Source organism: Diabrotica virgifera, chromosome 4 (genome assembly GCF_917563875.1).
Source record: "Diabrotica virgifera virgifera chromosome 4, PGI_DIABVI_V3a".
NCBI lineage: Eukaryota > Metazoa > Arthropoda > Insecta > Coleoptera > Chrysomelidae > Diabrotica > Diabrotica virgifera.
In genome coordinates, this window is record NC_065446.1 from 243,502,054 (window position 1) to 243,574,142 (window position 72,089).

Consider the following 72,089-nt stretch of genomic DNA (forward strand, 5'->3'; position numbering starts at 1 on the left):
GTGCACGGCTGATGCCTGCCAGGTCATGTTTTTTAGCCTTGGTGTGCTATGAATTATCAGTAGAAAAATTTCTAGCCTTACAGGACGACCGTTAGTCGGAGGGTTCACTAGCTCTTAGACTATTATGACCATTTAACGTTACAAACAAAATTGTTTGGAGTCAATATAAGCTCCTCCCAATTTTGTGACATTTGTGACGTCAGACTTAGTCTGTCCATTAGTAACGTTGAGTCTTGTTAAATTCTCATGGTTGAAACATTTAAGGGATTGGTTTAAAAGCAGTTTAATAGAACTATTCAGAACAGCGGTAGATATAGTAAAGATCGTGATGATGATATCCAACCTCCCATCGGGAGACGGCACCAGAAGGAGAAGGAGAAAAAGACTAAATAGATAAATTTAATAAAAGGAAAGGATATAGCACCGAATAAATGTTATTATTTTTATATTTATCAAAAATTAGTCGAAAAAACTCACCACAATTGCAGATACACCCCTCATCTTGAAATAATCTTCAAAATAAACAAAATATATGTACACTAACGCAAATAGGCAAATGTATTCTTTTTATATACCATTATATTATCTACATGAGATTTTTTTGATGTGGAGGATGTTTGCATTTTTTTTAGAAAAGCGCAGATTTTACGCCCCCAAAATGATGAAATAATGATTTTTATGTGCTGTAAATATCTTTTTCGTATTTAAACTGATATGATTGTTTACTATTTTATTTGGGAAATCCGCCACAATGTTAGTTTGAAATATAATTATTTTGACGTTTCAACTTCCTCTTCTGCAAGAGTTATCAAAATACAAAATATTAATAAATTAAACAAAATTTGTTTTTGTTGCTTGGCGAAAAAAAACTCTGTTAATCAGTTAATTTTACTTGACTCATTCATAATTCAGACATACAGTATGGTGCAAATGTTTGGAATAAATTCGATATTTCGTATATCAGCTACTTTAAGGAAAAATCCTGAAACAGGTCGATTTTTATTTTTAAATCATGATTTTTTAGCATATAAGGTATCTGCAGGTAATAACGCCAGGTTGGTAATATCGCCAACTCGTGATTTCTCAGAAAGTATGTTTGCTAAATAATAAATGGCAACATGGATATGTTCCTCATAGTATTCTAAATCATAAGTGATCATGTTTGCGATGACCTTAGATTCGCCAGCGGTGTTTATGACAGTTGAGTATCAGTGTTCGGTGTAGAAGGAGTACCGTTTATAATTTTACATCTTTTGTGTTTATTAGATTGGAGCGGCGTTATTGATGAGTAATATTATTTGATTTCAGTGATTTGTACTTTGTTTCCTAAGGGATAAAATGATGCATTCAGGTTTTTAAGATAGTTTTGCTTATCTTCGAAAACCAAATTACAAACAATTTATGTGCATGTCGGTAATATCGCCAAGTCCAATGGATGGTAATAACGCCTTGGCGTTACCATCTCTTCTTGGAGATTTGGTTGCCTTTGCAACTTTAGCCAGATACGTCTAAGGTTGGAAAAATTAAGTCATCGACAAGCAACAGTGATTCTGATGATAATAGAGTTAAGTGAGATGGAAACATCAGATGAAGAAAAACATGACACTTCATTTCAGATACGCTAACCACTCCAGATTATGGTACAAAAAGGTTATTTGTCTTAAATACTTACTTACTGTTATTTTTCAGCAAATATATCATTTTGAAGTATAATGTCCAATTGTTAGACCGTATTGCATTCGAAAAAATAGGTTAGCGATATTGCCAACAAGGGTTGGAAATATCGCCAAAGATGACTTTTTTTTTTAAATTGTTCAGTAAATGTGTAAAAATACCCAAATTATTTTTTTAGTGGATTCTACGTAATTTCAAGTACAGTATTTCTCATGATCATCTTTCAGTGCGTCACAGTTTTTCGATTTCTTTCTAACGCATTAAATTGTATGTGACAGAAAAAAAGGTACGTCGGAGATTACATTTCGTCGGTGACATTTTATAACATTTATTCTAGTTATTCTAGTTGTCGATAGATGGCGCCATAATAAAAAAATATTTTTTTTTAATTAGATAATAATATTACAAATATAATCTGTATAATTTATGACTATACAAATCAAAGAAAATACAATTTTATAAATGCAAGAAACACATTTGATTTGTTTTTATTCCAAATTGAAAATAAAATGTGACAACTGTCAGATTTAACTAAAACGTCATGTTAGAATAAATGTCATAAATGTGTATTATCACGGACTTACCCTTTTTCCTATCATTTGTTACGCACTGAAAAATGATCATGAAAAGGACAATAGTTCATTGAACAGCTTAAGTTGTGACATTTTTTTAATATGACCCACTATCCAACAAAAAAATTCTAAACCTTCCTTACATCATACTAGTGATGCCATCCATCTGGGCGTGATGAAGTAATCGATGATTTTTTTTAAATGAGAATAGGAGTCGTGTGCTAGCTCTTTTGAAAGTTTATTAAATTCTCTATTCAGTAATAACAACATTAGCATAATTATTTGGTGGGTGTATCAATATAGTTACAGTCGGAAAAATGAAAGAATATACCCATGAACGAACATATAAAACACGCTGTATTTTTCTTTCACCGTGTCACACAAAAAATTGGCCAGCGCAAGTACATGTAATAATTATTATTATTTACATGCAGTGGCGTAGCTAGGGTGGGGCGGAGGGGGCGGTCCGCCCCGGGTGTCACCCTTTTGGGGGTGACACCCGAGAGACCCGCTCACAAAAGAATGAATCGTTAATTTGTAACTCTACCCACTTTATAATCAAAATACAATTCGGTATTATTTTGTATACACACGAAACCGAGAAAAGTCGAGGTCAAAGAGGCATTTCTTTGATTTTTCCGTTAAAAGGAAAAAAACAGTTATTGATCTAAATAACGATATTCTCAAGAAGCTTGAAATTGATGATTGAAGCTTGATATATGAAGTGCCGTTCACAGGGATACAATAATGCAGCTGTGAAGAGCGGCGTACATGGAGGAATACAAGCTATTATTAAGGGCGTAGGCGCAAAATTTCGCGCAAATTTGTTTTAAATGTTTTAAAAAACATTTTGTTTCGAGTCCTGAGAAAACGAATAAGTATTTTTGGAAAATTTACACGCAGAATGAAAGATTGCATTATTTCCCGGGGCCGAAAGTCCCTGAAAACTTCTATAATGTTTTTAATAAGTTACAGGGGTGAAAAAAAAAGAGAAAATTTAGTGTGATTTTTAATTTTAAATATCTCATTCCAAAGAAACTTTTTGGTTATTTCGAAAGATTTTCGGCCCTAGGTACCTAATAATGTAATCTTTGATTACGCGTTTAAATTTTTCAAAAATACTTGTTAGTTTTCTAAGGATTCGAAAAAAATGAATTCATTTAAAACACATTGGCGCGAAAATTTGCGCCTACACCCTTAAAGCAAAAAACAAAAAGAACATTTTCGTTGGATGTATTGATCATACCAATGATTTTTGTGGCCAGCACTCTTTTGCGAACAATACATCCTGAGTAACTTTTATCAGAACTGTAGAGGAAAATTTTTAATTTTTTTTCTGCTTCCACTAGCTGCTGGGATGGGAAGTGCTTATTTAACACAGCAAAGCATCTGTTAAACGACTTTCCACAACGCGTTTGAGTACTCACTATGCTGCAGTTAAAGTGTTTGGAGAATATTTTGATAGTTTTATTGCTGCAATTGAGGAACTATGTCATCAAAAAGAAAATTTAGACACCAGAAGTGCATATAGACATACCCTATTGATGCCAGACGTGTGTAATTTCACATTTCTTTGTCATCTTTTCCTTTGGAATGATGTTCTAAGAGGAACCAATTTTTGTCAAATTTAATTTCAAAGTTAAGGCATAACCATTGATCAATCTGCGACCAAAATAGTTGCATTTTACATTGAAGAAAAACGTGAGCATATTATAGATGAAGCAATAGATGTTGCCACGAAAAAATATGAGGACGACGATATTCCCACCGAAAAACGAATTCGACGTCAAAGACGAATGGATGGTGACCTTTTTTTTTTAAATTCGAGTAACAGGACTGACACTTCGAGTCGAACTTCAACAGGATATGTAGGATTGTTTTGACCTATTCAATTTTGAACTCGAAACCTGATCAAAGTCTATTCATAATGTGGCTTCATTGTTCGATGTTGTGCAGACACACACACACTTTGATTTTCACGAACAGTTAACAATTGAAGTTAGCTGTTTCAACATTTTTTGACTTTACCATGAAGAGGTATCAGAAGCAGACCTTGTGCTAGAAATATCAAGGCTCAGAACACATTTACAAGCGACCATTATCACAGCATCTAAATGGTTAGTTGTAGACTTTTTAACGTTCCTTGTGGAGTGGGTTTTCATGGAATATCTCCCAAACTTAATGGTCGCATTAAAATTAATATAACCATTTGTGTATCGGTTACTTCATGTGAGAGATGTTTTAGTAAGCTAAAATTAATCAAGAAATACTTGCGAGCAAAACTGGCGCAAACAAGGCTAAATAACCTCGGTTTATTAACTATAATTCTTAATTTTTTCATTATTCAAAACATACGTTTATAGTATTTCCGTTGATTTTAACAATCCTTAGATATTTTTTTGATTTGGGGTGACACCATGGATTACCGCCCCGGGTGTCACCCATGCTAGCTACGCCACTTACATGTACTTCCGCCGGGCAATTTTCTTTGTGACACGGTGACAGGAAAATACAGCGTGTTTTATAAAATATGTTCGTTCATGGGTATTCTTTCATTTTTTCGACTGTATTTTCCTAACAAGTGCAGAAAGTCATACTTTTCCGCACGCGACTGAAGTTTGCCGAACGACGCGAAGCGGGAGTTCGGCAAGCAGTCGAGTGCGGAAAAGAGACTTTCTGCAAGAGTTAGGAACAATATTTTTTCTACGAGTCTTTAAAAAATGACCAAATCTTAATCAATTAATTTAATTAATATGAAAGTACATATTCTTTTTCTCATGATCATCTTTCAGTGCGTCACAGTTTTTCTATTTCTTTCTAACGCATTAAATTGTATGTGACAGAAAAAAGGCACGTCCGTGATTACAGACAGTTACAACATTTATTCTAGTTATTCTAGTTGTCGATAGATGGCGCCATAATAAAAAAAATATTTTTTTTTAATTAGATAATAATATTACAAATATAATCTATATAATTTATAATACTATACAAATCAAAGAAAATACCATTTTATAAATGCAAGAAACACATTTGATTTGTTTTTATTCCAAATTGAAAATAAAATGTGACAACTGTCAGATTTAACTAAAATGTCATATTAGAATAAATGTCATAAATGTGTATTATCACAGACTTACCATTTTTCCTATCATTTGTTACGCACTGAAAAATGCTCATGAAAAGGACAATACAGAAATTAATTCTTTGACAAGGTTGTCAAAACCAAACTTTCAATATAATTAGTTAGCATGACGACGATCTTGGTTTCGAATATTATGTCGAAATAATTTTATTTCATCGAATTGTCGCGTTAATTTCATTAAAACAGGAACACAATAAGATACATTTGAAATAAAATAGTAAATAATATGTACAGTCGGAAAAATAAAAGAATACCCATGAACGAACATATAAAACACGCTGTATTTCCCTGTCACCGTGTCACACAAAAAATTGGCCAGCGAAAGTACATGTAATAATTATTGTTACATGTACTTGCACTGGACAATTTCCTTTGTGATACGGTGACAGGAAAATACAGCGTGTTTTATATGTTCGTTCATGGGTATTCTTTCATTTTTCCGACGTAAATATTAGTTTACTGCATGTATTATAATTATTTTTCCACCTACCTCTACCGAAAGTATACTTTTCCGGACCTGATTGTAGGGAGCAAAGTTGTACTTTTCCTCCCTAGGGAGGAAAATATTTTTCCTCTCTAGGGAGGAAAAGTAAAAGTGACGTCATGGTGTTTCATTTATGAAATATAACTTATTGACGCCCTGTACAATATCTAATTTCTATTACGTAAGTATCTATTAATTTTAACGTTTATTTATAAAACACCCTGTATTTTGCAGAATGGTAAAAAACAGTAAATAGTTTGAGACAGAAACAGTTTTGCAATGTTAATCGCCAACGTCAAGGGACTTGATAGGGTACGAAGAAGAAACGAGTTTTATTTTCTAACGTTCAGCTCATGATTTTTATGCTTCGGCCAAAGAACGAAATTGCCAAATACAGAATTACACTTACTTATGTAATAAATAATGATACTCAAAACTTCAACAAAGTCAACTACTAGATACTCGCATATTCTTATGATTTAGAAGACATATTTTCATAAAAAAGAAGATATTCCAAAACTACCTCCAAAGAAGAAAAATTAAATTTGAAGGAATATCTAATTGGATTTATTTGTTATAGTCTGATAAAGTAAAATGATTTTTATGTAAGGACGGTTTTTACGTTAGGGAATGATGGGATAATTTTTGGATGTTGGCCAATTTAGCCATCAACAGCAATTAAGTAGAAATAAAATATGCCGTTAAAATGGGCTCTGTACTCTGTAGTCCTTTTCATTGCCGAGCTAATATAGGTTGGGTGTTGCTAGCTTTACCGTAAAGCTAGCAGCACCCACTGTTTCTCGGAAACGGCTACAGCAATAAATTTTCTGTTTCCTTAATAAATTAGCAATAAATTAGCAATTAATTCCTGGGGGTTGAATTTTCGAGTTTTATCATTTTTTCGGGGGTGAGTTTTGCGCTAGGGGATGAGGGGGTAGTTTTTTGGGATTGGTTAATATACCAATCACGAGCAATTAATTAGCAATAAAATATGCCGTTGAAATGGGCTCTTTACTCCTTTTCATTGCCGAGATATAGGTTGGGTGCTACTAGCTTTACCGTAAAGCTAGCAGCACACACTGTTTCCCGGAAACGGCTACAGCAATAAATTTTTTCTTTCCGTAATAAATTAGCAATAAATTAGCAATAAAATATAGTCTTAGTCTGAATTCGGTCTTATAAAATGGTGCTGCTGACTTTACCGACATAAAGTTGTCTGCCGAAGTTTACAATAGAAAAGCCGTAAGCAATCCAATAAAAAGAGCAGCCGTGGAAGATCTCAGCGAAAAACCAATGAAGCTCATCTGTAAAGAACTTAAGAAGACAAATATAGAGACATTTACTATCAATAATATCAATAAGGTGAGACAAAATTTATATTATGCTAGAACCACTAATTCTTTAATTAAACTTCCCAAAAATATATATGAATTTTATCAAGCTCTTGATTTGTCTTCTATTATTACAAATAGAAATGAAAATTGTATAATTAAAAATGACAAACATAATCATATTGTTATATTAACATGCTTTTCAAATCTTCGTTTTCTTTCGACTGTTTCCAATTGGTATGTTGACGGAACTTTTGAATACTGTCCTCGTTCTTTCACTCAATTGTTAGTATACATGGCTTGAAAAATGGAAATTGTATTCCTTTTGTCTTTTGTTTACTTCAAGATAAAAAGTCGTCTTCATATTATCTCCCTTTTAAATATATCATAGAAGAATGTTTTACAATTAATTGTCTATCCTCTTGGGCAAGCCGCACACCAAAGAAACATGAACCGCCTACCAATGAAACGAGTGTCATTCATGCTCATGACACATTTTATTTTCGGAGAGTTTCATAAATGGCCGGACGTATATTTGTTTAGCAGTGTTTTATTTCCATGAAGCGTAATTTACGTTTCATGTTTCTTTGATGTGCGGCCTGCCTAAAGTAACAACTTCAGACTTTAAAATTTTCATTCATAATGGTATTCATATGGCATTTCCTGAAGCAGATCTCCATGTATGTCGTTTTCATTTGGGACGGGCATGGTATAGAAAGGTTCAAGCACTGGGATTAGCTCCAGAATACCAAAAAAAGGTGTAACTCAACCAAAATTACGCATTTTCTTATTTATATTTTTGGTCTTTCATTCTTATATCCTGAAGTTCTTAGCGATTTTTGAAGTTATACTTCTTTACGTGCGATATGAGGGTGAATTTTAATAGGATTAAAACCTTTGATCCCGGCGCAGTCGCATTACAACTTTGTTCTGATTGGATGTTCAAATGACATGACAAAAATTATCCAATATGACAAAACAAAAAAGTTTATAATTGTAGTGATTTTTAAATAGTTTTTAAAGCAACAGGTACGTAATAATTGTAAATGTATCATAGGTACCTACCAAAATACATAGTATGTAATATCATTTGAACTATCATTTGAACGTACCAAAATACATAGTATGTAATACTTTTATTTACATAATTTGATTACCATCAAAATTTCTATCAATATTCACCTAATATATTGTTTTCTTACTCTATGTTTTGTTGTATTTTTTCAATTCTAAATCATTTCAATTCAAAATAAAAATAATTTGATTTACATAATTCAAAAACGTCAAAAATTTGTCCCCGTGGCCAAGCGTTTAATGCGAGTGAACCCCAATACAACGCCAATACCAGCCGCGCTGGTAAGTTGGTTCAAATCCCAATAGAAACTTTTATTTTTTTATTTTTTTTATACATTTTATGATTGTAAGTATATTTATTATAGCATTTTATTTTCAGAAAATACGTATTTAGTTAAAATTTTCCGACAATTAATGTTCAGAAATCATTTGTGGCATTTTTAATGTGTTTGTGTGTGTTTTATTCTTTTATTATTTTAATTTTTGGCACTGTTTTAATAAAAATGTTTGAGAAGTAGTAAGTATAAATTAGTTTAATATTTAAATAAAATATAAATAAAAAGTATATTAATTTCGTTTATACTCATATATGTAATCATATAATAGAAGTATAACTTCTTACGTGCGTACAAAGTACACACACATTCTTTTTTTAATAACTGTAGCAATAACTCCGATATTATGGTATTTAAGTACATATAGGCAATATAAAATAAAAATTAATCAGTATTTCTTAAGGACGTCAAAACGTAGAAAATATACAGGGCGTTCTATTTGAAATAAGAAAGTTGATTAGATCTTAGATCTCCAAAAAAACGGAATATTTGACAATGTAATTACCAGTATAATATCGGCCGTATTAAAAAACCCTTACCAACCAAAATCTATAAAAATCGTTCCAGCGGTTTCCGAGAAATTGCCGTTTTTCAGTACTTTCTTGCTACCCTGTATGGTTATCCGAAGTATACCAAATATAATAGGTTTGTTCGTAGAACGATCAGCAACCGTTGCCAACCGTCAGACGCAAGCGTGTTCGTAGTCTACGAACTCGAACTGTTAACTGCGCAGCGCTAACTGTTAACTGCGCATGGTTGGCAACGGTTGCTGATCGATTGGATCGTACTACGAACAAACCTATTGTGCAACATCTTCACGTCTGCCCCCCCCCCCCCCACGGAAATTTTTACATGGGCGCCCGTGGCTCTTGCCTAGCACGAAAATAACATAATGTAAAACCGTCTTTTGTTTTATAGTCATTAATATTCAGCTTAGCGGGGTGCTATTCTTTGAGTTGTGAAATTCTATTAACAAAGGATCTATGGGCCATTCCACGAACATACGCCTGTTTTGGATTACTTCGACAACGAATATTTTGCTGTGCAACGTAAGAAGTACGAAAGTAAATGGCGCTAATAATTATTCTAATAAACAACAATATAATTTGCAATTTACTTTCGTTCTTCTTATTTTGCACAGTAAAATATTCGTTGTCGAAATCATCCAAAACAGGCGTATGTTCGTGGAATAGGGTATACCTGTTTTGTGGAATGATCCCTTGTTTATTTAAGTACACATTTTTAGCACACCCTGCTGAGCTGAATATTAATGACTTTCTTAGTTTGCAGAACTATAAGAGTGTTTTTAGTTATGATATAGCGTATAGTGTTGATTGATAAATACTGATTGATATAGCTTTATTATAGTTTCTTTTATTTATCGCAGTACTGCATTTTTTCCATTTCTTGTATAGTTCCATTTTCTCTACGATTTTTTCTCTAACCAAAATTTTGATTTCATTATGATAATATCAAAAATACAAATTGGGTTGCCTTTAGAGAAAAACTAGACTATTTATTTTTATTCATGTACTTTTCGTACATGAGGAATTAAGATACAGTCGAACCCGTTTATTAGAATACCGGTTATAGGAATATCCCGGTTTAAGCAATAGAAATTTGAGCTCCCGATCGGTTTTACTAGTCACTAATGATCGGTAATTAGAATATCTATCCCGGTTATAGGAATACTTTTGCTTGGCACAAAAGCTATTCCAATAAGCGGGTTCGACTGGACATTCTTCCCTAAATCCACAAATTGTTGACTCGTATTATTGACTTGTATTCACACTGTAAGAAACTACTTCGATTGAAATGGACTGTATATTATTTGCTAGGTAAAAACTTTTCTTGAACTGAAATGTAAAATAACGAGAGTGTTTGTCAAAATTTTTTCTACAACTCTGCCTGAAAAAGATTCAGACAGACTTTTATTAAAGGTTGCTAATTAGAATTATTGCTCCTGGCAATACAGGTTCCACGCCTGAGAAAAAAATCTGTTACTTATGTAGGTATAAGCCTTTCCAGGTACATTGTTGTGCATTGGTTTTTAATCGTGTGTAAGATTGTTTTTAGTTCTGATATGGCTTTTTCTTTTTATAGTTTCCTTTATTTATTACATTTCTGCATTTTTGCCATTTTTTGCGAAGTGCCATTTTTTCTGCGATTTTTTCTTTAATCAAAATTGGGATTCATTATTTTAATACGTATTTTTATTCATCAATGGAGTTACATCGTCAAGTTTTTCTCTAAAAGCAACCTAATTTGTATTTTTCTTGAATAGATGTGAATCTTTTGGTTTTTCAATTATCTCAGCGAAGTAGGTTAACAGTATTTGAAAATAATCGGATGAAAGATCAAAGCTCAATTCTATTTTTGGATGTCCCTTTTAGAAATCAATGTTATCTGGACTTTTTGTAGTATCTGAAAGCTAGTATGTAGGTTCACTTGTTGCTATCGAATTTAGACTGTCTTTAGTGATAGTGAACATCAGCTTCCTGGCTTTTATGTTTCTCAATCGGGAACCTCATATAATCCAGGCTGTATCGTCGCCCCCGTTAGATACATTATTCCGATTCGATTTTTTGCACAAACTTACTCAAAAGGAGGTCCTTATAACAAATCCACAGGGTGCCAGGCGGTACCGTGGTCGAAAACTTGTTTAAACAATTTTTTTTAACAAATTAACAAAAATAATTTTTTCACTTTAAACAAATTTTTTTGAATCATTGGGGTCGTTCTGATCAAAAAAATTCTCTTATGATTTTGTCCTAAAATTATTTTTCTCGAGTTATCGATTTAATTACAATAATTTCTTCAGGATCTTGTAGGAGGGAGGGGGTTCCTAATAATAATTTTTAATCGAGTTATTAAGCCTTGGAAATTATCAATTATTCAAATTTTAAATCGCGTATAACTTGATAAAAATCAATTTTAGAGAAACACCACAAGATACCTTTTTTGTTCAGAATGAGCCAAATAATCTAAATTTGTACTAAGTGAAAAAATTGTGTTAATGAATTTGTTTAAAAAAAATTGTTTAAACAATTTTTCGACCACGGTACCGCCTGGCACCCTGTGCATTTGTTATAGGAACCTCTTTTCCTATTAATTATTATATATATTACATTCCTTTTCCTAAAAAATCAAATCGGAATAATTTACCTAACGAGGGCGACGATAGGGCCTGGCCTAATAGTGAATTCTTCTAGTTTGGATCTAGCTTTGATATTCACTTTTTTTGTTAAATTAGCGTGAGCAGTATACTACGAATATTATCGGTGTCTGCATTACTTTCAAATGCTACTAAGGTAGCTTGCATAATTGTTTCTTCTTATGACCTTCCAGTTAATAATCTTTCATAGAATTACATATGTAATTATAATAATTGAATCGTTTATTTCAGAAAGGGGTCAAGTCACAAAAGCCTGCTTTTGAGAAAAACAAAAAAAACGTGTTTACATCCAACAAAATTTTTATTTATATAAAATAAAAATTCTCACTAATAACCTGTAGTGTTTGTCAAAAAGTATCGTATTTTTCAAAAATTTATCTTGTTAATTTGTTTAAGAAAAGAATAAATAATTTGTTGCACTTGGCCCCTTTCTGAAACAAAGTTGGTGTTTACATTCAACAAAAATTTTATTTATTATATAAAATAAAAATTCTCACTAATAACCTCTAATGTTTGTCAAAAAGTATTATATTTTTCAAACATTTATCTTGTTAATTTGTTTAACAAAAAAATAAATAATTTTTTGCACTTGGCCCCTTTCTGAAATAAAGTTGGTGGTTACACAATTTTTAAGCAAGGAGTCATGCGTTGCGTTGTTGCATGGCTCCTTTCTGCACTAAACGCTAATTTCTCTGCGCTTCCAAGGCAACACCAATGGCAGCACTTGATTCCTTTCTGCAACAAAAGCTGTATTTACGTTTATATTAAAAAATTCCACCAAAAACTCATTTTGTCAAAATTAGTCACTTGACCCCTTTCTGAAATAAACGATTCAATTATAGTTCCGTCATGGGCTGTATTATCGTAAAGTAATCGTAAAGTGTGTTTATGCAACTAGTAAAATATCAATATTGTTTTTAATGATAAATAATGTACAACTCAAAAATCTTTAATACTTAGACTACTTATGTACAGTATTACCGACAATATCATACAAATAGAAATAAATACAAAAACGTTTTATAATATACAATAAAGATAGATAAAATATACAATTTTATCGAGTCCACATATAAAAATAAATTAAATCAATAATAAAAATAACGCAAGCCTCCGCCACCGCCGCCACCGCCACCGCCACCACCACCGCCACCGCCACCGCCACCGCCACCGCCACCGCCACCGCCACCGCCACCGCCTCCGCCACCGCCACCGCCACCGCCTCCGCCTCCGCCGCCGCCGCCTCCACCGCCGCCACCTCCACCGCCTAAATTCAATACGTTGTATGGACTGACGTATACATATCCCCATTGAGGATCCGGCACAGGTGCTGCTGTTATAGTTTGGATTATCAAAAGGACGACCCAGAGGGATGCCTAGAACAAAAAATAAATGTTAACTCCCACTTTATGGAGACATTGCTATATAAGCTATATTGTATTGTTCTATATACGGTGATAAGAAAGAAATAAAACTAGTAGAGGTAGGAAATTTGTGGATAAAAACCTATAAATTTGCTATAAATCGACTATAGTTAGTAGATTCCTTGCGGCGGGGCCAAAAAAATCCCTCCATTTGCAGCGTTATAGCTCATTTCAAAAAAAATATATGTTAATTCCATAATTCTAAATTCCGTTTGCTTATTTTATCCATCATGTAAACAATCCGTTGTCGTTGCTAGATCTGCAGGACTCAAGCGAGTGGGATCCGAACTACCACCCTAGGCATTCCTCTTAGCATCATCCCACACGACTTAGTTTTCAACCCTTAAGGTCAATCCCTATGTAGTTTGCATACATTCCCGAAAAATCTTGCATCAGGCACCGAATTCTTATGTTGCTCACGGTGGTTGTAAGTCACCCGAGTCCATTGTTTATTTCTTCTTCCTTGTTGAGTTTGCTGTGCTCCTCTGTTTCTCTTTTTTCTATTTTTATTATGATAAGTCCTTCTTTCATATGTTTCAAGTTTATTCGTATTTGTATAGTTTATATAATGATTTTTCCTCCCTCGTATAATTTTTTCTTTCGTATTTTCTATTTTTATTCTCGTAAGTTTTCTTCTTGTTTTCGTTTGTTTTACTATAAGTTTAACCCGGTACGTCCTTGTATCACGACGTCTATCATCTTTTGTTTTTCTGTAACTTTTATCACGGTGTATCTTCAGCTCCTGTGATTCGTATTGTTTTTTGTTTCTGTAATCACGATAAGTCCTCGTGTCACGTCTTCCGTTTGCCTTAGCACTATTGTATTTGCTTCTGCATTTCCCTCTTCTACCAGAGTTATTTTTGTAATTTTCCTGTATTACATTTTCACGTTCGTTCCGTCGATCGACGTTTTGTATTGAACTGTATTGTTTTGTCTGTGTATTTTTGTATCCGTGTCCGTTTGGTACACTTTTTCTTCTCCGTTTACACCTACTGTTTCTTCGGTTTTTGGAGTTTTCTACGTTTTCTGTTTGGACAAGTATAACTTGATCCTTAACCTATGTAGTTGCCCCTGACAATGAGCTGAAATTTCCTGCCTTTACAATTGTCAGAGTGTTCTCATTTGTTTCCTGAGGACTGGGTTCTTTTCTTTATGTCGTTTCTGACACTATCCATCCTAGTCTCGTGTTTTGGCTGAGTAGGCTGTTACTTAATTGGTCCATACCCTCCATCAATATGTGGCTATATTCTTTGAACCCTAGCAGTAAATCCCCGAATAGTTTTCCCTATCTTGTAGTATCTTGAGTCTGCAAGTAGTGCATTTTTCTCGTTATAGTCCTGTAGGATTATGTCCTGTTCCGGTAGATCTCTTGTTATTTTTGGTAATACCAGTGCATCTATTTCCATCTCGAAGTCACTTTGGAAATGAGTTCCGATCAAAAGTTTCATGCTCCAGTTGGCTGTCTTTTCTCCAGACGAGCCTATTCCCGATATGGTTGCCTGTATTGGCTGTCTGGATCTGTGCTCTGGTTCTCCCGGGCCTAGTGTCGTCTATCTGCTACTGGGTTGCTAGGTGTGGACTGTAGTTGTAGGTTTATCGAGTCTTGTAACTGCCTCGATGTCTTCTTTTGCTCGAGAAGGACCATGTATATTCACTACCACACTCTAACCCCGGGAGCCCTTAAATGACTCGAAGGAGTGAAGTTAAAGGCACATCTGGCCTGGTTGAGTTGATTCTTGAGAATGAAGTTAAAATGTATTCTCTCTTGTTGGCAACATGAATTGTGTCACAGCCCACACGACAAAAGAACAAAGGTTTTTACTTTGTCAGCTAAATTAATGTCCATTGCCAAAATATTGTTTATAAATTCGTACAATTAAACAAATTAAATAACCCGTACATGTTTGAGTATAATAACAAATTGGTTGATGTGATAAACGTGATAAAAATGTACTGTTAAATATCGGATATGAATAATGAATTTTTGAGATTTAACAATATGTTTTCCATCTTTTGCGTTATTTTGCCGGTTATTAGCGCGCTCATCACTGTATCTGTGTACTCTCATAATATGTACTCTGATTTTACAGTCTGAAATCTTGCCAGACAGGTTTATCTAAATGCATGCTTGCATGCTACTACAATAATTATTGTGTTATTTAATTGCAACTGCAAATTTTAATTACAAAGTCTGATGCAACAAGAGGTTGTCTAAAGGCTACAACGCTAATCAGAAAGCTGAAGCTGTCAGTAAATCATTGCAGAGAGAAGAGTTTGAACTTAAAACTACAGTTCAGCTTCTAAATTCGCTTTTGGAGTTCTTAAAACCCCAAAGAGATATATTTGCTTACTACGCACAGAAAGTCTGCGATCTACTATCTACATTACTCTAAATATTCCGACCAGAGTAAATGAAAACGAGCAACAAAACTACCTTTTGATGATGCTAATTCCAATGAAGTTTTTCTTCAAGATGGAGAAAAGTTAAAGGTTGAAACGTATCAACCAATTTTAAATAAGTTAATTACTTGCTGAGGTGAGTCGTCATCAAACAACAGAAATAGAGGTCAGGAGAGAAACAGCAAGAAATGAGTTTGAAAAATTCTCTTCATAAAGACCTTAGATTAGAGCTGAGAGTCAGAACTCTGAGATAATACGTATTTTCGATACTACAATATGGACTTAAAAGCTGGAAACTGCAGAAAGAACACATGCGGATGAGTTACAGTCATTTGAATTGAGCTGTTACAGAAGGATGCTTAGAATAGGATGGACACAAAGAAAATGAACAAAGTAGGTATTGCAAAAAATAATAAACACAATTAAAATAAGAAAGGTACATTATGTGGGACCTGTATTGAGGGTACAGCGATAGGAAATGGTAAAATTGATAATACAGGGGAAAATAAGATCAGGAAGGTGTATCGGAAGAAAGAGGGTGTCATGGTTGAAAAATTTGAAGGACTGGTTTAAATGCAGTTCAATAGAACTATGCAGAGCAACGGTACATAGAATAAAAATATTGGTGATGATATCCAACCTCCGATTTAGAGACGGCACTTAAAGAAGAAGACTAAATAGATAAATTTAATAAAAGGAAAGGATATAGCATCGAATAAATGTTATTATTTTTATATTTACCAAAAATTAGTCGAAAAAACTCACCACAATTGCAGATACACCCCTCATCTTGAAATAATCTTCAAAATAAACAAAATATATGTACACTAACGCAAATAGGCAAATGTATCCTTTTTATATACCATTATATTATCTGCATGAGATTTTTTTGTCGTGGAGGATGTTTGCAATTTTTTTTATAAAAGTACAGATTTTACGCCACCAAAATGATGAAATAATGATTTTTATATAAATATCTTTTTCGTATTTAAACTGATATGATTGTTTACTATTGTGTTTGGGAAAACAGCCACACTTTAAGTTTGCAACATGATTATTTTGACGTTTCGATTTCCTCTTCGGAAAGCGTTATCAAAATATAAAATATTAGTAAAGTAAATAAATTTTGTTTTTGTTACTTGGTGAAAAAAACTCTTCTAATCATTTAATTTTATCTGACTCATTCAAATTCACGATCCAAACATTATACATTTTGTAGTAGACGTGTCATATTCCTAATTCTTTGAATTTCTTTTTCTCTGACTGATTTAGAGACTGTCTTATGGAGCTGTTGGTTTAGCATAACGTACTAACCTGGTAATATCTACCTCATATCGTATTCTTGAAGAGCTTCTCTCTTTTATCTTTGATTTTAAACTGCGACTGATATATTATGATCCACATGTTCATGACCATATCGCATGTTTTTAATCAATCTCATCTTAAGCTGTTCAAAATCATCTGCCTTCTCCTCGAAGGGTAATAGTCAGGCTTACAGCCTTTTCTTTTTCGGTTTCTGTTTCATGTAGTTAATAGGAAACTGAATCGTGCTCCGTAAATATGTCTCTCATAGCTCCGTAGGCTTTCCAAGCAAGAGATAATCTTCTTTTTATTTTGCATTTTGGGTTATCCCTGCCAAAGTAATCTGTGTTATTAGCAGAGATAACCTAATCACTTATTAGTTACGTATAATATGTTCGATTTTTTGTTATAGTTAATAAATTTTAGTAGTCCCAATGTGACACAAAATCTAGGCAAGGAATAAAAAAGTTTATCTGAAGAAAATGTATTTTTTTTGTTTTCTTAATGGCGGTACAGGGCCTCGATTTTTGACCCTTCGCTTCGTTATCGAACGTATTCGCTTCGTATACTAAACAGATACGAAGCGAATACGTTCAATAACGAAGCGAAGGGTCAAAAATCGAGGCCCAGGCTCGTTTTTGTAATATTTTATTTAACCGTAGAGTAATTTCCACATACTAACATATTTCTCAAATGGAGCTCTGTACTACCATTATTTACTATGTTACGAATAGGTCTACCCCAAAATCCCAACAGCCAAAATCCCGACAGCCAAAATCCCGACGGCCAAAATCCCGACACGCCAGAATCCCTACAGGTTTGATAAGTTCCTTTTTAACATATAATTACATTTATTTCTGGTTTTTTGTTTATGGCCATCTGTTTTTTATTTTTTGTTACTAAACAAAAGTATTTACCAATTAATATGAACTAATTTGCTAAATAAAATTTCTAACATGGGTACGTATAAAATGAATTAAATTATTTTTTTTGCCAATATAATATAGTCCAATAGAATATGTATAATCAAATCCTGAATTCAAGTTTACTTTCATATAATAGATCTTATTATGTCACTTACCACAATTAATTCTACAATTTACAATTCCCTCATCTTCCTTAGTCTCAGCATCCGTATGGCTTGCAAATTGTAGAAGCCTCGGAGGTGTAACCAGAGAAGGTTCCCATTGTTTTCATTCTGGTGGGATGTAGAATAGCATTATGTTGTTTTATATGCCATTAGAGTGAAAACTTAGTCTTTTCGGTAGCAGTTGCCGCTAGGGCATCTATGCCATTTCGTTCGTTGCAATCCGGGACTGCACGCTGGGGTTTGTTTTGGTTGGATCAGGGAGAGCAGCATATGTGCCTCCTGATGAGAGACTAATAAGTTTCGAAACCGGTAGAGGTGCTTGCAGCACTCTCTAATTGGACTAGAATATGGTTCGGCTGCATTTCCGTTTTGCAACGAAATTGAAAATGGTTATTCATTTTTGATTTACATTTACTCTGTGTGGAGTATGAAGGGAACCATTCTCGTTGGAACTTTACCGCGCTGAGCAGATGGGACGTGAATTGTAAATTGTACAATTCCCTCATCTTCCTTAGTCTCAGCATCCGTATGGCTTGCAAATTGTAGAAGCCTCGGAGGTGTAACCAGAGAAGGTTCCCATTGTTTTCATTCTGGTGGGATGTAGAATAGCATTATGTTGTTTTATATGCCATTAGAGTGAAAACTTAGTCTTTTCGGTAGCAGTTGCCGCTAGGGCATCTATGCCATTTCGTTCGTTGCAATCCGGGACTGCACGCTGGGGTTTGTTTTGGTTGGATCAGGGAGAGCAGCATATGTGCCTCCTGATGAGAGACTAATAAGTTTCGAAACCGGTAGAGGTGCTTGCAGCACTCTCTAATTGCACTAGAATATGGTTCGGCTGCATTTTCGTTTTGCAACGAAATTGAAAATGGTTATTCATTTTTGATTTACATTTACTCTGTGTGGAGTATGAAGGGAACCATTCTCGTTGGAACTTTACCGCGCTGAGCAGATGGGACGTGAATTGTAAATTGTACAATTCCCTCATCTTCCTTAGTCTCAGCATCCGTATGGCTTGCAAATTGTAGAAGCCTCGGAGGTGTAACCAGAGAAGGTTCCCATTGTTTTCATTCTGGTGGGATGTAGAATAGCATTATGTTGTTTTATATGCCATTAGAGTGGAAACTTAGTCTTTTTGGTAGCAGTTGCCGCTAGGGCATCTATGCCATTTCGTTCGTTGCAATCCGGGACTGCACGCTGGGGTTTGTTTTGGTTGGATCAGGGAGAGCAGCATATGTGCCTCCTGATGAGAGACTAATAAGTTTCGAAACCGGTAGAGGTGCTTGCAGCATTCTCTGATTGGACTAGAATATGGTTCGGCTGTATTTTCGTTTTGCAACGAAATTGAAAATGGTTATTCATTTTTGAAAAAATAAATATTCAAAATGTAGTGGTAGGGATTAATGTAGCGTATGCGAGGATTGTTGCATGTCGGGATTTTGGCCTGTCGAGATTCTGGCGTGTCGGGATATTGGCTGTCGGGATTTTGGGCGCCACCGGTTACGAATATATGTGTGCTAAATATCTCGACAAAATATTCAAAATTAAAGCTGCAAATTTGGAACGCGTTGTTTTCAGCTTTGATGACGCGCTGATGTAGCCTCTTAAGTGTTAAAAACAATTGTGTATGTATTATATGCTAGAAAAAATACCACAATATGAGTCAAAATACGAAAAAGATATTTACAGCACAAAAATTTCCTAATCGGAAGTCTTAATTTTCCGAACAATTAGAACCTCTTTTTTCGACACATTCATCATTTTCGAGCGTAAAATCCCGGCTTTACTAAAAAAAAGTGCGAACATCCTTGACGCCATAAAAATCTCAGGTAGATATAAAAAGAGTAATTTGCGTATTTACGAGATATTCTTCATTTTAAGTTTATCGCTAAATTACTACTCAACGAATAATTACTAAAAATCGTGTTAGTATACATATATAATTTGTTTATTTTGAAAATTATTTCAAAATGAGGGGCGTGTCTGCATTAGTGGTGAGTTTTTTTGTCTAATTTTTCATAAATTTAAAAATAATAATATTAGTCGAGAAAATGAAGCATTTTGGCTCGCAATTTTTTTATTTGAAATTTTCACAGAAGGTAGGAAATAGTCCAAGGATCATTTTCTATATCATGCTGCTGTACGCTAAAACCTTGGGGGTAGTTGCTACCCCTTCTCGAGGGTGGGAATTTTTTATTATATTTTAACCATGTAAATCGATGTAAAAAGTCATTTTAAGAAAAAATGTTTTTTACATTTTCTTCGCAAAACTAATATTTTTCGAGTTATTCGTGGTTGAAAGTAACAGTTTTTCAACGGAAAAATCGACTTTTTTAGAGGGTTTTTTGGGAATAACTCGAAAAATATGCATTTAATAAGAAAAAACTGTAGATATCAAAATTGTATCTTTTACTAGCACAAACGAAACTGTTTTTCTATAATATTTTTACGACCAATACAAACCGAGATACGGCATGTTAAAGGTTAGTTTTTTTTTTCGTCAAATGCATAATTTGAAATAATCAAAGCCAAATAACAAGAAAACTTTTGCATTTTTCCAGGAAAACTTACATGATGTTTTTTCAAGAATACAATAAGATCTTAAAAAAAAATAATAAAAACTTTCTAGCATAAAAATTGAGCGCAACTTATGATCAAAAAAAAAAGTCGGTACCTGTTTTTCTCTACGAAAAAAACAGTGAAAACAACCCCCTAACTACCCTTGTAACTAAAAATTGGTCTTCGCCTTTCTGTAATTCCCTTTATATTTATATTGTCAATACACCCAAGAGGTTTGACCTATTAAAAAGGCCTAATTTTAGAAAAATTGGAGTTTAAAGAAAAATTGATTTTTTGCAATTTTGCATTTTTTATCATTTTCTTCAAAATATCTCCGAAAATACTGGAGATACGAAAAAAATAATTGACTACTAATAGACGCTTTTTTAATAACTAAAATTTTCTTATACATAGATTTTCAATACAATGAACAGTTAGCGAGATATAGCTGTTTAAAACATCTATTTACGAGCAAACATCCCCTTATTGGAGCCCTTTAAACCCACCTCAATTAAAAATTAAGGGATCTTATGGAATTTAATTTACACAGTCTTATTACTCTTCAAAAATCCTACAAAACTATTATTTAAAAAACTTTTCATATACAAAAATGAAGGAGCTATGTTTATAAAACTATTTTTTTTTCGAAAGATTCGAATAGTCCTTATAGAGCATTTTCAATGTACCTATATAATACCACAGAGCCGATTCGTGTACTGGATGACTAAAAAACTATTTGTATGTGTATTTTTATATAATTGTAAATGTTGTTCTGAAGCTATTTCCTTGTGGCATTTTTATAATTACGTATTTTTTATGGGAAATAAGCCACAATTTTACTAAAAAATGAATTTATTAACGTTTCGAAGCCCAAATCGGGTTTCGTTGTCAAAATACAAAATACTATTAAAATAAAACAAACATGTTGTTGCTAAGTAAAAAAATTCTTCTAATAATTTATTTAATCTGACTCATTTATATTGGCAATTCAGACTTATATTATATGGAATTTATGGAATTTACTATGGAATCTCTAACGCGAGAATTTTACTGTCATCGTTGCATTTGGTTGTCTTTTTAAAGACAGATCACATGCTATGATTTTTTTGCGACGGATATTCTTGAGTTGGGATTGATTTCATGTAATCGAATGAACTATCTTTTAGTAAAGTCGTCCCAGGAACGCAACTCATAAATATTGGCGATATCATTTTAAAGTCTTCTACTTTAAAATGTATAATATAAGTCTGAATTGCCAATATAAATGAGTCAGATTAAATAAATTATTAGAAGAATTTTTTTACTTAGCAACAACATGTTTGTTTTATTTTAATAGTATTTTGTATTTTGACAACGAAACCCGATTTGGGCTTCGAAACGTTAATAAATTCATTTTTTAGTAAAATTGTGGCTTATTTCCCATAAAAAATACGTAAATATATAATTGTAAATTCGTATTTTTGTGTAAATAAATGTTTTTGTAATTCTTTAATTCTACTTTTTTTTTCTGTATATAGATCTATTAAATTGTCTACTTATAAAAATTTCAATGTTATTAAGAGTGGTTTTTAAGGGTTGAAATATTATGATATTATATCCTAAAGCATAAAACAATCATTATTTAACTAGTCAAAACCAAATTTTACCTATATTAAAGTTTAAAATGTTTTTATATAATTTTTGACAATAAGGGTAGTTTACACCCCTAAAAATAATCAACGCCCTTGAGCATGATATAGAATATGAAATACAGGATAAGATGATCCTAACCCCAAATTTTTATGCAAATTGATGCAAGCCGAAATTATTCTTTTAGGATAAGTAAACTTTTCATATATAGCTCCAACAAGGGTGGTTTTAAGGGTTGAAATATTGTGATATTATATCTTAAAGCACAAAACAATCATTATGTAACTAATAAGAAGCAAATGTTGACAATATTAAAGTTTAAAATGTTATTTTATAATTTTTTACAATTAGGGGTGGTTTTTACCCTTAAAAAACCAAAAGCGTACAACGGCTCAATATAGAAAATGAACTAGAGGGTGAAATGAGCCTAATCCTAAATTTTTGTACAAATCGATGCTGGACGAAAAAATTGCGAGGTTTTGCCATTTTTCCAGCTTCATTTCCTCGACTACATAAATATATAACATTTATTCGGGGCTGGATTCTGTTTTTTTTTGTTAAATTTAAAATTTTAGTAAGCAAATAACGAACCGTGTGAAACTCCTTTCAGTTAGTGATACCCTTTGATCCTATGAGGCTTCGCTGGTAGGTTTTCTCAACTCTGCCGTTTTTCACTCCTTACTATATAGATATAATTTAGTTTTCCAGCATAAGAAAGGCCCATAGCTTGGTTTTATAATTTTTCCATTCTTTCCTGTTTACAGCTTTATTGTTCCCATTTGTGCTTTTAACTTCTAAGTCTTTTTCAACATCCTTCTTCCACCTGGTTTTCAACTACCCTTCTTCTCCTTTTCCTCTATTCTTCCAGTTGGTGTTCTTTTGGACATTTCTTTTCTCGTCTTTGGCATCCTTTTTTTTTTTTTCCTTTGGCATCCACAAAGTCTTTTTCAACATCCTTCTTCCACCTGGTTTTCAACTACCCTTCTTCTCCTTTTCCTCTATTCTTCCAGTTGGTGTTCTTTTGGACATTTCTTTTCTCGTCTTTGGCATCCTTTGGATATGTCCCAATCATCTCAGTTTTTGAGATTTTATGATTCCTATGATAGTCGGTTTTCCATACATCTTCTCTAGTTCTGAATTTGGACTTTTTATCCACATTCCATTACATAGCTTTCATCCAAATATTTCCCTGAGTACTTTATTTTCCCACACTTGGAGAATGGCTTGTTCGAATTTGTTCGTCTTCCATGTTTCAATTGTATTATAATGCTATAGCTTCTATCACTGTCTTATACATTTTTATCTTCGCCCTGATATATATGATTTTAGTTCTAAATAACTCCATTGGTGCAACTATCAACGATTACCAGTCATAATTCTCAATTAGATTTCTTCCTTCATATTTAGTCTCGTGGTGAAAGTCACACTTAGGTATCTACTGGAATCTTTCTACTTCTTCAAAGTTATCCATTTTTTCTTCTATCATTATTGTCAGGTATTGTTCTTGTATGTATTCTCGTTCTGTCCATTCCATATATTTGGTCTTTACTTCGTTTATGTACCTATATCAATTTTTCTTTTTTTCGCTTTTAGTCTTTATAATATTTCGTCATCCTTGAAGGATCTCCGGTCCATAAAGGCCCTTCATCCATAAAATCTCAGGTAGATATAATGATATATAAAAAGAATAATTTGCCTTTTTACGATATATAGGTATTCTTCGACGAATAAATACTAAAAAATTATATTGGAATGTATAATTTGTTTATTTTGAAGATGAGGGGTGTATCTGCAATAATAGTGAGTTTTTTCGTCTAATTTTTGATAAATATAAAAATAATAACATTTTTATTCTATGGTAGATTCTGTTTGTTTATTAAATTTATCTTTTTAGAACGAAAAGAAAAAACGTGTTTTTCTTTCAGTTAGTGACACCATATGGCTCCTATGAGGCTTTGGTGGTAGGTTTTCTCAACTCTTTAACCATATTCCACTCCTTACTATATGTATATAATTTAGCTTTCCAAGAGATATGACTTGCTTTACTATACATTATTTTCCATCCTTTCCTGTTTGCTGCTTTATTTTTCCAATTTTGGAAGTTCTTCTGTCTTTTCCATCCGGTTTCTCATCCGATATTCGGTTCTTCATACATTTTTTCTAGTTCTATATTTGGTCTTTTTATTCACATTCCATTTCATTGTCTTCCTCAAAATATTTTCCTGGAGACTTTTCTTTCCCACACTTGGACCATGACTTGTTCGGATTTGTTCATCGTTTATGGTTTACTGATATATTATGGTCTGTATGTCAGTTTCACTAGCTGCAGGTCTTATCAAAGTCATATATTTTTATTTTCGTACTTCTAGATATGATTTTACTTCTTGATAACTTGTTTGGATCAAAAATATAACGATTACCAGCCATAATTCTCAATAGGATTTCTTCCTTGATATTTGGTCTCCTGGTGAATGGTACTGGAATCTTTCTACTTCTTTGAAGTTTTATATTTTTCCTTCTATGATTATTATCAGTAATATGTATTCTTGTTCTGTCGATTCCATATATTTGGTCGTTTCTTCGTTTATGTATATTCATTCTTTCGCTTCTAGTCTTTATAGTATTTCTTCATATTTGAAGCATCTCAGGTTTGACCATAAAGGTCCTTCATCCATAAACCATATCAGGTAGATATCTTCTTCTTGCAGTACCGTCTCCTATCGGAGGTTGGCTACCATCACAGCAATCTTAACTTTGTTGGCTGCAGCTCTGAACAACTGTATTGAACTGCACCCATACCACTCCCTTAAATTTCGCAACCAGGAAATCCTCCTACGTCCCTCATTTCTCTTTCCCGAGATTTTTCCTTGGATTATGAGTCTACGCAGAGAGTACTTTTCTCCTCTCATTATGTTGCCTAGATACTCCAGTTTTTTCGTTTGTATGGTTTTTATGACTTCGCATTCCTTCCCCATCTTCAGCAAAACATCTTGATTTGTTACTCTTTCTGTCCATGGTATTTTCCACATTCTTCTGTAACACCACATCTCGAATGCCTCAATGTTTTTGATGTTTATCTTTTTCAGAGTCCAAGCTTCCATGCCGTACAGCAGAGCGGAGAAAACATAGCACCTTAACATTCTCGTTCTTAAGTTTATATTTATGTCTCAGCTGCATAGGAACTTTTTCATTTTGACAAACGATTGTCTCGCTATCTCAATTCGCCTCTTGATTTCTCTTGTCTGGTCATTAGTATCAGTGAATCAAACCCCTAAATATTTGTAGGACGTAACTCTTTCAACTGTCTGATTATTTATGGTTAAATTCATATTGGTGTATAGCTTCTTTGTAACAATCATGAATTTAGTCTTTTTGATGTTCAGTTTTAGACCATACTTATTGGTATGAGTGTTTATGTTTCCATCAAATACTGTAAATTTGCTAGGTTATCTGTTATTATTAGCGTGTCATCAGCGTATCGTATATTGTTAATTAACTCTCCGTTAATGTTCATACCAATGTCTTGCTCTAGGAGCGCTTCCTGACATATTGTTTCGCTATATATATTGAATAGTAGTGGAGAAAGCACACAACCCTGACGCACACCTCGACGAATCTCAATTTCTTCGGTTAACTCATTATCAACCTTGATTTTTGCTGTTTGTCCCCAGTACAACCTGGATATAATGTTAATTTCGCGACTGTCGATGTTTTTGCTTCTTAGGATTTCATACAGCTTTTGGTGTCTGACTTTATCGAAGGCCTTCTAAAAATCTATGAAACCTACGTAGAGGTCTTGGTTTACATCTAAACATCTTTGCATTAACACACTCAGACCAAACAAAGCTTCCCGTGTTCCCAGGCCACTTCTGAATCCAAACTGTGTGGCGCTTATGTCCTCTTCTAATTTATTAAATATTCTTTTGTGAATTATTTTTAAAAATACTTTTAATGTGTGGCTCATCAATGCTATAGTTCTGTGGTCTGAACACTCTCTGGCGTTATTCGTCTTCGGGATTGTGACAAAAGTAGAGGAGAGCCATTTCTTTGGTATGATGCCTGTTCTATAAATTGTGTTAAAGAAGTTCACCATTATTTCAAGTGTGTGGTCGTCTATAAGTTTCAACAATTCTACAGGAATTTCATCTGGTCCTGCAGCTTTACCCCCTTTTGTATTCCTTATAGCATATTCTATCTCGCTTTTTAGGATTTCAGGCCCTGTTGTGTCGTCTGTAGGTTCTGCCACTGCTATTTCTTGTCTTTCGTCTGCAAAAAGTTTTTCAATGTATTCTATCTATCTTGCCAGTTTTTCATTTAAATCTGTAATTATTTTACCTTTTTTGTCCTTTACGATGGATGCTTGTTTCACTTTTTTACCTGTTATTTCCTTGATCTTTTTATGCATGTTAAAGCTATCGTACTTTCTTTCATATTCTTCTATTTCCTTGCAGTTTTCCAGAACCCACTTCTCTTTGGCTTCTCTAATTCTTCTCTTAATCTCACGGTTCACTTCTTTGTATTTTGTCTTGTTGGTTTTATTTCTTCACCTTTCCTCGATGAGATACAAAATTTCGTTTGTCATCCATTCCTTTTTCTTAATTTTGCTTGGAGCTAAGGAGCCTTCACCAGCTGTCATAAGGACCTTTTCTATCTCCATCCATTCGTCCTCTACATTGCCTGTGTTCCTATTTTTTGCAGCGAGGTTTCGAAGATTGTTGTTTACCTGTTCTCTTGTCCTTTCCAGTATAGTTGCGTCTTTCAGTTGCTTAACGTCTATCTTTTGTTTAGCTGCATTTTTCTGTAGTTTCTTGAATCTTATATTTACTACAGCCACCACCGGATTGTGATCCGATTCTATGTCACTGCCTGGATAGGTTTTTGTAGACGTGATGGAGTTTTTAAACCGGCTTCTGATTAGTATATAATCGATTTGATTCCTGACGATGTTGTCTGCATTATCCCTTGGTGATGTCCACGTGTACAATCTACGGTTGGGTAATCTGAACATTGTGTTCATTCCTACAAATTCTTTTTCTTGGCAAAATTGTACGAGACGTTCACCTCGGTCGTTTCGTTGTCCAAGTCCAAATTCACCAGTGCATCCATCAGTTTTCACCTTACCAACTTTAGTGTTGAAATCGCCCATGATTACGGTGACTTCTTCTTTTTTGGTCGATTCCAGAATGTATTCTAGTTGTTTGTAGAATTATTCTATTTCCTCATTCTCTTTCTCTGCTGTCGGTGCATAGACTTGAATAATTTTAATTTTTCCTTTGTTCGACTTTAGTTGGATTGCTCTGATTCGTTCTGAATATGGGGTAAAACTTAGTACCGATTTGTTGACTTCCCTTTCGACTATTATTCCGACGCCATAACGGTGGTTTGTATCATCAGTTCCCGAATAGTAGAACATGCCGTTTCTAGTTGGACATTTGCCGGATCCTTTCCACTGTACGTCGCTGATACCAAGTATTTTCACATGTAGTCTTTCCATTTCTGTTGTTACGTTTATTAATTTCCCGGCTGCATACAAGCTTCTTGCATTCCAAGTAGCTATTCTCATAACTTTATTTTTAAGTTTCACGACTTCGTTCGCCACTGTTCCCCCCGGAGATCCGATTGGGGAACATTTTACTCCGGAATTTTTCGTTTTGAACATTGCCATTAATGGTTTTTTACAGGTCAGGTAGATATAATGATATATAAAAACTGTAATTTGCCTATATACGAGATATTCTTCATTTTAAGTTTATCGCTAAATTACTACTCAACGAATAATTACTAAAAATCGTGTTTAGCTCAGTCGGGATAGCATTTGACCTTGCATTACGAGCGAGCCCAAATTTTATTTTTCTAATCATTAGGGAGGGTCAATGTTAATATAAATTTAAAATCTCGACTGAATTCCACCGTTGCGTTAGCCGCCATCTTGATTTTAAACGGGAACCGTTTTGCTCAATATCTCCGCCATTTTCAACTTTTCGACAAAAAGTGTACAAACTGAAATTGTTGATAATGCGATTTTATATAATTTCGTTTATTAGAATTTTTTTCGTGCGGTTCATATTTTCGGAGTTATGGGGGAAAATTGTTACAGTTACAGCATAATTATTGAATTATTGAATTATCTCGTTTATTATTAGTTTTTTAGGTTTACAACAAATATGTACCCATACAAAAATAAAGAGAATTAAATTTTGTACAATTTTGATGTCGTTCATTTTTTTGATAAAATCGATATTTAAGGTAGTACGTAGGTATGCGGAAAAAGTTCGAGCCTAAGACCTGATTGATTTTATAGCAATTGTTTTTGTTCAATATCCCCGCCATTTTCAACTTTTTTGACAAAAAGTGTAAGAATTGAAATTGTTGCAATTACTATTTACTACAATTTTTCGAGAGAACCAGTGGCGAGTCTATAAGGGGGGGAATGGGAAAATTCCCCCAACAGGCCCCAAAATTAAAAAAAAATTGTTGAAATACCGGGTGTCCACTTATATTTTCCCCCATTTTAACTGCCTATAACTTCTAAACGGCTCAAGATAGAAATATGCGGTTTTCACTGAAATGTTTTATTTTAGTAAAAGTTTTGTCTGAGTGGATGGAATTTTTTATATCGCTTTCAAATACGAAATAAAAATGGCGGATTTTTGAAAAAAACTTTGTTAACTTTTTTTTAATGGAACACCCAGTAAATTATTTTGTATATTGAAACAAAGGTCATTCACCTATCTACCGATATAAAGTTTTTCAAAATCGGTTGTCAAATCACTGAGTAATTAATTTTTAAAATGAGAGGTGCAACGTGGATATCACATACTATATGGATATCACAACTGTGGATATCACAACTAAGCAAGTTATTGTGATTTCCACATTGCATCTCTCATTTTAAAAATTAATTGCTCAGTCATTTGACAAACCGATTTTAAAAAATTTTATATCGCTGTATAGATAAATGACTATTTTTTCAAGCTTTTAGGTAAATGACCATTTTTTATATCGCTTTTAAATAAAAAATGGCGGATTTTTGAGGAAAAAAAAAACGTTGTTGACTTTTTTTATTAAAACACCCAGTATATTTTTTGTGTCTTGAAGAAACGGTCATTTACCTATCCAGCGACATAAATTTTTTTAAAATCGGTTGCCAAATGACTGAGCAATTAATTTTTAAAATGAGAGATGCAATGTGGAAACACATAACATAATATCATGTGTATTAAGCTAGAAAGACCATTTCATAAGGGAGCCATGAAACACACCCCATATTTTTTTGCTATTTTATTGCTAATTTATTACGCAAATTAAAAATTTATTGCTTCATCCCCTTCAGAGAAACAGGTGGCCATTCCAGCTTAATATTAAGCTAGAAAGGCCAACATTCATATATCCGGAACGAAAGTAGATAGAGAGTTGCTTCCGGTGGCCTATTTTATTGCTAATTAATTGCTAATTTATTACGCAAAACAAAAATTTATTGCTTCATCCCCTTCAGAGAAACAGGTGGCCATTCCAGCTTAATATTAAGCTAGAAAGGCCAACATACATATATCCGGAACGAAAGTAGATAGAGAGTTGCTTCCAGTGACCTATTTTATTGCTAATTAATTGCTGAAAGATTGAGTTTACAAGAATTTACAAACTCACCCCCTTCAACCCCTACCGATATCATCATTCCCCGGAATCCACAAAAAGTGAAAATAACCAGTTTAAAGAGCTAAAACCAAGTACGTATTTTTTGCTTATTCATTGCTACAGGTCTAAGCCAAAAATGAATTTTTTGCTTCCTCCCCTAACGAGCCACAATGGCTACTGCGGTTTAATACTTAAGGCTACAATACTCAACACTCCTATTTCAGGAAAGAAAGCAGATAGAGGGTCGTTTCTGGCGGCATATTTAATTTTTAATTAATTGCTGAAAGATGGGGTATACCAGAATTTACAAACTCACCCCCTCCAACCCCTACCGTTATCATCGTTCCACGGATTTCACAAAGAGTGAAAATAATCAGTTTAAAAACTTAAAACCAAGTGGGTATTTTTTTCTAATTAACAGCTGCAGGTCTACGCCAAAAACCAATTTTTTGCTTCATCCCCTAACGAGAAACAATGGCTACTGCGGTTTGATCCTTATGCTACAATACCCAACACTCCTATTTCAGGAACGAAAACAGATAGAGGGTCGTTTCCAGCGGCATATTTTATTGCTAATTAATTTCTGAAAGATATGGTATACAACAATTTGCAAACACACCCCCTCCAACCCCCACCGTTGTTCTCATTCCCCGGATTTCACAGAAAGTCAAAATTACTGGTTTAAAAACCTATGACCAAGTGGGTATTTTTTTCCTAAGCAACTGCTGCAGGTCTACACCAAAAACGATTTTATTGCTTCATCCCCTAACGAGCAACAATGGCTAATGCGGTTGAATTAATTGCTTATTTATTACGCAAATTACAAATTTATAGCTTTAACCCCTTCAGAGAAACAGGTGGCAATTCTAGCTTAATATTAAGTTAGAAGAGCCAACATTCATATTTCTGGAAAGAAAGTAGATAGAGAGTAGCTTTCGGCGGTATATTTTATTGCTAATTAATTGCTGAAAGATTGGGTATACCAGAATTTACAAACTCATCCCGTCCAACCCCTACCATTATCATCGCTCAACGGATTTCACAGAAAGTGAAAATTACCAGTTTAAAAATCTAAGAACAAGTGGGTATTTTTTTCCTAAGCAACTGCTGCAGGTCTACGCCAAATTTGATTTTATCGCTTCATCCCCTAACCAGTAAAAATGGCTACTGCGGTTGAATACTTAAGCTACAACACTCAATTCTCCTATTTCAGTAACGAAAGCAGATAGAGGGTTGCTCTATCTGCTTTCGTTCTTGAAATAGGAGTGTTGGGTATTGTAGCTTAAGAATTAAACCGCAGTAGCCATTGTTTCTCGTTAGGGGATGAAGCAAAAAATTGGTTTTTGGCGTAGACCTGCAGCCGTTAATTAGAAAAAAATACCCACTTGGTTTGAAGTTTTTAAACTGATTATTTTCCCGCTTTGTGAAATCCGTGGAACGATGATAATGGTAGGGGTTAGAGGGGGTGAGTTTGTAAATACTGGTATAACCCATCTTTCAGCAATTAATTAAAAATTAAATATGCCGCCAGAAGCGACCCTCTATCTGCTTTCTTTCCTGAAATAGGAGTGTTGAGTATTGCAGCCTTAAGTATTAAACCGCTGCAGCCATTGTGGCTCGTTAGGGGAGGAAGCAAAACATTCATTTTTGGCTTAGACATGTAGTAATTAATGAGCAAAAAATACGTACTTGGTTTTAGCTCTTTAAACTGGTTATTTTCACTTTTTGTGGATTCCGGGGAATGATGATAACGGTAGGGGTTGAAGGGGGTGAGTTTGTAAATTCTTGTAAACCCAATCTTTCAGCAATTAATCAGCAATAAAATATGCCGCCGGAAGCTACCCTATATCTACTTTCGTTCCGGAAATATGAATGTTGGCTATTCTAGCTTAATATTAAGCTGAAATGGCCACCTGTTTCTCTGAAGGGGATGAAGCAATAAATTTTTGTTTTGCGTAATAAATTAGCAATTAATTAGCCATAAAATAGGCCACCGGAAGCAACTCTCTATCTACTTTCGTTCCGGATATATGAATGTTGGCCTTTCTAGCTTAATATTAAGCTGGAATGGCCACCTCTGAAGGGGATGAAGCAATAAATTTTTGTTTTGCGCAATAAATTAGCAATTAATTAGCAATAAAATAGGCCGCCGGAAGCAACTCTCTATCTACTTTCGTTCCGGATATATGAATGTTGGCCTTTCTAGCTTAATATTAAGCTGGAATGGCCACCAGTTTCTCTGAAGGGGATGAAGCAATAAATTTTTGTTTTGCGTAATAAATTAGCAATTAATTAGCAATAAAATAGGCCGCCGGAAGCAACTCTCTATCTACTTTCGTTCCGGATATATGAATGTTGGCCTTTCTAGCTTAATATTAAGCTGGAATGGCCACCAGTTTCTCTGAAGGGGATGAAGCAATAAATTTTTGTTTTGCGTAATAAATTAGCAATTAATTAGCAATAAAATAGGCCACCGGAAGCAACTCTCTATCTACTTTCGTTCCGGATATATGAATGTTGGCCTTTCTAGCTTAATATTAAGCTGGAATGGCCACCTGTTTCTCTGAAGGGGATGAAGCAATAAATTTTTAATTTGCGTAATAAATTAGCAATAAAATAGCAAAAAAATATGGGGTGTGTCTCATGGCTCCCTTATGAAATGGTCTTTCTAGCTTAATAGACATCATAAATGTCATTTTGATCAGTTATGTTATTTAGGTATGTGATATCCACGTTGCACCCCTCATTTTAAAAATTAATTACTCAGTGATTTGACAACCGATTTTGAAAAACTTTATATCGCTGGATAGGTGAATGATCTTTCTTTCAATTTACAAAAAAATATACTGGGTGTTCAATTAAAAAAAGTCAACAAAGTTTTTTTCAAAAATCCGCCATTTTTTATTTCGTATTTCAAAGCGATATTAAAAATTCAATCCATTCAGACAAAACTTTTGCTAAAATAAAACATTTCAGCGAAAACCGCATATTTCTATCTTGAACCGTTTAGAAGTTATAGGCAGTTAAAATGGGGGAAAATATAAGTGGACACCCGGTATTAAAATATATTAGCTGCCATGAAACTTAAAATATCGAAAGACAAATTCAACCAATAAAACTCGCTAGTTAATAAAATTAAGTGAACTTAATGCATATAAGTTATTATTTGTCTTTTATAGGTATATTTAGTTTGGTTGATGTTTCATTGGTTTCAAAAATTGTATAAAATATAATTCTCTTTATTTTTGTCTATGTACAATTATGTCGTAAAGTTAATAATAAATGAGACAATTCAATAATTACGCTTTCCCTCCGCTTCCATTATTTTCCCCCTTAACTCGGAGAATATTGATCGCATAAAAAAATTGTGTAAAAGAAGTTGTAGGAAATTGCATTTCCAACAATTTTAGTTATCACAATTTTTGTCGAACAGTTGAAAATGGCGGAGATATTAAGCAACAACAGAGTTCTTATTTAAAATCAATATGGCGGCTAGTGCAACCGCGGAATTCAGTCGAGATTTTAAATTTACACTACTATTGATCTCCCCCAAAGGATAGAATTATAAAATTTGCGGCAGCTCGGAAACAAGATTCAATTAAATAATTTGCTCCCCCACCACTTTTTACTATTTTCCCATGAAACTCGGAAAATATCAACCGCATGAAAAAAATTGTTAAAAATAAATTGTAGGAAATCATATTTTGAACAATTTTAGTTGAAAATATCGTAAATGTTGAACAAAAACAATTGCTATAAAATCAATCAGGTCTTACGCTCGCGCCATTACCGCATACGTACTACTTTATAGATTAATTTTAACAAAAAAATACAGACCAAAATTGTGTAGAATTTAATTCTCTTTATTTTTGTATAGAAACATTTTTGTCGTAAAACTAATAATAAACGAAATAATTCAATAATTATGCTCTAACTGTCAATATTTTCCGCCATAACTCGGAAAATATCGACCGGACGAAAAAATTGTGTTAACCTTCCGATGACCAACCTTTTTTTGTTACACGGATGACCAAGGGGGGAAAATGACCCTAGGTCAAAAATGTCAAAAATGACAATTAACAAAAAAATGAAGTTTTTTTTTTATTTTTTTTTAATTTATTTTTATTTTTTTTTATTTTTTTTTTATTTTTTTTATGGCATGGACTTTATGTCATTCAGCCAGTCACAACATGAGTATTAGTGTCATGTGTAGTATGTATGTTGAGTAAGTGTCTTGTTACTTTGCAAAGTCGACGTCATTAGCGTAAAACTACTTGGAATTACACATAATAGACGGTATTTTACTAAACATCAACTTCAGAATATATTTTTTATTCGTAAAATAGAGAGAATTTTTTTTATTTTAAAATATGAGGATATCTAGAATGATATTAAAGTAGAATAAAAAAATAATGAGTTAAAAATTGAAAATACTTTTGGATTTATTAAAGAAAAACATACGCTGGGGTCACAATTTCCCCCTCTTGGTCATCCGAAGGTTAATAGAAATTATAGAAAATCACATTTTCATCAATTTTGGTTTGTATACTATTTGTCGAAAAGTTGAAAATGGCGGAGATATTGAGCAAAAACATAATTTACACTACTATTGACCCTCCCTAAAGATTAGAAAAATAAAATTTGGTGCAGCTCCTAATGCAAGATTGTTTCATGAGGGGTGTGTTTGCAATAGTGGTGAGTTTGTTTTGTCTCATTTTTGATAAACGTAAAAAAATAATGTTTATTCGATGCTAGAGTCTGTTTTTTTATTAAATTTGTAATTTTATTACGAAAATAAGAAACCTTGTTCTTCTCCTTTCAGTTAGTGACACCCTATGGCTCCTATGAAGGCTTCTGTGGTAGGTTTTCTCAACTCCAGTGGCAGCTGGTCATGGTCGGCAGGGTCGGTAGTGCCGACCCACACATTTATGGACACATTATAGATTTTTTTAAATATTTAAGTTAATCAGAGTTGATGATATTCGTTTCTGTGAAATAAAAAAAATATCTGTGAGATAATACAGACTAAATTTTATTCATTGTTTTTAAAAGAATTCGATCGATCCGATACGTTAAGTGATCCCTGTGCGCTGTGCGTAACTTTTCAAATTAATTATCCTAGCCATGCACCCGATTGCGATTGTGTGAATTCTTAATAATGGCCCGCTTCGGCAAGCCGTCCCCAGATTGACCATTTGCTTGTTATAAGAAGCTATGGAATATTAGCCGATAGGCAACCAATTATACATTCCCCGTATTTATTTGAATGGCAAGTACGGCAGATAAACAATCTGCCGAACGGTGATCTGCAAACGGCAACAAGACACGTACCTATAGACCAGAGCGCTTTGGACGTTGAGAGGTGACTCATATTTGTTTGCAGACATTCCTTGAAAATAACTCATATAATAATATTTGAGTTATCCTCCCACTCAAAAAGGTTGGGAACATTGTTTAAATAATCAAAATGTTAAAAAATGAAGGAAAAATTCGATTTTTTCTTCATTTTTTGATTATAACTTTAAAAGTATTTATTTTCGAGAAAAGTTGCACTGACATAAGAGTTGCGTAATTAAATTTCCTACAATATAAAATTAGTTAAAAATTTTAAAAATTGTCACCCTTGTTGCAAAATAGCAATAATTGCGAAAAAATCATAAAAAAAACAAATACTTATTCGCATTTTACGTTTTTCAGCAATTTATGCTACACTTGGGACGTTCATAATTTTACCCAGAAATACTATATCATATAATAAAACAATAGTGTGAATTTCATTAAGATGGGTTCAATAGATTTTGCAAAATAAATTTTGCAATCCAGCTTTCGCAAAAAAATTCATTTTTTCAAAATATTGCAGAACTGAAAATAAAGCAGACAGCAAGTTGAATTTATTTTTATGTATAGAAGAATACTGTACCTTTCTTCTATATGTAAAAAAATTCAACTTGATATCTGCTTTATTGTCAGTACTGCAACATTTTGAAAAAATTAATTTTTTTTTGCAAAAGCTGGATTTCAAAATTTATTTTGCAAAATCTATTGAATCGATCTTAATGAAATTTACAGTATTGTTTTACTCGTATTATATCATAAAGGTTTTCTGATTAAAATATGAAGGTCGTAAGTGTAGCATAAATGGTTGAAAAACGTAAAATGCGGATGCTTGTTTTTTATGTTTTTTCGCAATTATTGCTGTTTTGCAACAAGGATGACACTTTTTAAAATTTTTAACCAATCCTATATTTAATTACGCAACTTTTATGTTAGCGTAACTTTTCTCAGAAGTGAAATAAAAAAAACCAAGAAAAAAATCGAATTTTTTCTTCCTCTTTTGACATTTTGATTATTTAAACAATGTTCCGGACCTTTTTGAGTGGAAGGATAACTCAATTATTATTTCCAAAGAATTTTCAAAATATCTATTAGACAAGTTCATTAAAAATTATCCATCATTCTTTAGTAAAATAAAATAAGAAAATGGATTAACAGTTTTATATGCTGATCTAAATATTTTTGGAAGGTGGGATAAGTTACAAAATATGTTTAATTTTATATACTGCAATTCATTAGGTATAACAAACTGTTCCCGAAATTAATAAATTATTGTGCTCAAATGTGGGTAAATTCTGCCTCAAATGAACGGGATTTCTCTTGTCTCAAAAGAGTCAAAACGTATTGTCGAAACACCATGAAACAAGAGAGAATGTCAAACTTGTCTCAAATGTCAATAGAAAAAAACCTTTAAAACCTCTAAAAAACAATAATAAATTTTACAATGACGTTATAACCCATTTTGCTACTTCGAAACAACATAGACTAGAGTTAATTTATAAACAGGTTTAGGTTCTAAATTTATAGGACAAAACAAAAAAAAACAAAAAAAAAATAAAAAAAAATAAAAAAAAAACAAAAACTAAAAATCTTCTATGAAATTGAAGCCTTTTAATTGGATGGCATACCTATCTGAGGAGACAAAACGTTGCCGACCCTGTTCCTAAAGCCACGAGCCGCCACTGCTCAACTCCAGCCATTCTCCACTCCTGACTATACATAACTTAGTTTTCCACATATGGAAGGCCTATGGCTCGGTTTACTATTATTTTCCTCTCTTTTCTGTTTTACTGCTTTATTTTTCCCATTTGTGCTTTTAGCTTCTTCTAAGTCTTTTTTAACATCCTTCTTCCACCTGGTTTTCAACTACCCTTCTTCTCCTTTCGCCTATTCTTCCCGCTAGTATTCTTATGGACATTTCTTTTCTCGTCTTTGGCATCTTTGGATATGTGCCAATCATCTCAATTTTTGAGATTTCATGATTTCTACGATATCCGATTCTCCACACATCTTCTCTAGTTCTGTATTAATTTGGACTTTTTATGCACATTCCATTACATAGCTTTCATCCAAATATTTCCCTGAGGCCTTTACTTTCCAGGCTTGGAGCATGATTTGTTTGGATTTCTTCATCGTCCATGTTTCACTGGCGTATAAGATCTATATGTTAGTCTGACTGACTATAGACCTTCTAGATATGTTTTTACTTCTTAAGAGCAAACAGTAGCGATCAACAGGTAGCAACAAACGCGTTCCAAGATTGCGGCTCTAATTTTGAATATTTTGTCGAGATATTTGGCACACATATTCGTAATATAATAAAGAATGTCGGTACAGAGCCCAATTTCAGAAATATGTTAGTATGTGGAAATTACTCTATAACTAAATAAAATATTGAAAAAAGGAGCCTGTACCGCCATTAAGAGAGACAAAAAAATACAATTTCTTCAAATAAACTTTTGTATCCCGTGCCTAGATTTTGTGTCACATTGGAACTACTAAAAATCGATTTTTTTATAACAAGAAATCGAACGTCACTGACTTTGAAACATTGCTCGCCTATATGTATAAAAATTATTGTTTTTGATACTATAAACGTCACTGCCAGTGTCGAATTACCGACGCATTGTTGCCTCACTTTTGAAAGTTCGCAGAACTTTCGCAATCTTGGACCGCGTTTGTTGCTATTTGTTGATCGCTACTGTGTGCTCTTAAGAGGAAACAGTAGCGATCAACAGGTAGCGAAAACGCGTTCCAAGATTGCAGCTGTAATTTTGAATATTTTTTCGAGATATTTGGCACACGTATTCGTAATATAATAAAGAATGTCGGTACAGAGCCCAATTTCAGAAATATGTTAGTATGTGGAAATTACTCTATAACTAAATAAAATATTGAAAAAAGGAGCCTGTACCGCCATTAAGAGAGACAAAAAAATACAATTTCTTCAAATAAACTTTTGTATCCCGTGCCTAGATTTTGTGTCACATTGGAACTACTAAAAATCGATTTTTTTATAACAAGAAATCGAACGTCACTGACTTTGAAACATTGCTCGCCTATATGTATAAAAATTATTGTTTTTGATACTATAAACGTCACTGCCAGTGTCGAATTACCGACGCATTGTTGCCTCACTTTTGAAAGTTCGCAGAACTTTCGCAATCTTAGACCGCGTTTGTTGCTATTTGTTGATCGCTACTGTGTGCTCTTAAGAGGAAACAGTAGCGATCAACAGGTAGCGAAAACGCGTTCCAAGATTGCAGCTGTAATTTTGAATATTTTTTCGAGATATTTGGCACACGTATTCGTAATATAATAAAGAATGGCGGTACAGAGCCCAATTTGAAAAATATATTAATATGTGGAAATTACTCTGTAATTAAATACAATATTTAAAAAACGAGCCTGTATCGCCATTAAGAAGAACAAAAAAATACACTTTCTTCAAATAAACTTTTTTATCCGATTCCTAGATTTTGTGTCATTTTGGAACTACTAAAATTTTTTATTTCATTAGTAGTTCCAAAATGACACAAAATCTAGGCATCGGATAAAAAAGTTTATTTGAAGAAAGTGTATTTTTTGTTCTTTTTAATGGCGGTACAGGCTCGTTTTTTTAATATTTTATTTAATTACAGAGTAATTTCCACATATTAATAATTTTTCAAATTGGGCTTTGTACCGCCATTCTTTATTATATTACGAATACGTGTGCCAAATATCTCGAAAAAATATTCAAAATTACAGCCGCAATCTTGGAACGCGTTTTGGCTAGCTGTTGATCGCTACTGTATCACCTTAACAACTTGCTTAGAGTAGAGACACAATTATTAACAGCAATAATTCTCGCTTGAATTTTTTTACTTCTTCAAATTTACACATTTTTACTTCTGTGATTATTGTCAGATATTGTCCTTTTATGTATGTATTCTCTTACTATCTGCATATATTTGGCCTTTTCTTCGTTTATGTATATCCCTTTCTTAATCGCTTTCGCTTTTAGTATTTTTAGTATTTTTTTAAATTCTTGTTTACTTCTAGCTATGCTGGCATTGCTGTTTTCGTTGGTATACAAGTTGTGTCCTATTGATTTCAGCTTCTTTGACAAATTCAACAAGAATATTAAACAACAGTGATGACAGTAGGCTTCCTTGTCGAACATCCTCACTGGTTTCAAACTTATATGTTTCTTTTACATTTATTTTAACCCCATTCTCTCTCTAACCAGAAATATTTTTCTAGCCCTAGAGAATTATTTTGGTTTTGCCATGGTTTTTCTTTCTTTACTGAATATTTCAGACATTTTTAATTATTTACACGTTTACTTGCAAGTTTTTTTCGTTTCACTTCTTATTTTTTTTTTCTTCTTATACCCTTTTGAAGATGTCCATTTTACAAATATAACAACTGTTGTTCCCTATTTTATTTAATATGAGTTTCTGTTCTAATTGGCTTCTTACTAATTCTAATTCTATCAAATTTCGTTATTCCTACTATACTTTTGACATTTTTTTCTCTGTTGCTTTTATCTTGCTCTTATAATTGTATATGTTCCACTTACGTATGGTATTATCAGTTTGGATATAGGATTATTAGTCCAGGGCGCATCTGTTTTGAGATGGACGTTGAGAGGTGACTCAAATTTTTTTGCAGAAATTGCTTGAAAATAAATCAAATAATAATATTTGAGTTATCCTCTCTCTCAAAAAGGTCCGGAACATTGTTTAAATAATCAAAATGTCAAAAATTGAAGGAAAAATTCGATTTTTTTCTTCGTTTTTTGATTATAACTTTAAAAGTATTCATTTCCGAGAAAAGTTGTACTGACATAAAAGTTGCGTAATTAAATTTCCTACAATATAGAATTAGTTAAAAATTTAAAAAATAGTTACCCTAGTTGCAAAATAGCAATAATTGCGAAAAAACCATACAAAAACAAGTATTCGCATTTTACGTTTTTCAACCATTTATGCTACACTTAGGACCTTGATATTTCATTCAGAAAAAAACTTTATGATACATTAAAACAATACTGTAAATTTCATTAAGATCGGTTCAATAGATTTTGCAAAATAAATTTTTCAATCCAGCTTTCGCACAAAAAATTCATTTTTTCAAAACGTTACAGGACTGAAAATAAAGCAGATAGCAAGTTGAAATTTTTTTTGCTTATAGAAGTGTACCGTACCTTTCATTTGCAATTTTCAAAATTAAAATAGATTATTTACCAAGGCGTCAGAAAATTTTTGAATAAACAATAATTTTTGGTGCTACGCGCAGGACAGCGGTGTTTGATTCACACAAGTTGCTTTCCAACAAAAATTTTTTCCAATCTTTATCTAATATATTATTTTCTTACTCTATATTTTGTTGTATTTTAATATTTTAATTCCACAAAAATCAAACTAATTTTATAATTGTTTGTGAAATATTGTTTAAACAATTGCATATGTTTAAAAATAATAAACTTTTATTATTTAAGTTAAAATATATGAACAAAGAAAGTTTTTGCTAATAAAATTGTTATTTCAAAGGATAGAGTATGTGTTTTTATTTTGCAATAAACAAGTTTATTTATATATATATATCGAACTGTAATAAAAATTAAAATGTATCAATCATTATCAAAGGTCATTGGAATGCCCAATCAGAGCAAACTATCCGCTGTCCTGCGCGTAGCACTAATAATTAATGTTTATTTAAAAAAAATTCCTGAGCGCCGTGGTGTTAATCGATTTTAATTTTGCAAAATTGCAAATGAAAGGTACAGTACACTTCTATAAGCAAAAAAAATTTCAACTTGCTATCTGCTTTATTTTCAGTCCTGTAACATTTTGAAAAAATGAATTTTTTTTACGAAAGCTGGATTGCAAAATTTATTTTGCAAAATCTATTAAACCGATCTTAATGAATTTTACAGTATTGTTTTACTGTATCATAAAATTTTTTAGGGTGAAATATGAAGGTCCTAAGTGTAGCATAAATGGCTGAAAAATGTAAAATGCGAATACTTGTTTTATTTATGTTTTTTTCACAATTATTGCTATTTTGCAACAAGGGTGACTATTTTTTAAATTATTAGTCAATTCTATATTGTAGTAAATTTAATTACGCAACTTTTATGTCAGTACAACTTTTCTCGGAAATGAATACTTTTAAAGTTATAATCAAAAAACCAAGAAAAAATTCGAATTTTTCCTTAATTTTTTGACATTTTGATTATTTAAACAATGTTCCGGACCTTTTTGAGAGGGAGGATAACTCAAATATTATTATTTGATTTATTTTCAAGCAATTTCTGCAAAAAAATTTGAGTCACCTCTCAACGTCCAAATGTACTAATATTTTTACAGATGCGCCCTGGTCTATATAGGATATAGCTTTGTACAGGTATAATAGTTTCGTATTTCTTCCTATGTATTTTGTTCTTTCTTAGCACAGTAGTTTTGTTCTTAGTTTGGAAGATTGTCACTCCATCTCTTGCACGGTAGACCGATACTTTTTATACCACTTGGTGATTTATTTTGTCCCTTGCTATTTTAACGCTTTTCGTGTCCGTCATTCTACTGATATGGTTGCTCCATTCTTGGTTTTTATTTAGTGTCCACTCTTTACTCAGTTTCTCAGCGTATTTCCTTCTTGATTTCATATCATAGTTTGTTAATAGTTAGGACTTACAATGTTATTTAAAGCATCCTACTACTCTGTTTGTTGTTCTACTGTTTACTCTTACTTTTTTTTTCAAGGTCTCCAGAGCTCGACAGTGTAATCCCTAGGTAGTTTATGCTCATTGTTTGTTCAATACTAAGTCCATGAGTCCATCTACTTCTAGTTTACGTCATATTGATGCTTTACTGATTACTATTGTACTAGTTTTCTGAGTTGAAAGAAACAGTCAGTCATGTTCTTTTACTCTTGTATTAAGTGTGTGAACTAGTCTTTGAAGGCGATCTTTATTTTGGAGGATTTAATTTCCATAACCGACATCCAGTCTTCAGATAGCCAGGTTCCCAGGTACTTAAATTTTCTTAAGCGCCCTACATCTTTATTGTTATATGCTAGTTTTGCATTTTGATGTTAACATAGTTGACGGCTGATTATAAGGAACTTCGTCTTTTTTATGTTAATGCTAAGTCCCATGTTCTTGCTATGTTCTCCAATTTTATTAAGAAAGTTTTGAAGGTATTCTATATTGTTCGCTATTAAGACCGAGTCATCCGCATATCGTAATACATTATTGACCTAGGTACCATTTATTTTGAAGCCGCTTTCACATTCCTCACAAGCTTCCTGAAAGATACTTTCTGAATATAAATTGAACAGTAGTGGGGAGAGAAGGCATCCCTCTCTTAGACCTTTGAGAATTTTTTGAGCTTGCGTTGTTTTGTTATCCACCTTGACGACAGCTGATTGATTCCAGTAAAGAGCTTCTTGCAACGATTGCCTTTTGATATATGTCGAGTTGTGTTAGTAAACTAGTATGTACGAGTTTATGAAATTGTACTCTATCGAACACGCTTTATATTATATATTACGCTTTTTCATATTCTATAAGACACATAATTACATCTTTACTTTGATCGTAGCAGTTCTGGGCTAGCACCTGGGTTGCAACTAGTGCTTCTCTCATACCCAGGCCGATTCTAAATCGAAATTGTGAGCAACCTATAACTTTATTATTTGCCTTCACTTTATGCTATAACTTCGCATTTTGTGGAGATTCTGTGGTGAAAAACTTTGAGGAATAATTTTAAGGATTGGCTTATCAGACTTATTAGTCGGTGGATTTTACACTTTGTTGCGTTTCTCTTCTTTTTTGGCAAAGGGATAAAGGTAAATACAAGCCATTGGACAGAGAACTTTCCTTTTTTATAGATCTGCTAGAAAAATCTTTGGAGTATCGCAATTCCTTCTTTATCTAGCAATCTAAGTAACTCAACAGGAATTTGATCAGGTCCAATTGGTTTCCCGTCTTTCCCGAGGTAGGTATTTACTGCTCTAGTAATTTCTTCAATTGTGATCTCGAGACTAGATAATTTGTTAACATCTATCACTTTTCCTGAACGACTTCCTGCTCAGGCCTCTGGTCTGCAAAGAGATTGTTGATATATTTCTATTGTTCCCATATGAGTTTCCTCTCTCTATCATCTTGTGCGATTTGTTCTTGTTCATTTTCTAAGTTAGAAAACTTCTTTTTTCCGTATATTCGAGCTACCTCCTTTATTTTCTTAAATAGATTGTGGTCATCATGTTCTTATAACTGTTTCAATTTCTCACAGTGGAATGTATAGTTCCATTACTCAGAGTAAATAATAGGATATAGGCTATAGAGTAATGTCTCTATAAAGTGTGAGTTAAACACTTCTTTTTTGTTCTAGGCATTTCTCTGCGTCGCCCTTTTGATAATCCAAACTATATCAGCAGCACCTGAGCCGGATCCTCATCATTGGAGAGGAGGACATGGTTACGGAGGAGGAGGAAAAATAATCATAATTAAAACAATAGGATATGGCGGTGGTGGATATGGACATCATCACCACGGCGGTGGATATGGAGGCGGTTATGGTGGCGGTTATGGTAGAGGCGGTGGTTATGGTAGTGGAGGCGGTTATGGTGGAGGCGGCGGTTATGGCGGCGGTTATGGCGGAGGTGGCGGTTATGGCAGCGGAGGCGGATGGGGAGGAGGTGGTGGCTTTGGATTCGGTGGAGGTGGCGGTTCCGGATATGGAAAATAAGACAAAACCCGTGATGATATTTCAATTGAAAGTGATAAAAACTGTTCTTACTAATAATATGTTCATACCTAATTTTATATATGGACTCTTTTTTGTAATTAGAATATTTATTTGTAGTTGTTTGATATTGCGGCTAATACTCTAAGTATTACAGGATGTGATCAAATAAAAAATTTATTTCTTATTGTAATAAGAAGATTTAATTAATAAAGAAAATAAGATAAATTTGTATTTTAATAAATATTTTTGAGCTGTATAAATGTTCCTAATAGTGGTTTTTTTAATAGAAATAATCCTACAACTGACACGATTCTTCATGTAAGCGGAATCAAACATATTATAGAGACTACCTTTTTCCCAAAAAACAGTCAAGTAAAAACAAACATAATGTAAAAGACAGTGGCGGATCTAGACAGTTGCTTTGAGAGGGGAAATTTAACTTAGGGGGGGGGGGCAACTTCCAATGAAACACCAACCAAAAGACATAAAAAAAATAAACCGAAATTACATAAAAGACAAAGTGAATTTGTCTGTCTTTTGTTAGCTAATATATTTTTATGTATCAACAATCCTTTTCTTTAATTTTGGACATTGTTAGGGGGGAAATTCCCCTATTTCCCCTACCCGTAGATCCGTCACTGGTAAATGATAACATGGTAAAATGCATAAAAATGGTTTACCATAACATGGTAAATTCCACCAACCAAAACATATAAAAATATAAACTCAAATTACATAAAACATAAATTAAATTATTAGTCTGGGCTGATTATCGGAGAATAGGCCATTTTTGGTAAAAGTTATTTACCAGCAATTTTATTGCTGGAATCGAAGCTTGTGATTATATATATATATTAATAATATAGGTATGCAAAGTCCGCAGATAGTGTGCTACTTTTTTTATAAACAAAATGGCGCCTGAAAATCCTGTTTTTTCAATTATTGCTCTATAACTCCGAAGATTTTAACTTTACAACAAAAACACTCAAATAAAAATTTACCGCAATTAAATTCTGCATAGAGATATGTTTTTCCCGATCTACTCCGACGAAAATTTTCCTCGGAAAATGCGGGTTTTCCCAACAAAATCTTTAATTTTCAAATAAAGTTTTAGATAAGTAATTATCCACCAATAATTAAATAATTTGGTGACTTAAAATTTTTTTTGTTTAGATTATAGTTCCAGAAGCTGGTGAAAATTGAACGAATATTTTAGCAACAATTCAATTGTTAATTAATAATTTACTTTCGCAATAATAACCAAAATAATTATGATACACTGATCAAACTTTGAAATCTTATAAAGATGACATGCCTATTTAACATTTTGTTGACAAAATATAAATTTTTTATTTTTTTGCATAATCTTTAAATGTTTAAAAAAATAGTTATAAACAAATTAACGTTTCTCAGAAAGTTTTTATTATATTCTAATTTTAAAAAATAGTTAAAATGCGTGTTTCAAATATCTTGAAAATGAATGCTTTAAAACTTTTTTGCAACGATTTGCAAAAAATTTATGAAACAGCAAAGTAAACATACGATTACTACGTTGTTTATTTTTTTTAATTCTTTCAAAGCGTAAAAGTGAGTTTAAAGTACAAGCTAATTATTTACAAAAAATATCGATTATTAATTTAATGGTTATATTTTAATTAAAGATTATAGATATATTTTTTTGTAATTTGCACGCGCGAAAGTAGACTAATACAGTACTGTAGCTAAAATGTTCACTCGAAGCGAGGTCCGCCGCGCGACGTACACTTAATAAATAAAATTATAGTATTATGTATGCTGCGTGTCAGTCGCTTCGAGTGAACATTTTAGCTCCGGCTCTGTATCAAGCCTACTTTCGCGTTAAAAATTACAAAAAAAGTATTTTAAACTTTGATTAAAATATAACCATTGAACTAATATCTGATATTCTTTGTGAGTAATTAGATTGTACCGCAGACTCACTTTTAAGCTTTGAAACAATTAAAACAAATTATAAGCAACGAAGCAATCGTACCTATATTTACTTTGCTGTTTCATAACTTTTTTGCAAATGGTTGGAAAAAAATTTTAAAGCATTCATTTTCAAGACCTTTGAAATACGCATTTTAAGTATTTTTTAAAATTAGAATATAATAAACAATTTCTGAGAAATGTTCATTTGTTTATAACTATTTTTTAAACATTTAAAGATTATGCAAAAAAATCAAAAATTTATATTTTGTCGACAAAATATTAAATAGGCATCACATTTTTATAATCTTTCTAAGTTTGATCAATGTCTCATGATTATGTTGGTTGTTATTGCGACTGTAAATTGTTAATTAACAATTGAATTGTTGCTAAAATATTTGCTTAATTTTCACCGGCTTCTGCAGTTATAATCTATACCAAGAAAGCTTTTATTTCACAAAGTTATTTAATTATTAATAAATAATTACTTGCCCAAAAAATTTATTTGAAAATTCGAGATTTTGTTGGGAAAACCCACATTTTCCGAGGAAAATTTTCGTCGAAGCAAATCGGGAAAACATGCCTCTATGTAGAATTAAATTGGGGTGAATTTTTATTTGAGTGTTTTTGGTATAAAGTTAAAATCTTCGGAGTTATAGACCAATATAATTGAAAAAAACACGATGTGTGGGCGCCATTTTGTTAATAAAAAAGTAGCACACTATCTGCGGACTTTGCATACCTATATTATTAATTAATTAATTATTATTAATTTATAGGATCATAATATTCGATTCCAGCAATAAAATTGCTGTTAAATAACCTTTCTTTGTACTTTACTAATTAGACCAGCGTATTATAACTATTTTTTTCCAAAATTTAAAGATTATGCAAAAAACGAAAAATTTATGTTTTGTCGATAAAATATTAAATAGGCATCTCATCTTTATAATCTTTTATTTATAAGTTTGATTAACGTATCATGATTATTTTGGTCGTTATTGGAACGACCAAATCTTTGGGGTTATAGAGCAATAATTGAAAAAAATACGATTTGTCGGCGCCATTTTGTTTATAAAAAAAGTAGCACATTATCTGCGGACTTTTCCTACCTGTATTATTAATATATAGGATCTTATAATTCGATACCAGCAATAAAATTGCTGGTAAATAACTTTTCTATGAATTTTGCTAATTAGCCCAGAGTATTATTTATAGGCATTAAGTTCCCTTAATTTTCCTAACTAGCGTGTTTATTGGGTTGAATTTGTCTTCTGTGGTTTCGGTTTCATGTCAGCTAATATATTTTCACGTTTGAACTATTTTTCTTTAATTTTGGACCTTGTTAGGGGAGGAATTTTCCTCATTTTCCCTGCCCGTAGATCCGACACTGGCCAGAGGGCATCTTTAACATCTGGTTTATCGGGAACGTGCGTCGTCGTGAATAATTTTTGCAAGGCTATATCATGTATACTGTATACTAGATTTATAAATAGGCTTGAAACATTTAAATATTGATTTCAGTACTGTTTATTTTGCCGCATACTGTACCTATATAGCAGGGGTGGCCAAACTGCGGCTCGCGAGCCAGATGCGGCTCTTTGAAGGATTACTTGTGGCTCTCGATTGTATCCGAGTTATTTTTCAATTTTGTATTAGATATGATTTAAAAAAATTATTATCGTTCCATAATATGTGTTTCAAAATGTCTTTTAATTTACTGACAACAAACATGAAAGACTTTGTTCTGAAGCTATTTCCTTGTGGCATTTTTATAATGGGACACAATATTTCTATGGGAAATAAGCCACAATTTTACTAAAAAATGAATTTATTAACGTTTCGAAGCCCAAATCGGGTTTCGTTGTCAAAATACAAAATACTCTTAAAATAAACAAAAATGTTGTTGCTAAGTAAAAAATTCTTCTAATAATTTATTTAATTTGACTCATTTATATTGGCAATTCAGACGTATATTATACATTTTAAAGTAGAAGACTTTAAAATGATATCGCCAATATTTATGAGTTGCCTTCCTGGGACGACTTTACTAAAAGATAGTTCATTCGATTACATGAAATCAATCCCAATTTCAGTGGAGAGATTCAAGTATAGTCCTGAAAGAAACGGATAGTAAAAAGAGAAAAATCAAAGAAGCGGCTCTAATTATGCTAAATGAAACCAATTGTGTCGCAAATTCCTCGGTAGAATGCAGTAGGATGTGGTTACCCATATTGAAAGAAGAAGTCAACATTTTTGTTTATTTTAATAGTATTTTGTATTTTGACAACGAAACCCGATTTGGGCTTGGAAACGTTAATAAATTTATTTTTTAGTAAAATTGTGGCTTATTTCCCATAGAAAATACCATTATGAAAGACTTTGTAACAAATTCCATTTCCATCCAAGATAAGAATGATATGACACGTCGAAAACTGCGCTAACGAACATTACATCAGAGTGGCGCAATGTAAAAGTCAGTAATCAACCGAATCCAGACCGATTTTTGTATAACTCTTGCTACAGATGTAATTTGTAATTTGTATTAGGTACACATTTTGCATTTAAGTCATTTTACTCGACTTAAAAAAAAATTTTACCATATTATACTAGAAAAACTTAACGAGTAGGTATATAAAAAAGCCGGAAGGAATATTGACCGAACTCCAAAATAGATTTTAAGACTTAAAATATGTTAAATCGTCTCTTTTATTTTTTTCCGTATTCATTTGAAATGAACATAGTTCATAAGGTGAATTTTTTATTATTACCAATATATGACCCAAACAACATCTGTAGAATTAAAATTAATAGAGACGCAAGAAGATCAAGCTCGAAAATAAAACTATAAGTCGACGCCGAATACCGAATTTTGGAAATTTGTACCAGAATCCAAGAAGGTACCCTAAAAAAGAATGCTTGTCGAATTATTTCCATATTAGGAACAACGTACTTGTGTGGACCATTTTATTCCATTTTATAATTCGTGAAATCCTAACACCGATCAATATTACCTAACCAGCATCTAAAATAATTACTGAGAAGTACAGCCACATATTAATCACCAAATTCTAAAGAATTATCAAAAGAAGGAAAACAAAAATGTAATTTAATTTCAATTAAGCCAAAACATCACAAACCCTGGGCTACCAAAGGTATCCGCATATCAGCCAAAAATATGCGCTCACTATTGTATATCAAGAAATTTGCTACCAACGTCTCTGTCACTCAATATATCACCAAGTACAGGGTAACCTATCTAAAACTCATCAAATCAGCTAAAAAAGCCTACTATCAAAATCGTATGGAAAGCTCTAAAAGTGTTGCAAAAGAAACTTGGTCCATAATAAACGATCTTCGAAATAGAACTTACGCAGTTCAAACATTTGCCCTTCCAGACCCGGAAAATCTAAACGAATATTTCGTTAATGTGAGTAAAAATATAACTTCTACTATTTTGCCACAAAAAGATCCCATTTCCTATTTCCACAATTCAGGAGTGTTCTCGAATTCATTCTTTTTAAGACCAATCGATATATCTGAAATGATCCAAACTATCAATAGTATCAAAAGCAAATCATCCTGTAGTACTGATGGACTATCCATAAAAATCTTCTCAAATCTCACAGAAAATGTGTTGGAAATCCTCGTCTCACTAGTTAATGATTCCTCTGAAAGAGGCAAATTCCCAGAGTGCCTAAAGATAGCCATTATTATTCCCCTTCATAAGGGTGGTGAAAAATCTAATGCTTGCAACTATTTACCTATTGTCTTACTACCGGTACTTTCAAAAATTATTGAGAGACTCATAAAAACCCGTCTTATGTCCTTTCTCATTGATAACAACACCTTATCACAAAATCAGTTCGGCTTTTTAACTAATAAATGTACCACTGATGCCTTGTTTTCTGTGCTTCATGAGGTTTACCAAGCACTAAACAATAATCTTTATACTGCCACTGTTTTCTGTGACTATGCCAAAGCTTTTGATTGTGTAAATCACGACATTTTGAATAAAAAACTAAATTTCTATGGGATTCGAGGTATTTCTTTGAATTGGTTCCAATATTACTTGAATAATAGGAAACAACCAGTTAGAGCAAATGATACTGACTCTAGTCTCAAAAACATTGTATGTGGAGTACCACAAGGTTCAGTATTGGGTCCTCTACTGTTCCTTATCTTTATAAATGACATCACTAACTTAAAAATCGATGGAAAAATTTTTCTTTTTGCTGATGATACCAGTATCACTTGGAGCAACTCAACTATTGCATCTCTTCATGCAACTATAACTTCTGATTTGCTTACGATAAAAGCCTGGTCTGACTCTAATTTACTCTCTTTTAACGTGGATAAGACAGTAGCATTATCCTATAAAAGTGCTTTTCAACCCCTGCTTGTTAATAACAGCCAGATCTCTACCGTTGATTCTGTAAAATTTCTTGGTATTTTTTTAGACAGCAACCTCAAATGATCCCTTCATATCGATTTGTTAAGTAAGAAACTCGCCTCAGCCTGCTATGCTATAAGATCTGTTTCGAAAGAACTCAATTTAGCATCTTCTAAACTAACATATTTTTCTTTGTTCGAGTCTCATCTTCGATATGGTCTTCTTTTTTGGGGTTCTAGTACAGCTGCCCAATTAGATGTTATTTTTAAATTACAAAAAAGAACAATAAGGTATCTGTTTGGCCTCAGAAGAACAACACATTGCAGAAGTTACTTCAAAGACCACGGCATTTTAACCCTTACATCTTTATATATTTTAGAAACTGTTTGGTTAATTCGTAAACACATGCATGTCTTTCCAGTAAGGCCTCGTCATGACTACTCCACCAGAAATTCAAATTTTGATGTCTATTTACCGATCCCGTCCTCTGAGTTAGTAAAGAAATCTATATTATATTCCGCAAAAAAACTATACAACCATCTTCCTTTACAACTCAAATCTGCAACATCTTTCCCCAAGTTCCGTAAAATGACAAAAGCTCATCTATCTAAAAGACCATATTATTCAGTAGAAGAGTTTCTTAATGACTAACTAAGAAATTACAGTAATGTACAAGTAACCAAACTTATCTATATTTGGGTGTCACATGCAGCAGCTTAAACTTATTAGTTCCTATGTCTATAAATAGTTTACTTTGTTGTATATTCACTTTGCAATTTATATAAATTGTTGCAATATATCGATTTAGTTTTTTTTCTTTACTTTATTAACTTATATTTTGTATTTATGTATATTTTTTTATATTGACGATTTATAAAATTTCAGAAAATTGTATTTGTTATTGTTATTGTTAGATGTTATTTATTTATTTTTTTTCTGACTTTAATTAAGCTTTGTCCATAAAATTTGTATTTTCAGTGACAATAAAGCATATTTCTATTCTATTCTATTCTATAATTAAGTTTAAATATTTCGTATTTGTATTTCGGTTTTCAGTAAGTAAAAGTTCTGTTAAAAAAACTGTAAATACCTTCTATACATAGATACTTTTTGAATAAGTATTTTATTGCGGCTCGCGAAAAACTTCAACTTGTGAAAAGTGGCTCGGACTATTAAGAAGCTTGGCCACCCCTGCTATATAGGTTGCAAAATTCGTACACAATTGCAACAAAAAAACGATCCGAGACTAAGAGACACAACTCAACAATAGACCAGACTGTATCGTCGCCCCCGTTAGGTAAATTATTCGGATTCGTTTTATTTTGCACAAACTTACTCAAAAAGAGGTCCTTATAAAAAATCCACAGAGTGCCGGGAGGTGCCGAGGTCAGAAAATTGTTTAACCTTTAACTACACGCGCTGATTTTGTACGCCAGATATAAGAATTCTACTGCAAATATGTTTAAAAATTTAATTTTAGGCTTTGCTTATCGATCTAACCTATCACTTGAATGTGCTTTACAATTGGTTTTAGTTTCGTTATAATCAGCGTCTGAGAAGATCGTAATTACCAGTTTATTTATTTGTTGTTTCCGGTGGTGTACAAAACGCCAAAATTGTAGTAATATAAGTACATCTTTCAATTGTTTCTTTTTTGCCATTATGGCACAAAATATATTTTATTTTACAAATAATTCTTTTTTTCATAAAAAAAATCACATTTGAAAAATTTTTTTATTAGTTATTTTATTTTTCAAGGGATCAGATTACAGTTAGAAATCCCAATTAACTTACTGAGAAGAAACTCTAAGCATTCCCTGATTCCCAATAAGGTTTATAAAAAGCTACTAAGTGTATTTTTCAAAAAAAAAAAATAAACAAAACCGCTGTTTTCATGTGTATTCTCTTGTGGCGTATAAAGTACACCACGCGTGTACTTATGTTAAAAATTGATGCGCGAGTAGTTAAAAGTTAAACAATTTTTTTAAACAAATTCAAAAAATCAATTTTTTTATTTCTTACAATCTTTTTTAGATTCTTTGGGTCATCTTGAGCAAAAAAGGTCTCTTGTGATTTTTCTGTAAAATTAATTGTTTTGGAGTTATACGCGATTGAAAGTTTGACAAACGCGAACATTTCTATTTTCAAGACTTAATAATTCGGTTAAAATTATTATTATGAAAGTCAGAAAGTGACTTAATGAAAGGTTAAAGCTCCCTATATGATTCTGAAGAAATTTGTGTCATTAATTTGTTGCTAAGCCCTTATTGAAGTTATACTTCTTCAGTTCTCGTTGGACATCAGTTCTCGTTGGTTAGAATCGAAGATATTGCGAATTATATAAATTTGAAGTTATCAGTTCAGTTAGCAAAATCGAGGGTGCTGATTGCTTCGCTGTTAAACCTTTCATCTTAATCTTTGAATTCTTTTTTGTCAAAACTTGAACTTTTAGTCTTTCAAATGGTGCTTTTGCATTTCTTAATGTTTATAAAAGAATAAACTCCGATTTTAAGGGTCGTAGGACATTGTTCGTTCTTTTAAATCCGTGTAGAAATGTCAACATTTCCAATAAAAAAATGTGCCTCCTGATGAGAGACTAATAAGTTTCGAAACCGGTAGAGGTGCTTGCTGCACTCTCTGATTGGACTAGAATATGGTTCGGCTGTATTTTCGTTTTGCAACGAAATTGAAAATGGTTATTCATTTTTGAAATTTAAAATGGTTATTCATTTTTTTTAATTAACTTTGTACGTGTTTATGCGTATGAGTTATTTTAAATGTTTATAAAATTAAAATCACAGTACTTTTGCAGATCTATTTTACACTATTTAATATAAACTTTTTAAATGATTTAATTTGATAACGATAATATAAACCTTTTATCTTGAATTTGGTATCTCTAGAATTCATGTAGACGCAATAACTTATGCATAATGACTTTGTTGATAAAAGCTTTCTGCGATAAACAATTTCAGTTTTGCAATAACTATTAAGTCATATTTCTTGAAATCTTTATAGTTAAATATTTGAGATATTGTCCCTGCTTCTCATGCGAAATTAAAGTTTTTTGTGCATTCTTATAAAAGTTATTAATAATCTCCGAAAAAGCGACTTTGTACACTGTTTTTGCAAAAAATAAGAAACAAATTAACAAAAATAACTTTACAAACTTATTTTAAAGGATTTTTATACTTTTCACTAAAATTATCTCACTTTCCTTTATAGCTTACTGGTCTTCACCTTTAGTACTTAAAATCAAATTACATTGTTTATATTGTTTTATTATTATTGTTTATTGTTGTTTATTATTGTTTATTATAATTTATTATTGTTTATTATTATTTATTATTGTTTATTATTGTTTGTTCAACTTACATTGTTTATATTATGTTTTGTTATATTAGTAAAAATTGGCGTTTAATTTTTTGCATTGTTTATTACAAAATGTTATCACCAAACTTATCAAAATATTATGCAAGGAAAAATAGCAGGCAAACCCAGTCCAAGACGAAGTCATGGTTGAAGAACTTGCGGGCTTTGCATGGAGTTAATACAAACATGCTATGTAGGGGGGCAGTGAATACAATAATTAAGACAGCTACGATGGTAACAAACGTTCTGAAAGGACATGATACATGAAGAAGAAAAATGTATCAAAAGCTGCTGTCAAATGAGGCCATGAGAGCCAGAGTGGGTTAACTGATTTTAACATTACTTTACATAATCAAAGAAAATGTTCAGAAGCTAACAATGTCCGATTGTTTTAGTAGTTTTATGTTAACCAATAATCATTATTGGTCAACATATAATTACTAAACCAATCTGACATTGATAGCTTCTGATCAATATCTTTGATTATATAAAGTAATGTTAAAATCAGTTAGGTCACTCTGGCTCTCATGGCCTCAAATCATCATCATCATCAATGGTGCTACAGCCCTATGAAAGAGCCTCGACCTTCCCAATTCTATTACGCCAGTCAGTCCTATCCATTGCCAACCGTTGCCAGTTTGCTGCGCCTATTTTTCTCCCATCCTTATCTACACCACCCTTCCATCTGAGTTTTGGCCTACCCCTATTTCTACTTCTCAGAGGTTGTGACATAAGGATTCTTCTAGGAGGGTTGTTCTGCTGTGATCTTGCTAGATGTCCTGCCCATCTTAGTCTTCTTATTCTTATAAGAGATACTACGTCTTTACCACCAAATTTTTGTTTATATCTGTGGTATACCTCGTAGTTGTACCTCCTCCTCCAAACACCATTTTCACAAATGCCACCGAATATTCCTCTCAGGATCCTTCGTTCAAATATAAGCAGAAGGTTTTCATCTGCCTTGGAGATGGTCCATGCCTCTGATCCGTATGTCAACACTGGTTGTATAAGGGTTTTGTATATGGTAATTTTTGTTTTTTGGCTTAAGTTTCTGCTTTTCATATGTCTACTCAGTCCAAAATAGCATTTGTTTGCTAGGATTATCCTTCGCTTGATTTTCTCCGTCATGACGTTCTCCTTGGTGATCAGGGAGCCTAAGTATGTGCATGGCCTCAAATAGTGTCACGAAAAAGGCGGTTACTTTGCTGATTTCTGTGGTCTTCTTTGGGGGAGATTTTGGTGAAAGATCTATTGGGAAGGGGAGAGGGTTGGGCGGAATGGGGAATCCCCCCTAACAATGTCCAAAATTAAAGAAAAATAATAAAAATTCACCCCCAATCGTGCCTAAAGAAGTATAACTTTAAACTGCTTATAACTGCATAAACTGCAGTTTAACTGCATAAACTGCAGTATAACTGCATATAACTTAATATAAGTTCCCTTCTCCCCAAGAAAATGTCTAGATCCGCCACTGATTAAGCTCTTCCATATATTCCAATTCAGATCTCCGGGTAAGTGCGATGTCACATTATGCGTTTTCACCGGATGCGAATTTCCAACGCACCGACCTGTCACATTATGCGTTTAGTCTGGTGCAGTTTGTAAGCGCGTAACGATGCGCGATGTCTCATAACGCATCCGTTTCCAACGCAACCGGTCCGACCTGTCGCATCCGGTCAAAACGCATAATGTGGCATCGCACTTAGTCCTATGTCGGACTCCAGTGTTGTAGGTGGCGCAGCTTATCCTTCTGCTATAAGCAAAATCAGATTTCTTAGAAGAATGAAAGTCATTAGTAGAAGACTTAATAGACAATGACGTAAAACAAAAACTGAATATCTACTCGGTCAATGATTAAATAAAAGAATACAAAACCAAATGAAAAAAATATCTAAACAGAAAAGATGAATCATTACATTTACTGTTAACACTTAAATAACTCATAAAAATGTTTCTGTGTGAATCTAAACTTAGTGGTCACTGGTCTCATAAAATGTTCGAAGGAATTAGTAATTTGTTGTCAACTACGTAATACCTATATTTTTACAATTGTCGGTAAAACAATCGTTAGGTATGAATTATTTTTTCTGGGAAGCTATTATTGGCTTATAGGCTAATAAAATATGTCAACTTTAATCAGTCTGACGATCCTCTCAAAATGATGGGACAGTGATTTAAAAATTATTTGAAGTCAAAAATAGAACAATGATGATTTATTAATTAGTCTATTTCCGGTGACGACATTTCAACTCTAACTGTAAATAAAAGGAACTATTCTACGAAAATAGACAAAAGAGTATATTTTGTCTATTCTCTGATAGAGTCTATTCGGAAATCCGTTTCATACTAGGTCTCCGAGTAATTAAAAACCCTTCCGGTCAAATATGAAAAGCTTCTTTCGGTGCCATATTCGGTTCCTCTAACGTTGGCAATTACATAAGCTGAAGGATTCTGTACCGGTTTCCTCTAAGAACATGTCCTAGGTATGAACTTTTTCTTATTTTAATAGTTTTCAATAACTCACTAACGCCATTTGCTCTATTTAATGCAGCTTCGTTGGTCTGCATCGCCGTTCAAGCTATTAGGAGCATTCTTCTATACAACCACATTTCAAATGCCTCTAGACCAGCGATACTCAACTTTTTTCTTTCCTGGGACACATTGTCATATTAGCTACCGCCACAGCTTGCGGGCCGCAATCAAGATGAAGTAGTATAAAGGGTTTTTCATTGGGAAACTGAAATTGTCGTGTTTGGTCCTTAAGGGACGGAAAAAGTGCCAACTCTTGAACTCAGTAAAAACACTGAATCTACACTATACTTTTATTTAAAGATACAACGTCCATACAGGGCCCCCGCAAGGCTGAGCGGTGCCCGCGTGCGGCATATATTTTAGCGCCCTTAAATCTACTATATCCACCTAAGAAATAAATCTATATTTTTTAATTTGTTACCCGTAATAAAACAACAGAAATTGCAAGAACTAGACTAAAAGAACTGAAGAAATTTTATTTTTCTTGGAAGTGATTTGCTGATGATGGCAAAAAACAAATAAAGCATTAATATATTAGATAAGAGCGTAGGCGCAAAATTCTGGGCCAATGCTTTTTAAATGCATTTTTTTCCAATCCTGAGAAAACTAATACTTAAGTATTTTTGAAAAATAATGTAAACGCAGAATGAAATGCATTACCTATTACCGAGGGTCGAAAGTCCCTGAAAACTGCAATAATTTTTTAATTTTAAAAAGTTACAGGGGTGAAAAAAGAGAGAATATAGTCTGATTTTTAAGGTATAGGCGCAAAATGTCGCCTGTCAAAATGTTCAATGTGTTTTAAATGTATTCATTTTTTTCGAATCCTGAGAAAACTAATATGTGTTTTTGAAAAATTTAAACGCAGAATGAAAGATTGCGTTATTACCGAGAGCCGAAAGTCCCTTGGAATAACCAAAAAAGTTTCTTTTGAATGAGATATTAAAAATTAAATGTCACAGTAATAGGTCCTCGGTAATAACGTAATCTTTCATTCTGCGTTTAAATTTTTCATAATTACTTATTAGTTTTCTCAGGATTCGAAAAAAAATAAATACATTTAAAACACATTAAATATTTTGACAGGCGACATTTTGCGCCTATTACCTTTATGTTAAATATCTCATTTAAAAAACTTTTTGTTTATTTTAATGGACTTTTGACCCTTGGTAATAATGTAAACCTTCATTATGCGTTTAAATTTTTCAAAAATATTTATTAGTTTTCTCAGGATTCGAAGAAAACATGAGTAGGTACATTTAAAAAACATTGGTCCGAAATTGTGCGCCTACGCTCTTAAATCTAGAAAGCGATTGATAAGATACCTTAAATTTAAATTGAATTAAATGGGTGTTTTTCCATATTTGACTACCGCAAATTCTTTTATATTATCTTCAAAGTCAATTTTATTGACTAGCTCTTGCTGTAAGCTAGCTTGCTATATCTTATTCATAATATTGCCATACCAGATAATCTTTTCTCTACAATAGTTAGTAGAACTCAAATAATTTTTAATAACTTTAATTTTGAAAATGACCACTCACCATCAGAAGCAAAAGACACAGTTAAAGCGAGGTGGATTCTTAATGAAATAGTGATATTTGGTTTTGGTAGAGATGTAGTTAGATATTTTCAAATATATATTGATTATTAAGAGTTTTGTTGAAGAGAAAGACAGTTTTTTTAAAATATTATCGTCACTTAATGTAAAAATATCACTAAAACCATTATCATAACCAAACGTCATACCAAATGTACTATTTAACGAACTTTGGACTTGACCAATTATTCTAATACTGTCTAATTTATAACTTAAATAATTCTCACAAATTTTAATTAATTGAAATTTGAATGGCTTTATAGTTTCTATCCTACTCGACCATCTTGTATCACTTAAGGGTTTTAGATTTAACATAGAAACATGTAGTTTTATAATATCCCATCTTTTTTGCAGAGGAAGAGAAAAATAAGTAAAGTCCTTGTACTATATTAAATAAGTTTGCCATTTTATTTGATAGCAGCATCATTCACTACTAAATTTAAGCTATGTGCAGCGCGTGGAACAAAAGAAACTCGAGCATTATCCTACCCTTATCATACACGCATATCGGCAACGTTATCACACCCTTGACCGCTCATGTCTTTTATAGTTAAATTTTGTAAAAGTTCAACTACAAAATTAAATAACCCTTCCCCTGCAGTGTCAAATATTAGGTGAGAAGCTAAAAAACTCTCTTGTATTTGAACTTTTTTTAGAATTATCGTTTAATGCAACATAACGCAAAATTAGGCTTATTGGCTTTGTACGACTTGAATCTGGGGTAGAGTCCGTAATTATTGAATATTATTTGGAACTATGCACCATACCCTAAATATTATTTTTGACTTAAAAAAACATTAATACTGAAAAAGAGATATTCGGACAATATATTGTTTTTCAAAATACAATAATAGTAGTAATTAGGTAGTAATTATTTATTAACACCAAACATAAATATTTGACAGTAATAACACAATATTTGTTTGTCCAATATTTGATTTTTGCCCATAACGAAAATTAAAATTGTATAAAAAATGATCTCAATTAAAATAAATATGTCTTAGGTATTTACCAAACCTTCGGTTTGGCGCCCTTTCGGGGTTGCGCCCGCGTGCGTCGCACGCGTTGCACGCCCGGTTACGGGGGCCCTGCGTCCATATACGCGTAGGGCTTAAGGAGGTGTTGTTTCACGGGGTAGTCGTTCAGACACCCATCTCGAACAATGCTAACCATTATAATAATCTCTACTTAACCCCTCCTAGAGCTTTTTATATCTTCCTTTATCTTGGACTTTGAAATTAGATTATACGTGAGTAACGATTCTTATTCGCAAGGTTACCCAAACAAACTACATCAATTTGCTACATTATCAACCTTTGCTTTGTTTGTTATTACAGAAACAACACCTCGTTAGGTCGTTAAAGACCTACTTATGTTTAAATTATATACATTTTAGGATATATATTCATATTATATTATAAAGTAAGGGTTTTTTCCCTTACTGTACTTGAATGGTCAATAGAGGTAAATGAGGCGGCTCTAGACATACCAAATTTATTGCTCCACCGACTTTATAACCGAGTTAGAGGGTTTTTTTTATCGATTTTGCCCATTTTTTTCTGGACCCATAACTTTAGAACCATCTTGTATATTTTTTTGATATTTGGTACACATATCTCACATTTAGAACCCAAACCACCCAACTACTAATCACAAGAAAAATCCAGTTCCGGATTAAACAAAATTATAAAACCATTGTGACCTTGAAACAACATCCTGTATATTGATATTTTCAAAACCCGTTTGCACGGAAGTTGAAAAGATCTTTAATGGAGCTTCCATTTTTTGCGCAGACAATTTAATGACTTTAATTTTGAAATTATGTCGAAATTTTTAAGAACTCGAACTTTCAAAACAAAAATTTCGATATAATTTCAAAATTTGTCATTAAATTATCTGCGCAAAAAATTGAAGCGAGCAATTAAACTTAGTTTTTTGTGCTCTTTTCAAATGTGCAGACGAATTTTGAAAATTTCAATATGCAGGGTGTTGTTTCAAAGTCACAATTAGGTATTTTAAATTTTTTTTTGTTAATCCGGACCTGAATTTTTCTTATGATTACTAAATGAGTCGTTGTAATGTAGTAAATAAATATTGATTATTATTTTTAAAATGAGTATTTGTTCATTAACTTTAAAAGTTTATTATTAAAAGTTAATAAAGCCCTGCTTTTTAATCATTTAGTTTTTAAAAATTTCAATATAATTTAAAATTAAAGACATTAAATTGTCTGCCTCACGCCCAAACACATCGGCACACTATCAAATAATTTGAAAAACACGTGGAATTTGACAAATTATTTGATCACAGGCCCCTTTAGTTAGAATTCGGGCAGCAAATAAAGCGCTAGAGGGCCGCATGCGGCCCGCGGGCCGCAGGTTGAGTATCACTGCTCTAGACGATTGATGGTATTTATCAGTGGTGTGAAAAATCAACAATAAACTCTTCAGAACCGCCACATACAGAGTAAAATGAGCCTTGATGATTGCCAATGGCTTTAAAGTATGAGGTACACTAAGAAAAAATTAGTCTACGATTGAAAAAAAAATAAACTTGAGTTATAAAGTCACTGTACTTTCTATATACTAATCTTTCTTCTTTTTTTATTATATAGGCAATACTGCCTGTTTTTCTTCAACGCGTTCCATCTTTTCCTTGTGCGTCCCATTATACTTCTTTTGCCTAACGGTGACTTGTCCGTGGCTATTTTAACTATCCTTGATTGAAACATCCTGCTTATGTATTGGTTCCACTATTATTTTCTGTTCTTTACCCAGGTATTTATATTGTCTACGTCTACTCTACATATGCGTCTGATTTCCTCACTTCTTTCCCTGTCCTGTAGTCCTTTCCAGTAATCCTTCTTAAGATCTTCATTTCGTTGGTCTCCAGATGTCCTTGTGTTTTGCTTGTATCTGGTCTTATTTCGGCGGTGTAATTCGGGCCTTTATTTCCACTCTTAAATAATTAGACAAGGCGAAAACGGCGGGTCCGTTGGGAAAAATATTCCCATGAGATTTTTTTGCATAATCACATTCGTGAGACATCCCAGAATAAGGTTCAAGCAGTCGCCCACGTGAAAAGTGGTTCAATTTTTTTTAGCAATTTTTTTTTAATCAAATTGCAAAAATCAATATTTTTGGCTCGGACAATTTTTTTGTAGATTTTTTGGACCATTCTGGATAAAAAAAAGGCCGTATAATTTTTCTCTAAAGTTGATCCTTTTCGAGTTATAAGCAATTTAAAATTGAAAAAAACGAAAAATGGCGATTTTCAAGGCTTAATAACTCGGTTAAAAGTTATTATTATGAAAGTCAGAAAGTGACTAAATCAAAGTTTAATGCCCCCCTTACAAGATCCTGAAGAAATGTTTGTCATTATTTTATTACTAAGCTGTTATTTTTAAGTAATAATAATGAGCGCCATGCACGTGGTAGGCGGCCGTAAATGTGAGTGCAAGTAAGATGCACAATTGGACTGCCGGAGTGGCATCTCTCTCGCACTCAGCATTTACGGCCGGCTACCACGTGCATGGCGCTCAATATTATTACTTAAAAATAACAGCTTAGTAATAAAATAATGGCAAAAATTTATTCAGGATCTTGTAGGGGCGGCATTAAACTTTGATTTAGTCACTTTCTGACTTTCATAATAATAACTTTTAACCGAGTTATTAAGCCTTGAAAATCGCCATTTTTCTTTTTTTTTTCAATTTTAAATTGCTTATAATTCGAAAACGATCAACTTTAGAGAAAAATTATACGAGACCTTTTTTATCCAGAATGGTCCAAAAAAACCTACACAAAATTTGTCCGGGCCAAAAATATTGATTTTTGCAATTTGATTAAAAAAATTTGTTAAAAAAAATTTGGCCCACTTTTCAGGTGGGCGACTTCTTGAACCTTATTCTGGGATGTCTCACGAATGTAATTATGCAAAAAAATCTCATGGGAATATTTTTCCCAACGAACCCGCCGTTTTCTCCTTGTCTAAATATGTTTTTAAAATTTAGGTGTTTGTTTTTCCAAATTGTGTCGTTTAGGCATCCGGCCGTTCTACTGCCTTTAATTATTTGGTCTTTTACCTCTTCTTCGATATTTTTGCCGGCTGATAGATTAATTCCCAGATATTTGAAAGTCATTACTTGTATAATTGGACTGTCTAACTCAAATTTGCATCTTATTGGTTATTTGGCTATTACTAGGCTTTTAGTTTTTTGGGCTGATATTTTCATATTCATTTCTTTTGCGTCAATGTTGAATTCGTGCAGTAATCTTTGTAGGTCGTGTTCATACTCTGCACCTTTATTTATTCTAACTGACTAATATTGGCTAATGATTTCTCCGCTATTAGCCTTATCACAAAACTGCATCGTTACATGATCTTCCACTTCTAAATCCTTGTTGTTCATCGGATATATTTATGTACACCATTATTTTCTCCATTGAGAAACCTTTATTTTCTCCAATCCAGAATTGGCAGCACCACGTCGGAGGAATTCCTCATTGACACCGGGCTTAAACAAGGAGATCCTCTCGCCCCCCTGCTGTTTAACTTCGCACTGGAACATACAGTAAGGAAAGCTCAGCCACAACTGACAAACGGATTTGCCGCCCAAGGATCAAAAATACTATTGGCCTTTGCGGATAACGTGGACACAATTGCACAATCCACCAGAGATGCAAAAGAAGTTTTCACGCTATTCGAGAACGGAGCCAAGGAAGTTAGTCTTAAGGTCAACGAGGACAAGACCAAGTACATGGTGGTTACGAAGAACCCAAGACCAAGGGTTAGACAAAACGTAACAATTAATGAATACAATTTTGAAGTCGTCAAAAAATTTAAGTACCTGGGAGCGATCATAACATCTGAAAATAAATATGAAAAGGGCGTGGCAGCCAAGATCATTGCAGGAAACAGGTCATATTACTCACTAAGGACCCTACTTAAATCAAAAATACTCACAAGGCCAGCAAAAATAAGAGTATATAAGACAATAATTCGTCCCACAATAACGTATGGAAGCGAAACGTGGACTCTGAACCAGCGGGAAACGACAAAATTACTGGTACTTTAAAGAAAGATACTGCAAACTATCTATGGGCCTTGCAGAGAAGAGTCAACAGGAGAATGGAGAAGAAGACACAACGATGAACTCCAGACAATATATGGAGATGAAAACATAGTACGCTACATTAAAGCAAACAGAATACGATGGGCGGGTCACGTGCTAAGATCAAGTGACGAAAGACTTCTGAACGCCACATTCTGGGAAAGGCCCGATGGAAAAAGGTCAGTTGGGCGCCCAAGAAAGAGATGGAAGGATGCAGTAGCTAGTGATCTACGCAAAATGGGAGTACAGCAATGGGAAATAGCTGCTCAGGACCGACAACAATGGAGGGAAATAGTAAACGCGGCCAAGACTCACATAGAGTTGTAGAGCCAAATGATGATGATGATGATGATGATGATGATGATGATGATGATGATGATGATTATTTTCTCCATTAGTATATTTGTTGTGAATTTCAATATGGTGCTCAGTAAATTTATCACTCTATAGTTACTGGGGTCTGTCATATCACCTTTCTTAAATAACGCTATTGATTGAGTGGTTCTCCATTCTTCTGGAATTTTTCCTGTAAGTATTTATTATTTTACTTTGTGAAGTGTCTCTCCATAATATCTTAAAAGTTCATTAGCTATTCCATCTTTCCCAGGTGCTTTTCGATTTTTCATCTTTTTTTAGGCGTTCGTTATATCTTCCTCTTTAATTTCTGTTTGCTCATCCGATTATAATCCTGGCGTTTACAGTTCTGCGTGATTAGCTGTTTGATACAGGTTTTTTTAGGTAAGTTGTCCATGTATTTGTATCAATATATTTTACTTCTATCTATATTAATGAATCAGAAAAAAGATGTTTTTAATTTATTTTATCTTATTTGTTTTAAAGTCTGAAGGTAAAATCGTGCTGGTATTTCGACGTAATAATCTTAATCATTTCGGTAATCTTTATATTTTTCTTTAAAATTATCGTTGTTGATGTGAAACCGATGATATCACTTTCAATTTTAAATGGTAATTTACTATCTTAAACTAGTAAAGGAGCAGAGGAAGATCAAGGCCATGGGATCCTCGTCTAATAAGTAGTTATTCTAATGAGTTTCATTCTCGTCTAGCTTCTATTATCCACTTTAAATAAATAAATAAATTTATTAAATAATCTCCGACGATGAGAATATTTTTAATTTTCCTCTGAATTCCCCACTTTTATATTACGTTCGTTATTTTTGCTTGGTTTGCGTAATTTCGTCAATTAAGAAATATTTTTCTTTTTTGTCAATATTACGTTGTTTACAGAAAATTATTATGTGGAATGTGATTAAAAACGTTAATTTCTTCGTTTGTTTGCCGTTTAAAAAGCATTTCTTATCTGTTTTATGTCTAAGGCCTCATTTTATTTCGTTGGTTTTCGCTGGCACCATTTTTTCCGTTTAATATTCTCCATACTGAACACTTAGAGCTTGCTTCACTAACCATCTATCTCAGGGGTGGGCAAAGAGCAGCCCGCGGGCCGCATGCGGCCCTTTAGGCTACGGCTCCACGGGCGGGAAATTGACGCTAGGAGTAGCAGTAAAATGAACTTAAGGTTCCGCGGAACGGAATGGGAATAGCCGAACTGAACCGACTACGCACAAGTCCTGTAGTCGGTACAGTTCGGCTATCCCTATTCCGTTCCGCGGAACCTTAAATTCATTTTACTGCTACTGCTAGCGTCAATTTCCCGCCCGTGGAGCCGTAGCCTTAGGCATTTTTCTGCGGCCCTCAGCAAAAAGTGAATTATTTTAATTTAAAGAATGATTGTTTTTAATTATTGCTAATAGTATTAAGTAAACATATAGATAATATAAAACATCATTTTAGCTTTAAACACAAAAAGTTTTAAAATTACCCAAAAATTAATTAGCGAACAAACCATTCTCAATAGTGAATTTATAAAAGATTCTTTAGTTAAAGCAAGTGGAATTTCATGTCCAAAAGAACAACAAAAATTCAAAAATATCAGCTTATCACTAAGGACTGTCGTCCGAAGACTTGAAATGATGATTAAAATTATACAAAATTATCTTTTTTAGAAGGTAACTTGATGTGGTATTCAATTCCTTTGGATGAAAATGTTGATAGAACTGACACAGCGCAGTTATTAATAGTTATTCGAGGAATTACTACCGATTTGAATATTTATAAAGAACTGTTATCAACGGAATACGTGAAATCTCAAACAGCAGGAAACAATACTTTTAAAGTATAGTCAGGAATTTTTTGGAAAATTATTAATTACCTCTTAAGCAATTAATAAGTGTAACAACTGACAGAGCACCAAAGCACCAAATTTAAGATGAGCATATATATTGGCATGTTGAAAAAACTTGAATGATGTTCATGAACAATTTCCAGAACATGATTTATTATTTTTTCACTGCATAATCGGCTGGTATTGTTCAAAAATATTTTGCATGTAGACAAAGTTATTTCAATTAGGTACATATAAGTAATATTGTTAATTTTATTCGTTCAAGATGATTAAATTATTGTGAATTCGTAGCATTTTTGGAAGAGTTAAAAAGAAACAAAACACACTAATATCTTATACCACAATCATATTTAATGGATACGTTTAGGAAAAGTTCTTGAAATATGCTGTAAATTAAGGGAGGAATTTTATTTATTTTTAGAAATGAAAAACTGCGACGCCTTTGCTAATTTGACAATTTTTGAATGGACATGCGATTTTCCGTTTACCTGGACATAATCATTTAAATATTTTAAACATAATATTGCAGAGCAAAAATTTATACGCGCACAAACTTTTAAAATGAAACTGAAATTATTCCTTCATCATATAAAAAAGTTTTTGTTTTTCCACTTTCCATCATTAAAATTTACTATTTTAGTGAATTTACTATTTTATTATTTTTATTATAATATATTATTATTTTATTTTATTAAGCCACAATTTAAGTTTGAAATTAAATATATTTGAAGTTTCGACTTCCCATTCGGAAATCGTTATCAAAAAATCGTATTTTTTGTCAAATATATTATTTAATTTCAAATAACTTAAATTGTGGCTTTATTCCCAAATAAAATAGTAAATTACATAAGACGTCACAATAAAATAGCTTCAGAGCATTAATAAAAAAGTGTGAAGGGAATCTGGGATCTTTTTTTCAAAATAACTTTATTTATTTTATTTAAATGGCGCTTGCATATATGTATTTAAGCACGGAATTTCTCTTCAAATATATAAGTAGCTAACAGGCTAATAGCCACGTGAAAACAGAAATATATTTTTATAATTTTTATTTAGCTTAAGGGCGTAGGCGCAAAATATCGAGCGAATGCTTTTTAAATGCATTCATTTTTTCGAATCCTGAAGAAACTATTAATATTTTTGAAAAATTTAAACTCAGAATGAAAGACTACATTTAGAGATTAGCGACGGCCGAAAATCCCTTAGAAAAAACAAAAAGTTTATTTTTAATGAGATGTTTGAAATTAAAAATCACACTCAATTTTATCTTTTTTTCTTCACTTGTTAAAATAAACATTTTAGATGTTTTCCGGGACTTTCGGCCCTCGGTAATAATGTAATATTTCATTCTGCGTTTAAATTTTTCAAAAATACTTAGTTTTCTCAGGATTCGACAAAAATGAATGCATTTAAAAAGCATTGGCCCGAAATTTTGCGCCTACGCTCGTTTAATGCGTCGACAAGTAATGCCATTGTCCATTGTCATGGTAAAGTTGATTTCGCAAACAGATTGTAGTGTAATGTGTAGTGTGGGTAGAGTAAATGTCTTGTTACTTAGTAAAGTCGACATTGTCTTTACAAAGAGACGGTAATTGTATCCGAACATCTGCGATCCCTCGGGTAAGTACCGATCCCACAAGGATAGAAATTAATCATTTTTTATAAAGAAAAATTTCCTAGATTTAATCAAATTTATACTAATCTTAAAAATTTTAACATATTAATTTAACAAATGCGGCTCTCGATAATAGACCAAAAACTTTTTGTGGCCCTTATCAAAAAAGTTTGCCCATCCCTGTAGAATCTATCTCCTTTATGAGTGGGTAGTTTTCAGGTAGATTGTCCAAGAATACATCCAGAATAAGTCTGGAGCAGGATTATAATTTTTGGCAAAGGGCATAGGTTGAATCTTTTAGGGCATGTAGGGGAATATGGCCTGGGAGACGCGGAGATAGCAATGAACGAGGGGGTAGACTCTGATTTTTGCCTAGGACCCGATATGTAGTAACAAACACATACTATAAGCTACGTCCTCGCAGGTTATATACTTGGAGGTTCCTGAAGATAATCTTTTACGTCTAGTAAAAAATCAGATATATTTGTCAATAAAAGATTTAGGAATTTCATTAGTAGAGTTACGTCATAATCCCGCAGCAGGTATTGGATCTGATTATAAACCTTTAGTCACCGATGCAAGAGTCAGGCTAAAATGAATAGAGAAAAGGCATCAGCAAAAGAATTATACTTCAGATCTCAACAAAATCGAAAATGATACAATTACATGAAGGAAATGTGAGCAACCGACAATATTGAGAAAACTAAGTTTTTCACAGATTCAAGAAACAACAATGGATGACAGAAGAAATAGGTACTATACCTTGTGGAATAAAGAGGACAATACATCAGGAGAAGGTAGACGAGTACAGAAGAAAACAGAGATAAATCAAACAAAAATGCGAGAGGCTAACAAAAGTGGATGGTGCAGTGCCGGATTAACCATTAGGCAAAGTAGGCAGATGCCTAGGGGCCTCGGCCCCAAAGGGGGCCTCGTTAGGGCCCAAAACGGAAAAAATAATAATTAGAAACTATAAATCAGAAATAAAAACTATAAATCATATAGGTATATGTCGAAAAATTCAAATATCGCGCAATACCGTAAACTTGGTTTCACACGGAAATCCACAACTAGTGAAGCTGCAACCAATGAAAATGCACGTGTTGAAATAGAAATAGCTGAGGGAAACATAGCTTCCGTAACTGAAGAAGATGAAAAAACATACAATGACAGTTATATTCCAGTTCAAAAAAAGAACCAGAAACCGGAACTAAGTTGGAAATTGAAGTTAAAGGTAAATTGGTCCCAGAATTCGGAAACAACATAGGATTATGGAATACCATAACTGAAAAATATGGAAATTTTGGATTGGGAAAGGTTCTTCAGAATGTAACAATCTTGATGGAAGTTTCTTAGCATCAAAAAAAATTTTTGAGGACATTACAAGATTTTTACACAATCTATGGTTTTTCGAAAATATATCAGTGTAACAAAAATTTAAAAATATTGGCAAACGTACTCTTCTTCAAATGGAAATGTTTACTGCTCTCCATGTATACATTTTAGCGAACATGGCGAACGTTTGACGAACACTCATCGACACTATCGACAGGCAGCGCCTTTATGGTCGAATTGACAGCTCTTTGGAAATTGAATTTAATCAAGAACAAGATCACTCGATTTAAGTTCTGAAAAGAGTAGTATCTGTGGTTAAGTTTCTATCTTCTCGCGGATTAGCGTTTAGAAGTGATACAGACATCCTTCGTTCTAAAATAATGGGAACTACTTAGGCCTTTTAGAGCTATGTACTTGCAGAATACGATCCTCTTTAAGCTCTCATTTAGCTAAGTATGGCAATAACGGTACTGAAAAACCTTCTTACTTATCTCCAAAGATCTGGGAAGAAATAATAGAGGTAATGGGAAAACACGTTTTGAATATAACTGTTAAAGAAATTAAGGAAGCTAAATACTACTTTTTAAGTGTCTATTCAATTTCAGATTTGTATCATATTGACCAGTTGACTATTTATTAAGATATGTAAATCCAACTGATGGTAAAGTGTATGAGGGTGTTCTCATAGACATACCAATACCCATAAGTAGCCATACTGGAGAAAATCTTTATTTTGCTCTTTTAGTCGTTTAAAACGACTGTTGCATTGATGTAAACGACATGCGGGGACAATCATTCAACATACATGTCAGTCAAATATAATGGTAGCCAGGCTCATTTATCTAAGATTAACAAATTTGCAATTTACATTCCTTGTGCCGCACACTCGTTTAAAATAATTTAGTTGGAGTAAGTGATGCTGAAAGTTGTGTTGGAGCTGGAGCAATATCGTATTTTGGGTTTGTTCAGTCCGTGTACAACTTTTTTCAGCCTCAACGCACCTTTGGAAAGTTATGATCAAATGCTTAAATGAAACTCCACTAAGCGATCCCATTCGCCACGATCTAGTTATTAAAAGAACAAGTAGCATTAGATGAAGTGCAAAGGCTGACGTAACAAGAGCTTTGTCTAAGGTTACAACGTCTTTAAATCTGCTGTGCTGTGTATTCTCTTGCTGAAAACACTATTCAAAAGGATAAAATAGTTCAATAAACTAAGTGTTTGTTGAAAGAAATGTCAAAAAAGAAACATTCGTAATGAATGAGTTTTGGCATTTTGGGCACCATTTTAGAACGCACCAACGCTGTCAGTAAATTATTACAGAGAAAAGAGATTGCACTTAAAACTGCAGATGGAGGATGGAGATGGAGGGGTTAACCGAGGTGGTTTTGGAGGGAGAAGGTATAGAGGCCTTAAGGGACCTCATAGCTTGGGTTGCCTAGGGGCCTCAAGATTCTTAATCCGGGACTGGGATGGTGAATGTTCGGAAATGAAAGAATTAGAAAAGAAACATGAACTGTTCAATATGCACAAGAAAGATCGTGAAGTAGCTGGCCTGTACCTGTAATAAGAAAAACACTAATGCGCTTGTGCTAGTAGATAATGCAGGAAAAGTTATTATTGATAAACGAGAAATACTTATTACATGGAGTAACTGTATAACTTCTAAGATGGCAAGCCAAACATACAGAGCACTGTAAATCAAAAAGGACCTGAAATTTAAAATCTTAAGTTCTTCATGCAATAAATTCAGCCAAAACCAAGAAAGCAACTGAATCAGACAACGTCCAGCTGAATTCTTAAAATTGATACAAGAGGACAACATGAATCCAGTTAAACTTTTTAATGGCTTAAGCAAAACTGTGAATATGTAGCATTTCAACAGACGGCATTTTGTTTGTAATGATATGTCTCGAATGTTGAAAATGTCTAATTCTAACGAATGATGCTTTTTCTTTTATTATTCGCTGTTAAATTTCTGTTGAATGGTCCCATTGGCTATTTAAATTCGTGCCCAGATATGTGGATTGCTCGATTCCTTCAATATTGTCTTGGTTGATTTTAAGTTGAGCGTGTAGTATTATTTTTTTACTAATTGTCATTAGATATTTGGTCTTCTTTACATTATAAGAGCTAGTAGTTCGTATCTGTTGCTGACTTCTGTTATGCGATTTGTTAATATCTGTAAATCATTCAGATTATCGGCAAAAAATATAGCGTCATCTGCATATATCTAATGTTATTCAATCATTCACCTATTTCTAATCAGAGATTTTTTATGCAGTCTTGCATTCATCGTCATTCTCTTTGCCTTGTACCTATGCGGGGTCGGCTTCCCTAATTGCATTTCTCCACACAATTCTATCTTGGGTCATATCAATGTCAATCCACTTTACCAACATGTCCTGCCTTATCGTCTCCCCCCAGGTCTTCTTTGGTCTTCCTCTCCTACTCCTTCCAGGAATCTGCACTTCAGCTATTTTTCGTATTGGGTGATTAACGTCTCGACGTTGAACATGACCAAACCATCTTAACCTATGCTCTCTCATTTTGGCATCAATTGGTGCCACACCTAGACTTCCCCTAATATACTCATTTCTAATTTTATCCTTCTTTGTCACTCCACTCATCCATCTAAGCATTCTCATTTCCGCCACATGCATTCGTTATTCCTCTTTCTTCTTCACTGCGCAACATTCAGTTCCGTACATCATAGCCGGTCTTATGGCTGTTTTATAGAATTTTCCCTTCAGCTTCATTGGAATTTTTCTGTCACGCAACACACCACTCGATTCTTTCCACTTCATCCATCCAGCCCTAATTCTCTACTGCATGCATCTCCATCTATTTCTCCATTACTCTGTAATACCGATCTTAGGTACTTAAAACTATTGCTCTTTACAATCAGTTCACCATCCAAAGATACCATTTTATTTGTAGTAACTCCATCTTCAAATGAACATTCCAAATACTCTGTTTTTGTCCTACTAAGTTTTAAACCTTTTTCCTCCAGAGCTTGTCTCCACTGTTCCAGTTTTTGGTCTAAGTCTCTTCCACTATGTCCTACTAACACGACATCATCAGCATACATTAAGCACCATGGAATGTTACCCTGTAGTTTCGCTGTTATCTGGTCCAAAACTAATGAGAATAAATACGGACTAAACACAGAGCCTTGGTGCAATCCTCCTTTCACATGAAATTTATCAGTCTCTCCCACACCTGTCCTAACACTAGTCGTTACTCCCTCATACATATCCCTCACAATCTTTACATATTCACTAGGGACTCCTTTCTTATTGAGTGCCCACCAAAGAATCTCTCGAGGAACTCTATCATATGCTTTCTCAAGATCAATGAATACCATATGAGCGTTTGCTTCCTTACTCCTGTATTTTTCCATCAACTGCCTTATAATGAAAATTGCATCTGTTGTTGATCTGCCCTGCATAAAGCCAAATTGATTCTCGGATATTTCGGTCTCTTCACGTATCCGTCTATCAATTACTCTTTCCCATATTTTCATGGTGTGGCTAAGCAGTTTTATAGCCCTGTAGTTTGTACATTGTTGTATATCTCCCTTGTTTTTGTAAACAGGTACCAGTATACTGTTTCTCCATTCGTCTGGCATTTGTGCAACTTCCATAATTCTATTAAATAGACCTGCTAGCCAACTTATTCCTGTCTCTCCCAATGCTCTCCATACTTCCCCAGGAATATCATCTGGTCCTACCGCTTTTCCTTTCTTTATTTTTTTAAGCGCTTGAGCCACTTCCCCGTTTGTTATTTTGGTGACCATTGTTGCTACTGTCTCCGTTGACTCTACAGGCTGTCTGTCAAATTCTTCATTTAGTAAGCTGTCAAAGTACTTTCTCCATCTCTTTTCGATATCCCTTTCGTGAACTAGTATTTTATTATTTTCATCTCGGATACATCTAATCTGATTAAAATCTTTTGCTTTCTTTGTTCTCTGTTTGGCTATTTTATATTTATCTTCTATATCTATCTATCTTCGTTTCGCCTTCCCTGGTATCAAGTTGATCGTATAAGTTTGAATACGCTTCTGCTTTGGCTTTTAC

The 72,089-nt window shown here is 33.2% G+C and overlaps 1 protein-coding gene across 2 annotated transcripts; it reads left to right on the forward strand.

The window, feature by feature from the left end:
* Positions 1-19,839: 19,839 nt before the first annotated feature.
* LOC114347453 (uncharacterized) lies at positions 19,840-44,126 on the forward strand. 2 transcript variants are annotated; one of them, XM_028298164.2, is made up of 3 exons: positions 19,870-20,000; positions 34,652-34,688; positions 43,545-44,126. In XM_028298164.2, exons 2-3 carry the CDS (start codon positions 34,665-34,667, stop codon positions 43,899-43,901), a joined length of 381 nt encoding a protein of 126 aa, XP_028153965.1. In that variant the 5' UTR covers positions 19,870-20,000; positions 34,652-34,664; the 3' UTR covers positions 43,902-44,126. The 2 variants fall into 2 exon arrangements, with proteins under 2 accessions (XP_028153958.1, XP_028153965.1); XM_028298157.2 differs by lacking the exon at positions 34,652-34,688 and having other exon boundaries at positions 19,840-20,000.
* The last annotated feature ends 27,963 nt before the right edge of the window (positions 44,127-72,089 follow it).

Excerpts from the sequence above, each read along its gene's own strand:
- LOC114347453 (XM_028298157.2), top strand. The coding sequence starts at position 19,977 with ATGAGGGGCGTGTCTGCATTAGTG. Across the intron at positions 20,001-43,544 it reads GGGGCGTGTCTGCATTAGTG|GCATTTCTCTGCGTCGCCCT; the intron begins GTGAGTTTTTTT and ends TTTTTGTTCTAG.